The 59,708-nt window shown below is 46.2% G+C and overlaps 5 pseudogenes; 3 read left to right on the top strand and 2 right to left on the bottom strand.

The window, feature by feature from the left end:
* The first annotated feature begins 13,746 nt into the window (after window positions 1–13,746).
* Window positions 13,747–17,328, top strand: LOC147967473 (uncharacterized; annotated as a pseudogene).
* A 9,120-nt stretch (window positions 17,329–26,448) lies between these two features.
* On the top strand, window positions 26,449–30,040 carry LOC147967472 (uncharacterized; annotated as a pseudogene).
* Window positions 30,041–35,344: 5,304 nt separating this feature from the next.
* On the bottom strand, window positions 35,345–41,987 carry LOC147967471 (uncharacterized; annotated as a pseudogene).
* Window positions 41,988–49,322: 7,335 nt separating this feature from the next.
* On the bottom strand, window positions 49,323–52,054 carry LOC147967470 (uncharacterized; annotated as a pseudogene).
* A 3,000-nt stretch (window positions 52,055–55,054) lies between these two features.
* Window positions 55,055–59,331, top strand: LOC147967469 (uncharacterized; annotated as a pseudogene).
* Window positions 59,332–59,708: the final 377 nt, after the last annotated feature.

The raw sequence follows: 59,708 nt of genomic DNA, 5'->3' as shown, positions 1-59,708 counted from the left end.
TTTTCATTAAAAAACATATCATTTTCATGGTCTAGCAAATAATGTTCTAAAGGATCATTAGGAGGTACAAGCAATAGAAGCAAGACCAATAATTTCATCCTTACTAGGCAATTCTTCTTCACGATGTTGTTTACTAAATTTAGAAAAAATAAACTCATGAATCATATCATCCAGGCCAATAGTAACAACATTCTTTTCGCAGTCTATCCTAGCATTAACAGTGTTCAAGAAGGGTCTACCAAATATTATGGGACAAAAGCTATCTTGTGGGGAGCTAAGAACAAGAAAATCAGCATGATATTTAGTTTTCCCACACAAGACTTCAACATCTCTAACAATTCCCACTGGTGATATAGTGTCCCTATTGGCAAGTTTAATTGTAACATCAATACCTTCTAACTCAGCAGGTGCAATTTCATGCTTAATTTCCTCGTATAAAGTATGCGGTATAACACTAGCACTAGCACCCATATCACATAAGCCATGATAACAATGATATCCTATTTTAACAGAAATAACAGGCACACCTACCACAGGTCTATGTTTATCTTTAGCATAAGGTTTAGCAATTCTAGCAGTTTCACCGCTGAACTGAATGACATGCCCATCGATATTATCAGCCAAGAGATCTTTAACAATAGCAAAATTAGGTTCAACTTTAACTTGTTCAGGAGGTGTATAAGTTCTAATATTGCTTTTACGAACCACAGTTGAAACTTTAGCATGATCCTTTATTCTAACAGGGAAAGGTGGTTTCTCAACATAAGAAGTAGGAACAATAGGATCATTATAAGTGACAGTCTTTTCTTCAACTTTAATAGGTGCAGCTACTTTTACTTCTATGGGAGGATGATATTTAAACCACTTCTCCTTAGGGAGATCAACATAAGTAGCAAAAGATTCATAGAAAGAAGCTACTATCTCAGAGTCAAGTCCATATTTAGTGCTAAACTTACGGAAAATATCAGTATCCAAAAGATTTAACACAATCAAACTTAGGCGTCATACCTGACTCCTTACCTTCGTCGAGATCCCAATCTTCAGAGTTGTGTTTAATTCTATCCAATAAATCCCATTTAAATCCAATAGTCTTCATCATAAAAGAGCCAGCACAAGAAGTATCGAGTATGGTGCGATTGTTTTCAGAAAGCCGAGCATAAATTTTTTGAATAATTGTTTCTCTTGGAAGCTCATGATTGGGGCATGAATATAACATTGATTTAAGCCTCCCCCGAGCTTGAGCGATGCTTTCTCCTTCGCAAGGCCAAAAATTATATATATAATTGCGATCACGATGAACAAGATGCATAGGGTAATACTTTTGATGAAATTCCAGTTTCAATCTTCTATAGTTCCATGATCTCGTATCATCACATAGCCTATACCATGTCAATGCGTCTCCCTTCAAAGATAAAGGGAAGACCTTATTCTTAGCAACATCATCGGGTATACCTGCAAGCTTAAATAATCCACAAACTTCATCCACATATATTAAGTGCTCAGTGGGATGCTTTGTTCCATCTCCTGTAAAAGGATTAGCTAGCAGTTTTTCCATCATACCCGAAGGGAATTCAAAAGGAATTTCATTATCAATAGGTTTAGTAGGTTGAGGAGCAACTCTTTGCTCTACTGGTTGGGGTGAAGATACCCCGAACAAGCCCCTCAGAGGATTACTTTTCATAGTAACAAGTGACAGTAAATTTCAGCACACTATATAAATTTTTCCTTACCAAATTCTACCTACCAAAGGCGCTTCACTCCCCGGCAACGGCGCCAGAAAAGAGTCTTGATGACCCACAAGTATAGGGGATCTATCGTAGTCCTTTCGATAAGTAAGTGTGTCGAACCCAACGAGGACCAGAAGGAAATGACAAGCGGTTTTCAGCAAGGTATTCTCTGCAAGTACTGAAATAAGTGGTAACAGATAGTTTTGTGATAAGATAATTTGTAACGAGCAACAAGTAACAAAAGTAAATGAAGTGCAGAAAGGTGGCCAATCCTTTTGTAGCAAAGTACAAACCTGGACAAACTCTTATAATAGGAAAAACGCTCCTGAGGACACATGGGAATATCGTCAAGCTAGTTTTCATCACGTTCATATGATTCGCGTTCGGTACTTTAATAATTTGATATGTGGGTGGACCGGTGCTTGGTCGCTGTTCTTACTTGAACAAGCATCCCACTTATGATTAACCTCTATTGCAAGCATCCGCAACTACAACAAAAGTATTAAGGTAAACCTAACCATAGCATGAAACATGTGGATCCAAATCAGCCCCTTACGAAGCAATGTATAAACTAGGGTTTAAGCTTCTGTCACTCTAGCAACCCATCATCTACTTATTACTTCCCAATGCCCTCCTCTAGGCCCAAATAATGGTGAAGTGTTATGTAGTCGACGTTCACATAACACCACTAGAGGCTAGACAACATACATCTCATCAAAATATCGAACGAATACCAAATTCACATGACTACTATTAGCAAGACTTCTCCCTTGTCCTCAGGAACAAACGTAACTACTCACAAAGCATATTCATGTTCATAATCAGAGAGGTAATAATATGCATAAAGGATCTGAACATATGATCTTCCACCAAATAAACCAACTAGCATCAACTACAAGGAGTAATCAACACTACTAGCAACCTACTAGCATCAATCCCGGACTTAGAGACAAGAATTGGATACAAGAGATGAACTAGGGTTTTGAGATGAGATTGTGCTGGTGAAGATGTTGATGGAGATTGCCCTCTCCCGATGAGAGGAGAGTTGGTGATGATGATGGCGATGATTTCCCCCTCCCGGAGGGAAGTATCCCCGTCAAACAGCTCTGCCGGAGCTCTAGATTGGTTCTGCCAAGGTTCCGCCTTGTGGCGGCGGAGTCTCGTCCCGAAAGGTTGCTTCTTATTTTTTTCTCGATGAAAGACTTCATATAGCAGAAGATGGGTATCAGAGAGCCACCAGGGGGCCCACGAGGTAGGGGGGCACGCCCAAGGGGGGGCGCCCCCCACCCTCGTGGACAGGGTGTGGGCCCTCTGGTTTTCATCTTTGGCGAGGATTTTTTATTATTTATTGTAAGATATTCCGTGGAGTTTCAGGACTTTTGGAGTTGTGCAGAATAGGTCTCTAATATTTGCTCCTTTTCCAGCCCAGAATTCTGAAGGAAATATGCCCTAGAGGCAATAATAAAGTTATTATTTATTTCCTTATATCATGATAAATGTTTATTATTCATGCTAGAATTGTATTAACCGGAAACATAATACATGTGTGAATACATAGACAAACAATATGTCACTAGTATGCCTCTACTAGACTAGCTCGTTAATCGAAGATGGTTATGTTTCCTAACCATAGACATGAGTTGTCATTTGATTAACGGGATCACATCATTAGGAGAATGATGTGATTAACATGACCCATTCCGTTAGCTTAGCACCTGATCGTTTAGTATCACTACTAGGGAAAAGGCTAGCAGCAGCGCGGGTTTTAGGCCTATCAGCAGCGCGGGTGCCCGCACTACCAATAAGGCGCTACAGCTAACTCTTAGTAGTAGCGCTGCCTGTACCCGCGCTACCACTATTGACTATAGCAGCAGCGCTTTTCAGGAACGCGCTGCTATTATTTAGCTGTAGCGATTTCCCCGTCCAGCGCTACTGTTATATCTTTCACCATTTCCCCATTCCGGCTTCGATAAACTGCAATTTCCAGATACTAGGTACTACTAGATATCAATTTCATAAAAGCATTATAGGTACTAGGTAGTACTCCCTCGGTTCAAAATTACTCGTCGTGGTTTTAGTTACAATTTGAACTCAAACCACGACGAGTAATTTGGAACCGAGGAAGTACTAGATAACAATTTCATATATACTCAACATGCATCCTCAAGCAGTACAAGGTGACATCGACGACAATCATCATATTTAGTTCTAGATGATATCGACGACGATCATCATATGTAGTTCTACATGATATCGACGACGATCATCATATGTAGTTCTAGATGATATAGCCACACACACATTTGTAGTTCTAGATGATATCGACGATGATCATCATCCTCAAGCCTGGGCAGTGGGTGTTCCTGATAGTAATTAGGATGGCCTGTCCAGCACGAAGATTCTTGCCAACGAGGAATCTCTTCCACCCAACCGAGTTCAACTGTGTGCGACCATCTGTGCCCATGCGGTAAGTACATGTGGTGACGGAGCCCCTTGCGGTAAGGCGTAGTCCAACTGATCCTTCTTCATCAGGCTCGATACCACAACTCACAGATAGGTTCTTTGGCAATCTCTGAATAAGAAAAACATATCAATTAATAAATAGCCTCACACATACTCTTGCAAATATATTTCTATTAAGTCTAGATTTCTACACTATCAAAAGACACAGTACTACACATTTTTACTAATTAATCATGAATTCTACTAATAAGTATATATATGGATTATCTACACTATTAATAGTTCCTTGGATTCTACACTAATAAGCATGTGATCAGACTCTACACTAAAGTATATCATCGACTAGATTCCACAAAGCATATCATTGGACTCTACACTAAGCATATCATCGGATTTACTAAGCATATACGTATAACATACCATTTCATGCCGATCGACCATGGTACTTGTCAGCGGGTCACGAATGGCACCCCGACAAAGTCATCACGTGGCGGAATTATGTCCCATAGGTTGCACACCTCCTCCTCGCTCAGCCTCATTCTTTGAGCTATGATGGCTTCATGAAGTGGGTTCTCATCATCTTCATTGAGTGGGTCCTCATTATCTTCATCATCTTCGTCATCTTCATCATCTTCCACCAGGTTGATATAAATGACAACCAGCTTGGGTCTTTCTGCTCTGAAGGAGAATCTGATCAACTCACCACCAGTAAGACGCATGCGAGCGAGGAAACGGGCCCATCCATCTCCTCCAATCCGCGACATATTGCGTCCTTTCTCGACCTCCATAGTGTACGGCCCCCCAGGAGCCTCAAATGTCACAGTGTCTCCTGTCAGCTTGTTGAATTTCAACCTCACATTGCATGGGACGATCTGTGTAAGAAAAGCAAAATGACACAATGCAGTAATGCCAACACTAAAAATAAAATAGTTGTTACATTTCATCTAATTTCTTACCGCCGCATGACGAAAACTCGGATGGAAGTAGATGCCGAACAGCTTGGCAGTTGCAAGGCTGCTGGCGCACCTTGACTTGCACAGTCGACATAGTGGTGCTGGTGGTGACGCCATTTTCCTAAAGCAATATGAGCAAAGGATTAACGATTCACTTCACAGGAAACAAGTGGCAAATTTAACTACATTGGCACCTACATTTTGCCAAAAAATAACTTATTACAAAAAAACTAAATCGAGCATACTCAATCAACTAAATCAACTAGCATACTAAATCCACTAGCATACTAAATCCACTAGCATACTAAATCAACTACATCAAAATGTTCTAAATCAACTAGCCTACTAAATCAACTAAATCAACTAGCCTACTAAATAAACTAAATCAAAATGTTCTAAATCAACTAAATCAACTAGCCTACTAAATCAACTGAATCATATCAACTAAATCAAAATGTTACATATGAAAGCCTACTAAATCAAAATGTATCAGGGAGGAGGGACAAGGAGGGGCGACTCGCGAGGAGGGAGAAGATAGTAGGACGGAGGAGGAAGGCGGAGCGAGGAGGGGCCGGCCGGCGGCGAGTGGAGGGAGGACGGATCGAGGAGGAAGGCGGACCGAGGAGGGGGCAGCCAGCGGCGAGTGGAGGGAGGACGGAGGAGGAGGCCGGTACCGAGTCCAGCCAGGAGGATGAGGCGACAGCGGCGCAGATCGGGGGAGGGGCGACGGGGGAGGTCCGGCAACGCGGGGGGGTGAGGAGGAGACCGTGATCGAGTGTGTGTGAGTGTGATCTGTGGATGAGGCTAGCTAGTGGGGGGAGATGCAACGGCATAGCAGTAGCGTGCTATAGGTAAACGCGCTACTGCTAAGCAACCTATCAGTAGCGCCTTTCGCCTTGAACGCGCTACTGCGATGTGTCAGTATGTAAAAATAGACATAGACATAAAAAATACATTGATCATCAATGGTCTTTTTGTGTACAATCTGATTTGTCAATAGGAATCCTCGCCGGTTCGTTTAAGAACTGGTGAAGACTCCTATTGCGGCCACAGATCCTACACATACAGTTCAATGAAGACCAAGTGCTTGTCAAAGTTGTAGAAGAAACATACTTAAGGTGGGTAAAACTCTCTTCACGGAGCGAGGTGGGACTAAATTTTTGTAGTTAATTTAGCAGTAGCGATTATTGCCTGAATGCACTGCTGCTACGTTACGTAGCAGTAGCGCTGTTTATTTTAAAGCGCTGCTGCTATAACTGGCCTCGCGGCGGCGTCGTGGGAATTTTAGCAGTAGCGCTTCTTGGTGTGCACCGCTACTGATAAACTTGTTTCAGCAGCGAGTTTCTATGGCCCGCGCTGCTGCTAGTTAGCAGCAGCGCCTGATTTTAAAGCGCGCTGCTGGTAAGATTCTGTGTATAGGCTTTTCCCTAGTAGTGTATGTTGCTATTGCTTTCTTCATGACTTATACATGTTCCTATGACTATGAGATTATGCAACTCCCGTTTATCGGAGGAACACTTTGTGTGCTACCAAATGTCACAACGTAACTGGGTGATTAAAAAGGTGCTCTGCAGGTGTCTCCAAAGGGTGCTCTGTTGGGTTGGCGTATTTTGAGATTAGGATTTGTCACTCCGATTGTTGGAGATGTATCTCTGGGCCCTCTCGGTAATGCACATCACTTAAGCCTTGCAAGCATTGCAACTAATAAGTTAGTTGCGGGATGATGTATTACGGAACGAGTAAAGAGACTTGCCGGTAACAAGATTGAACTAGGTATTGAGATACCTGATACGTGTCCAACGTATCTATAATTTTTGATTGCTCCATGCTATATTATCTACTGTTTTGGACTATATTGGGCTTTATTATTCACTTTTATATTACTTTTGGGACTAACCTATTAACCGGAGGCCAAGCCCAGAATTGCTGTTTTTTTGCCTATTTCAGTGTTCCGAAGAAACGGAATATCAAACGGAGTCCAAACGGAATGAAACCTTCGGAAACGTGATTTTCTCACCGAACGTGATCCAGAAGACTTGGACCCTACGCCAAGGCACCGGAGAGGCGGTCACGAGGGTGGGGGGCGCCCCCCCTAGGGCGCGCCCCCCTGCCTCGTGGGCCCCTCGAAGCTCCACCGACATACCTCTTCCTCCTACATATACCTATGTACCCCCAAACTACCAGATACGGAGCCAAAAACCTAATTCCACCGTCGCAACTTTTTGTATCCACAAGATCCCATCTTGGGGCATGTTCCGGAGCTCCGCCGGAAGGAGGCCGTCATCACGGAGGGCTTCTACATCATCATAGCCTCTCCGATGAAGTGTGAGTAGTTTACCTCAGACCTTCAGGTCCATAGTTAGTAGCTAGATGGCTTTTTCTCTCTTTTTGGATCTCAATACAATGTTTTCCCCCTCTCTCGTGGAGATCTATTCGATGTAATCTTCTTTTTGCGGTGTGTTTGTTGAGACCGATTAATTGTGGGTTTATGATCAAGTCTATCTATGAATAATATTTGAATCTTCTCTGAATTCTTTTATGTATGATTGGTTATCTTTGCAAGTCTCTTCGAATTATCCGTTTTCTTTGGCCAACGAGATTGGTAGTTCTCACTGACGTTTTGATTGAGATCGGATTGAGCAGGCCCGACGGCCTCCTTGATGCGGGACCACTGCCCCTTCTCCCTCGCCTACGGCTGCTCGTCCTTCAACCGCAACTTCCATAGCAGGAACTCCCTCCGCCGCCTCCCGCCCCTGCTCTGCAGCCCGACGGAAGCATCGCCCGCCGCCTGACCACTGCCACGGCCCGCGTGACGCCGTGATGTTTAACAACGACAAGCTCGGGTTAGATATGTGTGAAACTTAGGATTGATTAGAGTGCATAGATATAGGAGAAATGGGAAAGAGAAATTTATGAAGGTTGCATGTTTGGCAACTTTGAGTTTACACACAGCCTCTACGTTTGGCGAGTTTGAGTTTGTGCACGACGTCTGCAACCTTAAATATTTTTTGGAGGGTCCCAAAAACTGTTTTGGAGGCCGTGAATACGGCTGATCTGCTAGAGTTGTTCTAAGACTTTCAACTTCACATCTGAGAACCGTGATGTTGTGTACTTGCATGTCTACTCCTACAGATGTGGGAACAAATAAACTGAACCTCCGCTGACCAAGAGAAAAATAAAGGTGATTTGTGCCCGTGATTAAATAAAGAGTGAATTCTGGTTTTTACCCCCTATTTTGACATTTTTGACACCAATTACCTCATTTAGCCGGATTTCATCCGTTTTACCCCATTTAGCAAAAGTGTTACCACAATTTACCCTAATCTAATTTTTGTGTGCGTTCTGACTGGCTGGCAGGCCACGTCAACAGTTTTTTTTCTAACTATTTTTCTTGCTACTCAGCTCGTTTCCTGTTTGAAGTATTATGATGGGACGACTATACTTGATCAGTGTGGCATATTACCATTAAATAAATTATCGAAGAATTTTTTACTGATATAATTTAAAATCATGTATGTTTTTCTTCATTTATCATATAGGGCCTTAAGTATGCATGGTTTTATGGATTAGATGTGTTGAAATATACTACTTTACTTACTCTGATACACCTAGAAATCTGAATATCTAGGTAGCAAATGTGTTAACAGGAAGAGTGTTAATACATGTATAAGTGATAGCATCTGTTGCTACTTGCTAGCTGTAAAATAATTTTGGATCTTTGTATCTTATGATGCATGCTGAAACATGTTTATTTACCTTATTAGAGTAGATTATGATTTATTATGATTGCAGCCACTAATTCATTTACATTCTTCCTGCACAAAGCGGATGGCAATCAAGATGTGGAGTGTTAGGGCATGTCCAGCCGCGCCCCCAGGAAGGCCTCCCCAGGCGTTTTTTTTTGCGCCGGCGCCGAAAAATCGGCCCAGTCGCGCCCCCAGGAGTCCGATTTTCGTTGGCTTGGGCCGAAAACAGCGCCGGCGGACGCAGGCCGAACCCGGCGCGCTGGGGGCACCCGGGGGCGCCGGGGCGAACTGTTTTGGCGCGAAGCAGCCACGGGCCCGCCGCGTCAGCGACTCTACCCTCTTCTCGGCCCTTCGTCGTCCTCATCGCCTCGTTTCCCACGCGTACTCACGGCGGCTCGCGCACGGGCGGCGCCTCGGCCTATATAAGACGCGCCCCAAAGCACTCGGCGACTCGTACTCTCTCGCCGTCGTCGTTCCTCCCTCGCCTCTCTCTCGCCGTCGTCGTTCCTCCTTCTCCTCTCCCTCGCCGTCTCCAGCACCCATGGCCAAGCGCTTCCCAGGCGACGGCGCGGCGGTGAACGGATTCGGCCGCCGCCATCTTCACAAGAGCGAGGCTCGCCTCCTTTTCGAGGCCGAGTACCCGGTCCCGCCGGACATGCGGGTACCCGGGGCGTGGAGGATCAGCGACGGCGGCGTGCCGGTGCCCCCGATACCCACCGGCGTGGCGCGGCGTGCGCAGATCGCACGCATCCGCTCGTCCCTACCGCGTGCGGCGAGGGAGGGGCCACGGTACGTCCCCGACAGCCCGCTCTGAGAGCCCTACTTCCGCCGCCGTCACGCCGAGCAGCTCGAGGCCACCAACGGCGTCGAGCCCTCCGGCAGGCTCAACACCGTCGGCCGGCGTGGGTGGTGGGGCATGCCCGGGCGCACGTTGGAGGCCGTCCTCGAGTACATCGAGGGCGGCAACACGGCGCGCCTCGAGTACCCCGCCCCCCCTTCCTTCTCACGCCGCCGGGGAAGCTCCTGGACCCCGAGGCGCATGGAGACCGGGGGGTCCTCCTCCTCGTCCGGCGGCTCGCCCTGCCTCCGCCCCGTCAAGCCCAAGCCGGAGCCCGGCCTCCCCGCGGAGTACGAGGAGATAGCCCAGCACGGCTTCTCCGACGAGGACGCCCTGCGGTGGGCGCGGGACGACTACCTCCGCGACGAGATGGTCCGGCAGCGCCGGGCCCTGGAGGAGATCGCCGCCCGCAAGCGTGGGCGCGAGGACGAGCACGGCGTCGTGGTCCTCGACAGCGACGACGACGACGACGACGCCCCCGGACCGTCCAACCCGCCGCGCCAACCAGGGGAGGGATGTAGCAGGGACGGCGGAGGCGTAGGCGGGGGCGGCGGCGACGACGACGATGACGACGACGACGACGGCGGCGGTGACTACACGCGGTTCTACAGCCTCCTCGGCATGTAGAACCGCGTGGGCGGGCAGCGAGGGAGACGGCGGGGGTAGCCCACGGTAGTTTTTTTTTCTTTTTTTGTAAAATATGTTTATGTTTGAACGAACTCGCCAATGTTTGCGTTAAATTTGAGTCGTTTTTGCGCCGTATTTGACTTTTTTGACTAATCGTGGGCGCCGCGACTGAGGGGCATCACGCCCCCAGTGCGCAGTTTAGCGCCGGTGCGCCCCCAGGGGGCGATTTTTTGCCCCTCCTGGGGGGCCAACGGCTGGAGATGCCCTTAGGCATATTTTACATGTCCGTGGATACAAGAATCCAGAGCTAGAGATGATTGAGAGGGGTTTCATTAGTTATTTAGATATAAAGGATAAGATCAAGGAATTGGGTTCCAATCCTTGGGACAACGTTTATTACCATAAGAAGGTGGCCAATGGGAACTCCATGGTTGAGTTAACAGATGATGCAGGCATGATGAACTTGCTAGAGGAATTTGATGCTTATACGAAAATCAGTTCGCATGTTTGATTGGGGCGAGCAACGCAAACGAGAAGTCACTGGAGGCGAGCGTGGCGCACGGCCGACTTGGGCGTTGTGCATTGGCCGTGATGCGAGCGACCGTCATCGGGCCGAGCCGATCGGGAGAAGCTATGTGGCCCGGTTCAAAAGTGAGAAAAATAGTCAGGAAAAATCACTAATGTGGCATCTGCCAGCTAGACCTAACAATTGTGACTGACCGGTCAGAATGCTCAAAAAAATTTAAACAGGGTAAATTGTGGCAACATTTTTGTTAAATGGGGTAAAATGAATGAAATCTCGCTAAATGGGGTAATTAGTGTCAAAAATGTCAAAATAGGGGGTAAAACCGGAATTCACTCTTTTTTCTTCAAGAGTCAATTTTCTTCATGTTTGACTAGTTTCTAGACAAAAAAATATCAGTATCTACAATACCGAGTTTTCAACTTTAGATTCATCATAAAAAAAGTATTTTCATAATTAATTTCTTTGATATTCAAGATGTTGATATTTATTTCAGAATTTTGGTCAAACATATAAATATTTGACTTCCAGAAAAATTAATGCATCTTATATTCTAGAATGAAGAGAGTATTTGTTGGTAGCGGCATCTGTATCCGAACTTTAGAATTTATCTACAATTTCCACATGTATAGCCCTTCACATCCATCAATATATATCTCGGGGGCTTGTTCATTTAAGTATTAATTTTTGCGGTCTATATTGCATGCATGATTTCAGGTTCCTTGCCCTTAAAGTGGTGGTAATATTTCTGGTGGGTGCAATGATGATCGGGCCTAACGCATCTGTTAATTTTAGTGCCGGCAATTGTATTTCACCAGGTGTCGGAATCTTCATGGGAGCCACGTGCTTATTTTTTCTAGTTCTCGGCCTTGATCTCGGCGCCTACGCTCTGATTTAGAAGTCTGGCCACCAGCAAGCAGCTATACCGACCGTGATCCTCCTTTAGTGCCAACCGCCCCGTGTAAAGTTGGTGTCCGGCCTTCTCCTTCTGCATGGGCAAATAAAGTCTGAAACACATATATTTAGATAATAATATGATAAAAGTACTCAAAATATATAATTTACTATGTTGAACAATATTTTTTAAACATAAATAGCATAATGGAATAAAAATTCTCATGGTTGTTTGCGTATTGAGGTGGGCTTCTACTATGCATGGCTGCATGTTGACGGAGGTCCTTTCCTCATATGTATGTTGCATGTTGCGATGACATGTTTGCTTGTTGAGAGAAATATGTAATTGAAGGCTAGCTATTTAGATATAGAAGATTCATAGTATGTCATCATTTCTTTTTGTCAATGAAGTCTTTTGTGGGGATTTCGTGACAATTGTCATGATGTGGGATTCATGAAGCAATACACACTTGAAGGTTCTACGTACAGGATTCAAATGAGGAATTTACCTAGGTTCGGACCCTCTGCCTAGAGGTAACACCCTACTTCTACCGAGTGTTTAATCAAGGCTCGTAGGACAAATTTTGTGGCAGTACAAGTATATGAGCGAATCTCGTTTGTCATTTCCTGCCGCGCAAGGGTGCCCTAGCCCTGCCTTATATAGGTCGAGGAGGTTGGGCCTAGTTGGTCTAATAGTACATCCGCCCTAGTTGGGCTAACAGGTGCATTCATCTAATGTGGTTACGCTCGGTTTAATGTGTTGTAGTAACGCTTGGTTTATGGTGCTAGTGTTTTGGAGAGGAGTTTTTTAATTTTTAGCTTTAGAACCAAATCCACAGACGGTATTTGGCCTTGGAAACAGAAGCCAACTTGTGCCGCAGAGGATGCCAAGTCCGTCCTTACCTTGGGTGTTACCGAGTGGTCTATATCCCGGGGGACCGTCGTGCTTTGAAGATCTCTGGAGTTGCCCAATATTGTACTGCACATGAGTTTTTTCTCCTGTGGTTTTATTATCAGGACATTCACTATTTTGCATCAGGTTTTTTTTCGGTTTTTTCTCTTTTTTGTCCTTTTACTTCTTTCTCTTTTTCGGTTTTCTTTGTTACTTTCCTCAGTGTCATCGATTTTATCTGGTTTTTCCTTTTTCTTTTTTACTTTCTATCTGGTTTTTTCCTTGCGCGACACATTTGGATAAAGAGGTTAGCTTGCAATCTTCATAAAAAGTACTTCCGTCTGTTTACAAATATAAGATTTTTTGTATATTTTAATATAAACTATATACTGACTAAAATGGATGAACTATTTTAATATAGACTACATACGAACTACTCCCTCCGTCCCATAATATAAGAACGTTTTTACACTACACTAGTGTCAAAAACGTTTTTATATTATGGGACAAAGAGAGTAGTAAACGAATTAACAAACACACTAAAATATGTCTTCTAGGAAAACACTTTCTCGCGGTTCCACTTCCAACAGAATAAAAGGAAGAAAAACAGTTCGAGTCCTCTTCTACGGAAACACTTTCTTGCCGTTACAACAGAGCAATTTACACGCGCCAGAAAAAGAATAAAAGCGCTCTCATTCCAATATTGTTCCCGCAATTATTCTATCAGTTTGTCAAATTCACATCTAGATGTTATTTAAGAATATCACATCTAAGCTCCCACAAGTATATAATGTAGCAACAAGAAACAAAAAAAAACTAGGAAAAAATAGACCACAAACAGAGTGGACATCAACTTAGATGTGACATAAGATGTATCCTAGACAGACCCTTATTCTATCTTCTTTCCATTACTTAACCTGCATGCGAGGAAGAAAAAGCAAGAGAGATATGCGGCCATGCAGGGATAAATTCCACGCAATTAGCCTTAACTGGTTTTAGTTTGGTATAACTGCCCATGAAATGATGGACACAGGCGGCCACTATCCCCGTGCGATTCCTCTTCTTCTACGTCTTGCCGTGGACATGGACGGCGACGCGAAGGAGCCGAGCATCGTCCACGAGCTGGTGCCACTTCCTCTACTCTTCTTCTATCTCTTGAAGAGGAAACCAGCGCCGGCGCCGGCGGCAGTTCTCGGTCCGCTCGGTCGGACCGAGCTAAATCCGGATCGGAACGGCAGTGTTATCGATCCCAAACGGGCCACCCTGAGCCCTATATATATCCGGCCGACCCGGCCGAATCGCCGCATCAATCGCAGTCGCATCATGCCGCCCAACAAGGTCCAGCCGCAGGGGTCTCTTCTCCTGCCTGTACAGCGGCGAGCGCGACAAACCCCATAACTTCAACTTCAAGGCCGCCCGCGGTGAGTGCGACGGCCCCCCCCTAACTTCAACTTCAAGGCCGACCTCCTCGACCTCATCCCCGACTTCTACGAGGAGGCATTCGACCGGCTGCCCGTCCAAGACATGTCGGACGCCGTCGCGGATCAACTATACGAAACCATGCGCGACGGCAGCCTGTCCCTCGGCCTCCTGGACCCCGTCTCCAACATCATCCTCGGCACCCTCGCCCTCCTCCCGCGCGACGACTTCCGGCCAAAGGAGGTGCCGCCCGCCAAGAGGATCAGGAGGTCCAAGAGGCTCGCCGGCATGGGGCAGCCCAAGGATCGCTTGTCGTCCGCAGGGTTACCTGGCGCAGAGTTGCTCAGGCGTCCCGCCAGGCTCTCGTCAGGTTGATGACGAACTACTTCGGATGCATCACCGAAGAACAGGCCACCCGCTACCTCCACTGGGCGGGCGCCGACCTCGCCCGCGCCGTCCTGCTCGTCGAGCATGATCTATACGCTGCGGAGCTCGTGCTCCCTGGCCCTGCCTCCGAGAGGACTCAGGCCGCGCTCAGGTGTGCGGCGATGCATGTGTGCCATTCCGCGCCTGACGTCCTTGTGCGGCTCCAAGTGTCACCTTTGCCACGTCAACGACTCCTCGCCGCCGCCCCCTTCCTAAAGCCGGGAGGGCCGAAGCTCACCGTTCATAATGTTAACACCAACATGGATCTGCTGCGGTACCAGGACGACGGCCCCCTCGACCTCCAGGTGAATTTGCTGCCGGGCGGGAGGGTGGGTAGTCGTCTACTACCGGAACCTCAAGCCCAGTGAAGAAACATTTGAGGTTTCCAAAAGCACGAGCTCCATGGACGGCTTCGACATGGTCACCATCAATGTCGAGCGGCATGGCGACCACTTCGTGTCCTTGCGGTCTCATGAAAACAAGAGATCCATGATATCAGCATGTCTTGCAAATGCCGTGAAAACATCTCATAGGCGTGGGTTATTGGACAACTGTGGCGGTGATGCCTGCGAGTACACCCAGTCTCTCAAGACGAGGCTCCACGCCATGATCCACACCTTCTATCTCAAAGTCGTCACCATGCTACCCTCTGCAGGGCTTAGGCTCATCCGCGACATCATGTTCGCCAGCCCACTGCTATGGCCCCATGGACCCCATCTCCATCATCATCCTCAACTCCATTTGGTACAACATAGTGTGCCTGCTCCCACATGCAGACACTGAGATCCAGGTGTACGACATCCTCGACACCCTCTCCTTGCTTCGCGTGGAGGTCCGGTCCTTGGAAGGCCTCATCGCCACCGTTCGTGCAAACCCTGAGTCTGGATCATCCATGCAGTGGGTGATAGAGCACCTCTGCTGCAAACAATGTGACTTGTCCAAGGAGACGCACACACTACAACAGTTTGTTGCCGCAGCCGCAGCGGGTTGACATCCACGGCCCGCTGCACTAGGATCATTCCTCACGTCGTCCCTGACACCCGGCGTGTTGCTTGACCTACAAAACTTGCTGACCACTGGTACCAATGATGTGATATCACGTGAATCTCTCGATCAAATAGAGCACATTCTCCGAGACATCACACCACCGTTGGCTCCCGAACCTCGCAATGAGGAGGCCGAACTTTGCACGGAGGCTAAGGTGATTCTTCTAGAAAAGAGATCATGGTATAGGAAGATGAAGTTATACATTCGCTCTGGGGTCGCACAAGCGCTGCAAAAATATGCATCGGAGCATCCTTGGGTACATCAACCTGGCTTTAATTTGTTTGTGTTCATCGTCATTTATTTGGTACATACGTAGTACATATATATTCCATACATTTCTATATCAGTTGACCTTTGTTGCTGCTTGTTTTAGGAACCAAAGTATGCAACGAGTGTTATCTGTGGCGTGGAGTCCACTTCGGAATCCTTGGGCAGGGAATGCTGCCACGTTAACTTTGTGGCTGCTCCCGAATCAGGGGCCCATAACCAGTTTTTCTTCGCCCAAGTCAATTGTTCGTTTCCTTATCAGAAGACAGAACCAAATTTCTGCTGCCCTCTACTCTTCACGCACACCACTAGGTCCCCGTTCCTTGAGCACCTATATACGCAGGTTTTTGGTTTTCGTCCGGTTTTTCATAAATTAACTGGGCAATTCTCTTCTTAATTTATCAATGAGGCAAAAGTTTTGGCTCAGTTTGAAAAAATGCAGGTTTTGAGAATTAAAGAGGAGAATCCCCCCCCCCCCCCTGCTTTGTCGAAAGGGGGCAGCTACGCGTCTGCCGGGTGATGTTTACAAAACATCCGCCGCCTTAGTAGCCGTAGGATCGTGAGCTAGCCAACCATCTGATCTTCTTACAGTGAGCGTGCATCAACCTTTGCAACAAAGCTTGTGTTGCGCTCGGCGCTTTGCAACACGATTCTTGTTGCGTCCTACCGAACCTTCTTTTTTCTAAAACAAGGCATGTGTTTCAGAAACAAGATCTCTGTTATAGAAAAAAAAACTTTGCTCTTGCCCCGTTGCAACAAACGTAGCAGTGTGCGCTCGTTCCCTTGGCAACAAGAGGCTTGTTGCCGAAATGAAAAAAAAACCCTCACACTAACGTCATCAAATGTCTGACGGGCATTTTAACCTTTTCGGCAAAGATTATGTTGTAGAATATTCTGCAACACAGAACATGTTGCAGAAACGTCTGTAGATTTTTTTGCAATAGAGTTTGTTATAGAATATTTTCTGCAACGAAGATCGTGTTGCGGAAACATCTATAGAATTTTATTTACAACAGAGTTTGTTATAGAAATATTTTCTACAACAAAGATCATAGGTGATGCTGTGGAAATATTTGCAACACGGATACTATTGTAAAAAAATTGTAATAGAAGTTGTGTTGCAGAAAACATTTGTAACATATGTCATGTTGCAGAAATATTTTTGGGCTTCGCTTTTTTGCAACATAGGTGATGCTGCGGAAAGACTTTTGTAACATAGGTAATGTCACATAATGTTTTTTTTTTTGCAGCATAAATGATGTTGCGGGAAAAAAATTGCAACACAGGTAATGTTGCAGAAATTTTTGCAATGAAGATGGTGTGCAAAAACATCCCCACATGTTACTGATTCATGTGGTAGGAACACAACTATTGTTCGTCCTCGTCGCTTGCAACTTCGGCATTGCAATTGCAATAGGGAGGCGGCCGGTGATGGTCGGGGACGACACAAAGGAGGTCAGCGGAGGCACGACTGCCCAGCAGGCGCCGATCGTCGGCGGCAGCTGACACCATAGCGGCACCCTCGCCCGAACTCATCTATGGCTGCGCTGCAGACGGCGTCCGCGGCTGACCTCGTCTACGGCTGCCCAGTAGACGTCGACTGGCCAGGGCAGTGACACCGGTGCCCGATCTCGTCTATGGCTACCTTGCGTCTGCGAATACATCAACGCCTACGCCCAGGCGCTTGTGACCATCTTATCCATTCCCTTGCATATCGGAGATGACGAGAAAAAGGAACCGCTTGCTATAGTGGTTGGTGGCCCCAATGCGAGATACGCGTCGCGTGGAAAAAGGGGCGGATAATGGGGTGGAAATTGGTCGGTTGAACCAGAGAGTTTCCCATCTTTTATTCTTACAAATATAATTCATCTTGTGTTAAAAAAAACAAATATACTTCATCTTTCCAACTCAAAAAAAGATATGTCATCTTTGATTCACAAAACCTAATCACGAATCCCATTGAACCGATTAACGAACCCTATGCCCGGTTCGTGAATCAGAGAAGTATACTTCCTATTGAATTAGATTCACTGGAAGTGGTGAATCTTGAATCAAGACCCGTATCGCGAATCGAGAGAATCACGAATATGGTAACTATCGTATTATTTGCCGTACAAGGTTCAGATAGATTTTGTCGTACGTTTAGCATCGTTCATGCTGGGTTACTTTCCTTGGCACCTTGCTCCAACTTCCACATTCGGGGTCGGTACTTCCACTGTAAACAATTTACTAAAGTACTCACCCATGCATTTAGCTTCAAATATATATCTGTACCATTCTATGGTGATTTCTACCTTCCTCTGTCGTCACTCGTCTCCAAGGAATCAATGGCCTATGATTCTGACTTAATAAGGACACGGTGTTATTAAGGGTATGTTTGGGACTGCTCCACTTAATCAAAATCAGGTACACTCGACCAAATCCACTTTAGAGCAGTTCCATCCAGGAGTTGCAGCTCCATCATAGAGCAGTTTATCATGTTTGGTTTCCAGCTAGCCCCAGCTTCAAGAATGGGTAAGATGTGTTAGGGGCTGCGTGACGTGGGAAAAAACGAATAATATCCACTTACCAATGGTAGCGGTGGGTGATTTTTCATCAACTCATGAGGGCTTTTCAACTTAGAGTGTTCTTGAAGCATGCTCTGAAGAACTTCACGAAAGCAGGAACTTATACCTCATATTCTAGTGTTTTTTTAACAGAACATCATAAAGCTACTCGTTTAGCTTGCATCTTTTTAGAGGAGCTGAATTTTCAAGAGCGGGATAGTCCAAACAGGCCCTAACTATGTGGCCGGGAACAGAGTCTACCATCTTTCCATGCGACCCGGAATAGAGTCTACCACCTCATCCGAGTAAGAGCATGGTTAATAGTACAGCCAGCTGATGGCTATATGATGTTGACATGTCATCTATAGCCAAGGTTATAGCCGGCACGTACAATAGTTAAATGTTAAGATGTCCTACTTTATTAATGTATGGCTCACATACCACTTTCACATAGTGCCTAGGAGCATGTGTTGCAGTTGGCTCTTATTCTGTAGCTAGTTCCTCTTCTCTCTTCTCCATGTTAGCAGAAATATACTCCCTCTGTTCACTTTTGTAAGTCGTTTAAGACAACTGAAATTGAACTGTTTTAGGTGTTGTCTTATAAATGTCTAAAAGGTCTTATAAAAATGGATGGAGGGAGTAGCATTTTAACTCATATAGCCCGCTTACATAAGCTTATTGTAGTTGCTCTAAATATACGGGCGACGCTATGCGTCGGCCGGCGGATAATTAGAAAAGATGCCGGCTTGCTGACCATTGGATGTAACGTTAACGGATGTCCGATCTAGGAGTACTCCGAAAGCAGCCATCTCTTTGGAGGGGCGTCGTAGAAGGCCCTCCGCAACAGCTAGCTTGTTGCAATCATCCGAGCATGTACTTCTTTATTTTTTACAATAGAGGTCTTTTTTTTGCAACAAAAGTCTTGTTGCATATTTATTTATTTTTGCAACAAGGGTCTTGTTGTAGAAATTTTTCGCAACAAAGGTCTTGTTGCATAATTTATTTATTTATTTTTTTGTAATAAAGGTCTTGTTACAGCAATTTTTCGTAACAAAGGTCTTGTTGCAGAAATTTTAGATATCGACTGCAAAAATCCTTTTGCAACAAGGGTCATGTTGCAGAATTTTTTGCAACAGAGTTCATGTTGGAGAACTTTTTTGTAAATACAGACCATGACATGAAGGAGATGGTTCTGACGGCAGGAAGAGCCACGGCCGAGCCGGGCGTTGCTGCGACAGCTTGAGGTGGTCACGGGCATGGCCGAGGCTGGCGTTGCTGCAGGAGCTTGAGATGGTGGGGCGAGCGTTGCTGAAGGAGATGATGGTGGCTGAGGCGGGTGTTTCTGCGCACGGGAAAAGGTTGAGGAAGAGATAAGATTAGGGAGAGAAACGTGGGTAGTCCAGTAGGCCACGTGTTGCGCAACCAGGACGGCGGACGCGAGCGTGATAATCCGCCGGTTGATGTTAATCATTTCCTTCGTCGAAAAGCCTTATGATTTCTTTTGCGACCTTTTCGTCTTTTGATCTTATATAAGATGCTTATTCTTGTTTTTCTGCAACCAACGATGCTTACTTGTTTCGTCCAATCATAGGAAAGGCCTTATGCTTTGTCAAAAAGCCTTATGCTTGCTGCGATCAAGTTAACTCTCTTGTTGTCCTTGAGTTAATAAAATGGCTTGTGCCCGCAGCTGAGATCATGTTAGCTGGCTTAGCTAATTCGGTTTCATATGTCTTGTGTACACCTCTGAATCTTGCTATACATCATTTAGGCCATGTTATCGATCAATATAACTTGAATATACTCCCTCCGTTCCAAAATAGATGACTCAACTTTATACTAACTTTAGTACAAAGTTGGGTCATCTATTTTGAGACGGAAGGAGTATGTAGCAATTCCGATATAAATTAAAACATTTGTGTGTTCTTGCAAAGCTGCAGATCGCGTGCAGAAAATTTCAGCATCTTAAGATGTTTTTGGGATACACTTTCTCTAGTAACCTTTATTGTGTCAAGCATGGTTGCTTAAAACTGTCACTGTTTTATGGTGTGGTCAGTGGAACCAATGCAAAATAGACATGGTTTGCCAAACATTTCACTTGGAAGAATTACTGCTGGAGCTGTTCTCTTGTGACTGATACATAATCAATTCTGGTTTTGGTGACAGGCCGTTGCTTCTATGGAAAGGGATCCGCGAGGAAGCTTGTTTTTCTGCAACCAACGATGCTTGCTTGTTTCGTCCAATCATTGGAAAGGCCTTATGCTTTGTCGAAAAGCCTTATGCTTTCTGCGATCATGTTAACTCTCTTGTTGTCCTTGAGTTAATAAAATGGCTTGTGCCTGCAGCTGAGATCACGTTATCTGGCCTAGCTAATTCGGTTACATATTCCTTGTGTGTATGCCTCTGAATCTTGCTATACACCATATAGGCTAAGCTATCGATTAATACTACTTCAATATATGTAGCAGTTTCGATATAAATTAAAACATTTGTGTGTTTTTGCAGCTTTGCTGCTGATTGCGTGTAGAAAATTTCAGCATCTTAAGATGTTTTTGGGATACACTTTCTCTAGTAACCTTTAGAGTGAATTCTGGTTTTTACCCCCTATTTTGACATTTTTGACACTAATTACCTCATTTAGCCGGATTTCATCCGTTTTACCCCATTTAGCAAAAGTGTTACCACAATTTACCCTAATCTAATTTTTGTGTGCGTTCTGACTGGCTGGCATGCCACGTCAACAGTTTTTTTCTAACTATTTTTCTTGCTACTCAGCTCGTTTCCTGTTTGAAGTATTATGATGGGACGACTATACTTGATCGGTGTGGCATATTACCATTAAATAAATTATCGAAGAATTTTTTACTGATATAATTTAAAATCATGTATGTTTTTCTTCATTTATCATATAGGGCCTTAAGTATGCATGGTTTTATGGATTAGATGTGTTGAAATATACTACTTTACTTACTCTGATACACCTACAAATCTGAATATCTAGGTAGCAAATGTGTTAACAGGAAGAGTGTTAATACATGTATAAGTGATAGCATCTGTTGCTACTTGCTAGCTGTAAAAGAATTTTGGATCTTTGTATCTTATGATGCATGCTGAAACATGTTTATTTACCTTATTAGAGTAGATTATGATTTATTATGATTGCAGCCACTAATTCATTTATATTCTTCCTGCACAAAGCAGATGGCAATCAAGATGTGGAGTGTTAGGGCATCTCCAGCCGCGCCCCCAGGAAGGCCTCCCCAGGCGTTTTTTTTTGCGCCGGCGCCGAAAAATCGGCCCAGTCGCGCCCCCAGGAGTCCGATTTTCGCCGGCTTGGGCCAAAAACAGCGCCGGCGGACGCAGGCCGAACCCGGCGCGCTGGGGGCACCCGGGGGCGCCGGGGCGAACTGTTTTGGCGTGAAACAGCCGCGGGCCCGCCGCGTCAGTGGCTCTGCCCTCTTCTCGGCCCTTCGTCGTCCTCATCGCCTCGTTTCCCGCGGCGAATCAATGCCAAAGCTGCCACGCCGGTTAGCCTGCGCCACTGATGCCTCACGGGCGGCGCAGTGAAGACCGGATGACGCGCGTCCCTCGCCCTCCCTCGCCCGCCACGCGAACTCACGGCGGCTCGCGCACGGGCGGTGCCTCGGCCTAGATAAGACGCGCCCCAAAGCACTCGGCGACTCATACTCTCTCGCCGTCGTCGTTCCTCCCTCGCCTCTCTCTCGCCGTCGTCGTTCCTCCTTCTCCTCTCCCTCGCCGTCTCCAGCACCCATGGCCGAGCGCTTCCCAGGCGACGGCGCGGCGGCGAACGGATTCGGCCGCCGCCATCTTCACGAGAGCGAGGCTCGCCTCCTTTTCGAGGCCGAGTACCCAGTCCCGCCGGACATGCGGGTACCCGGGGCGTGGAGGATCAGCGACGGCGGCGTGCCGGTGCCCCCGATACCCACTGGCGCGGCGCGGCGTGCGGAGATCGCACGCATCCGCTCGTCCCTACCGCGTGCGGCGAGGGAGGGGCCACGGTACGTCCCCGACAGCCCGCTCTGGGAGCCCTACTTCTGCCGCCGTCACGCCGAGCAGCTCGAGGCCACCAACGGCGTCGAGCCCTCCGGCAGGCTCAACGCCGTCGGCCGGCGTCGGTGGTGGGGCATGCCCGGGCGCACGTTGGAGGCCGTCCTCGAGTACATCGAGGGCGGCAACACGGCGCGCCTCGAGTACCCCGCCCCCCTTCCTTCTCACGCCGCCAGGGAAGCTCCTGGACCCCGAGGCGCATGGAGACCGGGGGGTCCTCCTCCTCGTCCGGCGGCTCGCCCTGCCTCCGCCCCGTCAAGCCCAAGCCGGAGCCCGGCCTCCCCGCGGAGTACGAGGAGATAGCCCAGCACGACTTCTCCGACGAGGACGCCCTGCGGTGGGCGCGGGACGACTACCTCCGCGATGAGATGGTCCGGCAGCGCCGGGCCCTAGAGGAGATCGCCGCCCGCAAGCGTGGGCGCGAGGACGAGCACGGCGTCGTGGTCCTCGACAGCGACGACGACGACGACGCCCCCGGACCGTCCAACCCGCCGCGCCAACCAGGGGAGGGATGCAGCAGGGACGGCGGAGGCGTAGGCGGGGGCGGCGACGACGATGACGATGACGACGACGACGACGGCGGCGGTGACTACACGCGGTTCTACAGCCTCCTCGGCATGTAGAACCGCGTGGGCGGGCAGCGAGGGAGACGGCGGGGGTAGCCCGCGGTAGTTTTTTTTCTTTTTTTGTAAAATATGTTTATGTTTGAACGAACTCGCCAATGTTTACGTTAAATTTGAGTCGTTTTTGCGCCGTATTTGACTTTTTTGACTAACCGTGGGCGCCGCGACTGGGGGGCATCACGCCCCCAGTGCGCGGTTTAGCGCCGGTGCGCCCCCAGGGGGCGATTTTTTGCCCCTCCTGGGGGGCCAACGGCTGGAGATGCCCTTAGGCATATTTTACATGTCCGTGGATATAAGAATCCAGAGCTAGAGATGATTGAGAGGGGTTTCATTAGTTATTTAGATATAAAGGATAAGATCAAGGAATTGGGTTCCAACCCTTGGGACAACGTTTATTACCATAAGAAGGTGGCCAATGGGAACTCCATGGTTGAGTTAACAGATGATGCAGGCATGATGAACATGCTAGAGGAATTTGATGCTTATACGAAAATCAGTTTGCATGTTTGATTGGGGCGAGCAACGCAAACGAGAAGTCACTGGAGGCGAGCGTGGCGCACGGCCGACTTGGGCGTTGTGCGTTGGCCGTGATGCGAGCGACCGTCATCGGGCCGAGCCGATCGGGAGAAGCTACGTGGCCCGGTTCAAAAGTGAGAAAAATAGTCAGGAAAAATCACTAATGTGGCATCTGCCAGCTAGACCTAACAATTGTGACTGACCGGTCAGAATGCTCAAAAAAATTTAAACAGGGTAAATTGTGGCAACATTTTTGTTAAATGGGGTAAAATGAATGAAATCTCGCTAAATGGGGTAATTAGTGTCAAAAATGTCAAAATAGGGGGTAAAACCGGAATTCACTCTTTTTTCTTCAAGAGTCAATTTTCTTCATGTTTGACTAGTTTCTAGACAAAAAAATATCAGTATCTACAATACCGAGTTTTCAACTTTAGATTCATCATAAAAAAGTATTTTCATAATTAATTTCTTTGATATTCAAGATGTTGATATTTATTTCAGAATTTTGGTCAAACATATAAATATTTGACTTCCAGAAAAATTAATGCATCTTATATTCTAGAATGAAGAGAGTACTTGTTGGTAGCGGCATCTGTATCCGAACTTTAGAATTTATCTACAATTTCCACATGTATAGCCCTTCACATCCATCAATATATATCTCGGGGGCTTGTTCATTTAAGTATTAATTTTTACGGTCTATATTGCATGCATGATTTCAGGTTCCTTGCCCTTAAAGTGGTGGTAATATTTCTGGTGGGTGCAATGATGATCGGGCCTAACGCATCTGTTAATTTTAGTGCCGGCAATTGTATTTCACCAGGTGTCGGAATCTTCATGGGAGCCACGTGCTTATTTTTTCTAGTTCTCGGCCTTGATCTCGGCGCCTACGCTCTGATTTAGAAGTCTGGCCGCCAGCAAGCAGCTATACCGACCGTGATCCTCCTTTAGTGCCAACCGCCCCGTGTAAAGTTGGTGTCCGGCCTTCTCCTTCTGCATGGGCAAATAAAGTCTGAAACACATATATTTAGATAATAATATGATAAAAGTACTGAAAATATATAATTTATTATGTTGAACAATATTTTTTAAACATAAATAGCATAATGGAATAAAAATTCTCATGGTTGTTTGCGTATTGAGGTGGGCTTCTACTATGCATGGCTGCATGTTGACGGAGGTCCTTTCCTCATATGTATGTTGCATGTTGCGATGACATGTTTGCTTGTTGAGAGAAATATGTAATTGAAGGCTAGCTATTTAGATATAGAAGATTCATAGTATGTCATCATTTCTTTTTGTCAATGAAGTCTTTTGTGGGGATTTCGTGACAATTGTCATGATGTGGGATTCATGAAGCAATACACACTTGAAGGTTCTACGTACAGGATTCAAATGAGGAATTTACCTAGGTTCGGACCCTCTGCCTAGAGGTAACACCCTACTTCTACCGAGTGTTTAATCAAGGCTCGTAGGACAAATTTTGTGGCAGTACAAGTATATGAGCGAATCTCGTTTGTCATTTCCTGCCGCGCAAGGGTGCCCTAGCCCCGCCTTATATAGGTCGAGGAGGTTGGGCCTAGTTGGTCTAATAGTACATCCGCCCTAGTTGGTCTAACAGGTGCATTCATCTAATGTGGTTACGCTCGGTTTAATGTGTTGTAGTAACGCTTGGTTTATGGTGCTAGTGTCTTGGAGAGGAGTTTTTTAATTTTTAGCTTTAGAACCAAATCCACAGACGGTATTTGGCCTTGGAAACAGAAGCCAACTTGTGCCGCAGAGGATGCCAAGTCCGTCCTTACCTTGGGTGTTACCGAGTGGTCTATATCCCGGGGGACCGTCGTGCTTTGAAGATCTCTGGAGTTGCCCAATATTGTACTGCACATGAGTTTTTTCTCCTGTGGTTTTATTATCGGGACATTCACTATTTTGCATCAGGTTTTTTTTCGGTTTTTTCTCTTTTTTGTCCTTTTACTTCTTTCTCTTTTTCGGTTTTCTTTGTTACTTTCCTCAGTGTCATCGATTTTATCTGGTTTTTCCTTTTTCTTTTTTACTTTCTATCTGGTTTTTTCCTTGCGCAACACATTTGGATAAAGAGGTTAGCTTGCAATCTTCATAAAAAGTACTTCCGTCCGTTTACAAATATAAGATGTTTTGTATATTTTAATATAAACTATATACTGACTAAAATGGATGAACTATTTTAATATAGACTACATACGAACTACTCCCTCCGTCCCATAATATAAGAACGTTTTTACACTACACTAGTGTCAAAAACGTTTTTATATTATGGGACAAAGGGAGTAGTAAACGAATTAACAAACACACTAAAATAAGTCTTCTAGGAAAACACTTTCTCGCGGTTCCACTTCCAACAGAATAAAAGGAAGAAAAACAGTTCGAGTCCTCTTCTAAGGAAACACTTTCTTGCCGTTACAACAGAGCAATTTACACGCGCCAGAAAAAGAATAAAAGCGCTCTCATTCCAATATTGTTCCCGCAATTATTCTATCAGTTTGTCAAATTCACATCTAGATGTTATTTAAGAATATCACATCTAAGCTCCCACAAGTATATAATGTAGCAACAAAAAACAAAAAAAAACTAAAAAAAAATAGACCACAAACAGTGTGGACATCAACTTAGATGTGACATAACTATGTCACATCTAGATGTATCCTAGACAGACCCTTATTCTATCTTCTTTCCATTACTTAACCTGCATGCGAGGAAGAAAAAGCAAGAGAGATATGCGGCCATGCAGGGATAAATTCCACGCAATTAGCCAGTTTGGTATAACTGCCCATGAAATGATGGACACAGGCGGCCACTATCCCCGTGCGATTCCTCTTCTTCTACGTCTTGCCGTGGACATGGACGGCGACGCGAAGGAGCCGAGCATCGTCCACGAGCTGGTGCCACTTCCTCTACTCTTCTTCTATCTCTTGAAGAGGAAACCAGCGCCGGCGCCGGCGGCAGTTCTCGGTCCGCTCGGTCGGACCGAGCTAAATCCGGATCGGAACGGCAGTGTTATCGATCCCAAACGGGCCACCCTGAGCCCTATATATATCCGGCCGACCCGGCCGAATCGCCGCATCAATCGCAGTCGCATCATGCCGCCCAACAAGGTCCAGCCGCAGGGGTCTCTTCTCCTGCCTGTACAGTGGCGAGCGCGACGAACCCCATAACTTCAACTTCAAGGCTGCCCGCGGTGAGTGTGACGGCCCCCCCCCTAACTTCAACTTCAAGGCCGACCTCCTCGACCTCATCCCCGACTTCTACGAGGAGGCATTCGACCGGCTGCCCGTCCAAGACATGTCGGACGCCGTCGCGGATCAACTATACGAAACCATGCGCGACGGCAGCCTGTCCCTCGGCCTCCTGGACCCCGTCTCCAACATCATCCTCGGCACCCTCGCCCTCCTCCCGCGCGACGACTTCCGGCCAAAGGAGGAGCCGCCCGCCAAGAGGATCAGGAGGTCCAAGAGGCTCGCCGGCATGGGGCAGCCCAAGGATAGCTTGTCGTCCGCAGGGTTACCTGGCGCAGAGTTGCTCAGGCATCCTGCCAGGCTCTCGTCAGGTTGATGACGAACTACTTCGGATGCATCACCGAAGAACAGGCCACCCGCTACCTCCACTGGGCGGGCGCCGACCTCGCCCGCGCCGTCCTGCTCGTCGAGCATGACCTATACGCTGCGGAGCTCGTGCTCCCTGGCCCTGCCTCCGAGAGGACTCAGGCCGCGCTCAGGTGTGCGGCGATGCATATGTGCCATTCCGCGCCTAACGTCCTTGTGCGGCTCCAAGTGTCACCTTTGCCATGTCAACGACTCCTCGCCGCCGCCCTCTTCCTAAAGCCGGGAGGGCCGAAGCTCACCGTTCATAATGTTAACACCAACATGGATCTGCTGCGGTACCAGGACGACGGCCCCCTCGACCTCCAGGTGAATTTGCTGCCGGGCGGGAGGGTGGGTAGTCGTCTACTACCGGAACCTCAAGCCCAGTGAAGAAACATTTGAGGTTTCCAAAAGCACGAGCTCCATGGACGGCTTCGACATGGTCACCATCAATGTCGAGCGGCATGGCGACCACTTCGTGTCCTTGCGGTCTCATGAAAACAAGAGATCCATGATATCAGCATGTCTGGCAAAGGCCGTGAAAACATCTCATAGGCGTGGGTTATTGGACAACTGTGGCGGTGATGCCTGCGAGTACACCCAGTCTCTCAAGATGAGGCTCCACGCCATGATCCACACCTTCTATCTCAAAGCCGTCACCATGCTACCCTCTGCAGGGCTTAGGCTCATCCGCGACATCATGTTCGCCAGCCCACTGCTATGGCCCCATGGACCCCATCTCCATCATCATCCTCAACTCCATTTGGTACAACATAGTGTGCCCGCTCCCACATGCAGACACTGAGATCCAGGTGTACGACATCCTCGACACCCTCTCCTTGCGTCGCGTGGAGGTCCGGTCCTTGGAAGGCCTCATCGCCACCGTTCGTGCAAACCCTGAGTCTGGATCATCCATGCAGTGGGTGATAGAGCACCTCTGCTGCAAACAATGTGACTTGTCCAAGGAGACGCACACACTACAACAGTTTGTTGCCGCAGCCGCAGCGGGTCGACATCCACGGCCCGCTGCACTAGGATCATTCCTCACGTCGTCCCTGACACCCGGCGTGTTGCTTGACCTACAAAACTTGCTGACCACTGGTACCAATGATGTGATATCACGTGAATCTCTCGATCAAATAGAGCACATTCTCCGAGACATCACACCACCGTTGGCTCCCTAACCTCGCAATGAGGAGGCCGAACTTTGCACGGAGGCTAAGGTGATTCTTCTAGAAAAGAGATCATGGTATAGGAAGATGAAGTTATACATTCGCTCTGGGGTCGCACAAGCGCTGCAAAAATATGCATCGGAGCATCCTTGGGTACATCAACCTGGCTTTAATTTGTTTGTGTTCATCGTCATTTATTTGGTACATACGTAGTACATATATATTCCATACATTTCTATATCAGTTGACCTTTGTTGCTGCTTGTTTTAGGAACCAAAGTATGCAACGAGTGTTATCTGTGGCGTGGAGTCCACTTCGGAATCCTTGGGCAGGGAATGCTGCCACGTTAACTTTGTGGCTGCTCCCGAATCAGGGGCCCATAACCAGTTTTTCTTCGCCCAAGTCAATTGTTCGTTTCCTTATCAGAAGACAGAACCAAATTTCTGCTGCCCTCTACTCTTCACGCACACCACTAAGTCCCCGTTCCTTGAGCACCTCTATACACAGGTTTTTGGTTTTCGTCCGGTTTTTCATAAATTAACTGGGCAATTCTCTTCTTAATTTATCAATCAGGCAAAAGTTTTGGCTCAGTTTGAAAAAATGCAGGTTTTGAGAATTAAAGAGGAGAATTCCCCCCCCCCCCCCCCCACACCCTGCTTTGTCGAAAGGGGGCAGCTACACGCCTGCCGGGTGATGTTTAGAAAACATCCGCCGCCTTAGTAGCCGTAGGATCGTGAGCTAGGCAACCATCTGATCTTCTTTCAGTGAGCGTGCATCAACCTTTGCAACAAAGCTTGTGTTGCGCTCGGCGCTGTGCAACACGAGTCTTGTTGCGTCCTACCGAACCTTCTTTTTTCTAAAACAAGGCATGTGTTTCAGAAACAAGATCTCTGTTATAGAAAAAAAACTTTGCTCTTGCCCCGTTGCAACAAACGTAGCAGTGTGCGCTCGTTCCCTTGGCAACAAGAGGCTTGTTGCCGAAATGAAAAAAAAAAACCCTCACACTAACGTCATCAAATGTCTGACGGGCATTTTAACCTTTTCGGCAAAGATTATGTTGTAGAATATTCTGCAACACAGAACATGTTGCAGAAACGTCTGTAGATTTTTTTGCAATAGAGTTTGTTATAGAATATTTTCTGCAACGAAGATCGTGTTGCGGAAACATCTATAGAATTTTATTTACAACAGAGTTTGTTATAGAAATATTTTCTACAACAAAGATCATAGGTGATGCTGTGGAAATATTTGCAACACGGATACTATTGTAAAAAAATTGTAATAGAAGTTGTGTTGCAGAAAACATTTGTAACATATGTCATGTTGCAGAAATATTTTTGGGCTTCGCTTTTTTGCAACAAAGGTGATGCTGCGGAAAGACTTTTGTAACATAGGTAATGTCACATAATGTTTTTTTTTGCAGCATAAATGATGTTGCGGGAAAAAAATTGCAACACAGGTAATGTTGCAGAAAATTTTGCAATGAAGATGGTGTGCAAAAACATCCCCACATGTTACTGATTCATGTGGTAGGAAAACAACTATTGTTCGTCCTCGTCGCTTGCAACTTTGGCATTGCAATTGCAATAGGGAGGCGGCCGGTGATGGTCGGGGACGACACAAAGGAGGTCAGCGGAGGCACGACTGCCCAGCAGGCGCCGACCGTCGGCGGCAGCTGACACCATAGCGGCACCCTCGCCCGAACACATCTATGGCTGCGCTGCAGACGGCGTCCGCGGCTGACCTCGTCTACGGCTGCCCAGTAGACGTCGACTGGCCACGGCAGTGACACCGGTGCCCGATCTCGTCTACGGCTACCTTGCGTCTGCGAATACATCAACGCCTACGCCCAGGCGCTTGTGACCATCTTATCCATTCCCTTGCATATCGGAGATGACGAGAAAAAGGAACAGCTTGCTATAGTGGTTGGTGGCCCCAATGCGAGATACGCGTCGCGTGGAACAAGGGGCGGATAATTGGGTGGAAATCGGTCGTTTGAACCAGAGAGTTTCCCATCTTTTATTCTTACAAATATAATTCATCTTGTGTTAAAAAAAACAAATATACTTCATCTTTCCAACTCAAAAAAAGATATGTCATCTTTGATTCACAAAACCTAATCACGAATCCCATTGAACCGATTAACGAACCCTATGCCCGGTTCGTGAATCAGAGAAGTATACTTCCTATTGAATTAGATTCACTGGAAGTGGTGAATCTTGAATCAAGACCCGTATCGCGAATCGAGAGAATCACGAATATGGTAACTATCGTATTATTTGCCGTACAAGGTTCAGATAGATTTTGTCGTACGTTTAGCATCGTTCATGCTGGGTTACTTTCCTTGGCACCTTGCTCCAACTTCCACATTCGGGGTCGGTACTTCCACTGTAAACAATTTACTAAAGTACTCACCCATGCATTTAGCTTCAAATATATATCTGTACCATTCTATGGTGATTTCTACCTTCCTCTGTCGTCACTCGTCTCCAAGGAATCAATGGCCTATGATTCTGACTTAATAAGGACACGGTGTTATTAAGGGTATGTTTGGGACTGCTCCACTTAATCAAAATCAGGTACACTCGACCAAATCCACTTTAGAGCAGTTCCATCCAGGAGTTGCAGCTCCATCATAGAGCAGTTTATCATGTTTGGTTTCCAGCTAGCCCCAGCTTCAAGAATGGGTAAGATGTGTTAGGGGCTGCGTGACGTGGGAAAAAACGAATAATATCCACTTACCAATGGTAGCGGTGGGTGATTTTTCATCAACTCATGAGGGCTTTTCAACTTAGAGTGTTCTTGAAGCATGCTCTGAAGAACTTCACGAAAGCAGGAACTTATACCTCATATTCTAGTGTTTTTTTAACAGAACATCATAAAGCTACTCGTTTAGCTTGCATCTTTTTAGAGGAGCTGAATTTTCAAGAGCGGGATAGTCCAAACAGGCCCTAACTATGTGGCCGGGAACAGAGTCTACCACCTTTCCATGCGACCCGGAATAGAGTCTACCACCTCATCCGAGTAAGAGCATGGTTAATAGTACAGCCAGCTGATGGCTATATGATGTTGACATGTCATCTATAGCCAAGGTTATAGCCGGCACGTACAATAGTTAGATGTTAAGATGTCCTACTTTATTAATGTATGGCTCACATACCACTTTCACATAGTGCCTAGGAGCATGTGTTGCAGTTGGCTCTTATTCTGTAGCTAGTTCCTCTTCTCTCTTCTCCATGTTAGCAGAAATATACTCCCTCTGTTCACTTTTGTAAGTCGTTTAAGACAACTGGAATTGAACTATTTTAGGTGTTGTCTTATAAACGTCTAAAAGGTCTTATAAAAATGGATGGAGGGAGTAGCATTTTAACTCATATAGCCCGCTTACATAAGCTTATTGTAGTTGCTCTAAATATATGGGCGACGCTATGCGTCAGCCGGCGGATAATTAGAAAAGATGCCGGCTTGCTGACCATTGGATGTAACGTTAACGGATGTCTGATCTAGGAGTACTCCGAAAGCAGCCATCTCTTTGGAGGGGCGTCGTAGAAGGCCCTCCGCAACAGCTAGCTTGTTGCAATCACCCGAGCATGTACTTCTTTATTTTTTACAATAGAGGTCTTTTTTTTGCAACAAAAGTCTTGTTGCATATTTATTTATTTTTGCAACAAGGGTCTTGTTGTAGAAATTTTTCGCAACAAAGGTCTTGTTGCATAATTTATTCATTTATTTTTTGTAATAAAGGTCTTGTTACAGCAATTTTTCGTAACAAAGGTCTTGTTGCAGAAATTTTAGATATCGACTGCAAAAATCCTTTTGCAACAAGGGTCATGTTGCAGAATTTTTTGCAACAGAGTTCATGTTGGAGAACTTTTTTGCAAATACAGACCATGACATGAAGGAGATGGTTCTGACGGCAAGAAGAGCCACGGCCGAGCCGGGCGTTGCTGCGACAGCTTGAGGTGGTCACGGGCATGGCCGAGGCTGGCGTTGCTGCAGGAGCTTGAGATGGTGGGGCGAGCGTTGCTGAAGGAGATGATGGTGGCTGAGGCGGGTGTTTCTGCGCACGGGAAAAGGTTGAGGAAGAGATAAGATTAGGGAGAGAAACGTGGGTAGTCCAGTAGGCCACGTGTTGCGCAACCAGGACGGCGGACGCGAGCGTGATAATCCGCCGGTTGATGTTAATCATTTCCCTTGTCGAAAAGCCTTATGATTTCTTTTGCGACCTTTTCGTCTTTTGATCTTATATAAGATGCTTATTCTTGTTTTTCTGCAACCAACGATGCTTACTTGTTTCGTCCAATCATAGGAAAGGCCTTATGCTTTGTCAAAATGGATAAGCATAAGGCCTTTCCTATGATTGGACGAAACAAGTAAGCATCGTTGGTTGCAGAAAAACAAGAATAAGCATCTTATAAGATCAAAAGACGAAAAGGTCGCAAAAGAAATCATAAGGCTTTTCGACAAGGGAAATGATTAACATCAACCGGCGGATTATCACGCTCGCGTCCGCCGTCCTGGTTGCGCAACACGTGGCCTACTGGACTACCCACGTTTCTCTCCCTAATCTTATCTCTTCCTCAACCTTTTCCCGTGCGCAGAAACACCCGCCTCAGCCACCATCATCTCCTTCAGCAACGCTCGCCCCACCATCTCAAGCTCCTGCAACAACGCCAGCCTCGGCCATGCCCGTGACCACCTCAAGCTGTCGCAGCAACGCCCGGCTCGGCCGTGGCTCTTCCTGCGGTCAGAACCATCTCCTTCATGTCATGGTCTGTATTTGCAAAAAAGTTCTCCAACATGAACTCTGTTGCAAAAAATTCTGCAACATGACCCTTGTTGCAAAAGGATTTTTGCAGTCGATATCTAAAATTTCTGCAACAAGACCTTTGTTACGAAAAATTGCTGTAACAAGACCTTTATTACAAAAAATAAATAAATAAATTATGCAACAAGACCTTTGTTGCGAAAAATTTCTACAACAAGACCCTTGTTGCAAAAATAAATAAATATGCAACAAGACTTTTGTTGCAAAAAAAAAGACCTCTATTGTAAAAAATAAAGAAGTACATGCTCGGGTGATTGCAACAAGCTAGCTGTTGCGGAGGGCCTTCTACGACGCCCCTCCAAAGAGATGGCTGCTTTCGGAGTACTCCTAGATCGGACATCCGTTAACGTTACATCCAATGGTCAGCAAGCCGGCATCTTTTCTAATTATCCGCCGGCCGACGCATAGCGTCGCCCATATATTTAGAGCAACTACAATAAGCTTATGTAAGCGGGCTATATGAGTTAAAATGCTACTCCCTCCATCCATTTTTATAAGACATTTTAGACATTTATAAGACAACACCTAAAACAGTTCAATTTCAGTTGTCTTAAACGACTTACAAAAGTGAACAGAGGGAGTATATTTCTGCTAACATGGAGAAGAGAGAAGAGGAACTAGCTACAGAATAAGAGCCAACTGCAACACATGCTCCTAGGCACTATGTGAAAGTGGTATGTGAGCCATACATTAATAAAGTAGGACATCTTAACATCTAACTATTGTACGTGCCGGCTATAACCTTGGCTATAGATGACATGTCAACATCATATAGCCATCAGCTGGCTGTACTATTAACCATGCTCTTACCCGGATGAGGTGGTAGACTCTATTCCGGGTCGCATGGAAAGGTGGTAGACTCTGTTCCCGGCCACATAGTTAGGGCCTGTTTGGACTATCCCGCTCTTGAAAATTCAGCTCCTCTAAAAAGATGCAAGCTAAACGAGTAGCTTTATGATGTTCTGTTAAAAAAACACTAGAATATGAGGTATAAGTTCCTGCTTTCGTGAAGTTCTTCAGAGCATGCTTCAAGAACACTCTAAGTTGAAAAGCCCTCATGAGTTGATGAAAAATCACCCACCGCTACCATTGGTAAGTGGATATTATTCGTTTTTTCCCACGTCACGCAGCCCCTAACACATCTTACCCATTCTTGAAGCTGGGGCTAGCTGGAAACCAAACATGATAAACTGCTCTATGATGGAGCTGCAACTCCTGGATGGAACTGCTCTAAAGTGGATTTGGTCGAGTGTACCTGATTTTGATTAAGTGGAGCAGTCCCAAACATACCCTTAATAACACCGTGTCCTTATTAAGTCAGAATCATAGGCCATTGATTCCTTGGAGACGAGTGACGACAGAGGAAGGTAGAAATCACCATAGAATGGTACAGATATATATTTGAAGCTAAATGCATGGGTGAGTACTTTAGTAAATTGTTTACAGTGGAAGTACCGACCCCGAATGTGGAAGTTGGAGCAAGGTGCCAAGGAAAGTAACCCAGCATGAACGATGCTAAACGTACGACAAAATCTATCTGAACCTTGTACGGCAAATAATACGATAGTTACCATATTCGTGATTCTCTCGATTCGCGATACGGGTCTTGATTCAAGATTCACCACTTCCAGTGAATCTAATTCAATAGGAAGTATACTTCTCTGATTCACGAACCGGGCATAGGGTTCGTTAATCGGTTCAATGGGATTCGTGATTAGGTTTTGTGAATCAAAGATGACATATCTTTTTTTGAGTTGGAAAGATGAAGTATATTTGTTTTTTTTAACACAAGATGAATTATATTTGTAAGAATAAAAGATGGGAAACTCTCTGGTTCAACCGACCGATTTCCACCCCATTTTCCGCCCCTTGTTCCACGCGACGCGTATCTCGCATTGGGGCCAGCAACCACTATAGCAAGCGGTTCCTTTTTCTCGTCATCTCCGATATGCAAGGGAATGGATAAGATGGTCACAAGCGCCTGGGCGTAGGCGTTGATGTATTCGCAGACGCAAGGTAGCCGTAGACGAGATCGGGCACCGGTGTCACTGCCGTGGCCAGTCGACGTCTACTGGGCAGCCGTAGACGAGGTCAGCCGCGGACGCCGTATGCAGCGCAGCCATAGATGAGTTCGGGCGAGGGTGCCGCTATGGTGTCAGCTGCCGCCGACGGTCGGCGCCTGCTGGGCAGTCGTGCCTCCGCTGACCTCCTTTGTGTCGTCCCCGACCATCACCGGCCGCCTCCCTATTGCAATTGCAATGCCGAAGTTGCAAGCGACGAGGACGAACAATAGTTGTGTTCCTACCACATGAATCAGTAACATGTGGGGATGTTTTTGCACACCATCTTCATTGTAAAATTTTTTGCAACATTACCTGTGTTGCAATTTTTTCCCCGCAACATCATTTATGCTGCAAAAAAAAACAACAAAAAATTATGTGACATTACCTATGTTACAAAAGTCTTTCCGCAGCATCACCTATGTTGCAAAAAAGTGAAGCCCAAAAATATTTCTGCAACATGACATATGTTACAAATGTTTTCTGCAACACAACTTCTATTACAATTTTTTTACAATAGTATCCGTGTTGCAAATATTTCCACAGCATCACCTATGATCTTTGTTGTAGAAAATATTTCTATAACAAACTCTGTTGTAAATAAAATTCTATAGATGTTTCCGCAACACGATCTTCGTTGCAGAAAATATTCTATAACAAACTCTATTGCAAAAAAATCTACAGACGTTTCTGCAACATGTTCTGTGTTGCAGAATATTGTACAACATAATCTTTGCCGAAACGGTTAAAATGCCCGTCAGACATTTGATGACGTTAGTGTGAGGGTTTTTTTTTCATTTCGGCAACAAGCCTCTTGTTGCCAAGGGAACGAGCGCACACTGCTACGTTTGTTGCAACGGGGCAAGAGCAAAGTTTTTTTTTTCTATAACAGAGATCTTGTTTCTGAAACACATGCCTTGTTTTAGAAAAAAGAAGGTTCGGTAGGACGCAACAAGAATCGTGTTGCAAAGCGCCGAGCGCAACACAAGCTTTGTTGCAAAGGTTGATGCACGCTCACTGAAAGAAGATCAGATGGTTGGCTAGCTCACGATCCTACGGCTACTAAGGCGGCGGATGTTTTGTAAACATCACCCGGCAGACGCGTAGCTGCCCCCTTTCGACAAAGCAGGGGGGGGGGGGGGGGGGATTCTCCTCTTTAATTCTCAAAACCTGCATTTTTTCAAACTGAGCCAAAACTTTTGCCTCATTGATAAATTAAGAAGAGAATTGCCCAGTTAATTTATGAAAAACCGGACGAAAACCAAAAACCTGCGTATATAGGTGCTCAAGGAACGGGGACTTAGTGGTGTGCGTGAAGAGTAGAGGGCAGCAGAAATTTGGTTCTGTCTTCTGATAAGGAAACGAACAATTGACTTGGGCGAAGAAAAACTGGTTATGGGCCCCTGATTCGGGAGCAGCCACAAAGTTAACGTGGCAGCATTCCCTGCCCAAGGATTCCGAAGTGGACTCCACGCCACAGATAACACTCGTTGCATACTTTGGTTCCTAAAACAAGCAGCAACAAAGGTCAACTGATATAGAAATGTATGGAATATATATGTACTACGTATGTACCAAATAAATGACGATGAACACAAACAAATTAAAGCCAGGTTGATGTACCCAAGGATGCTCCGATGCATATTTTTGCAGCGCTTGTGCAACCCCAGAGCGAATGTATAACTTCATCTTCCTATACCATGATCTCTTTTCTAGAAGAATCACCTTAGCCTCCGTGCAAAGTTCGGCCTCCTCATTGCGAGGTTCGGGAGCCAACGGTGGTGTGATGTCTCGGAGAATGTGCTCTATTTGATCGAGAGATTCACGTGATATCACATCATTGGTACCAGTGGTCAGCAAGTTTTGTAGGTCAAGCAACACGCCGGGTGTCAGGGACGACGTGAGGAATGATCCTAGTGCAGCGGGCCGTGGATGTCAACCCGCTGCGGCTGCGGCAACAAACTGTTGTAGTGTGTGCGTCTCCTTGGACAAGTCACATTGTTTGCAGCAGAGGTGCTCTATCACCCACTGCATGGATGATCCAGACTCAGGGTTTGCACGAACGGTGGCGATGAGGCCTTCCAAGGACCGGACCTCCACGCGAAGCAAGGAGAGGGTGTCGAGGATGTCGTACACCTGGATCTCAGTGTCTGCATGTGGGAGCAGGCACACTATGTTGTACCAAATGGAGTTGAGGATGATGATGGAGATGGGGTCCATGGGGCCATAGCAGTGGGCTGGCGAACATGATGTCGCGGATGAGCCTAAGCCCTGCAGAGGGTAGCATGGTGACGGCTTTGAGATAGAAGGTGTGGATCATGGCGTGGAGCCTCATCTTGAGAGACTGGGTGTACTCGCAGGCATCACCGCCACAGTTGTCCAATAACCCACGCCTATGAGATGTTTTCACGGCCTTTGCCAGACATGCTGATATCATGGATCTCTTGTTTTCATGAGACCGCAAGGACACGAAGTGGTCGCCATGCCGCTCGACATTGATGGTGACCATGTCGAAGCCGTCCATGGAGCTCGTGCTTTTGGAAACCTCAAATGTTTCTTCACTGGGCTTGAGGTTCCGGTAGTAGACGACTACCCACCCTCCCGCCCGGCAGCAAATTCACCTGGGGGTCGAGGGGGGCGTCGTCCTGGTACCGCAGCAGATCCATGTTGGTGTTAACATTATGAACGGTGAGCTTCGGCCCTCCCGGCTTTAGGAAGGGGGCGGCGGCGAGGAGTCGTTGACGTGGCAAAGGTGACACTTGGAGCCGCACAAGGACGTCAGGCGCGGAATGGCACACATGCATCGCCGCACACCTGAGCGCGGCCTGAGTCCTCTCGGAGGCAGGGCCAGGGAGCACGAGCTCCGCAGCGTATAGATCATGCTCGACGAGCAGGACGGCGCGGGCGAGGTCGGCGCCCGCCCAGTGGAGGTAGCGGGTGGCCTGTTCTTCGGTGATGCATCCGAAGTAGTTCGTCATCAACCTGACGAGAGCCTGGCGGGACGCCTGAGCAACTCTGCGCCAGGTAACCCTGCGGACGACAAGCGATCCTTGGGCTGCCCCATGCCGGCGAGCCTCTTGGACCTCCTGATCCTCTTGGCGGGCGGCACCTCCTTTGGCCGGAAGTCGTCGCGCGGGAGGAGGGCGAGGGTGCCGAGGATGATGTTGGAGACGGGGTCCAGGAGGCCGAGGGACAGGCTGCCGTCGCGCATGGTTTCGTATAGTTGATCCGCGACGGCGTCCGACATGTCTTGGACGGGCAGCCGGTCGAATGCCTCCTCGTAGAAGTCGGGGATGAGGTCGAGGAGGTCGGCCTTGAAGTTGAAGTTAGGGGGGGGGGGGGGGGGGGCGTCGCACTCACCGCGGGCGGCCTTGAAGTTGAAGTTATGGGGTTCGTCGCGCTCGCCGCTGTACAGGCAGGAGAAGAGACCCCTGCGGCTGGACCTTGTTGGGCGGCATGATGCGACTGCGATTGATGCGGCGATTCGGCCGGGTCGGCCGGATATATATAGGGCTCAGGGTGGCCCGTTTGGGATCGATAACACTGCCGTTCCGATCCGGATTTAGCTCGGTCCGACCGAGCGGACCGAGAACTGCCGCCGGCGCCGGCGCTGGTTTCCTCTTCAAGAGATAGAAGAAGAGTAGAGGAAGTGGCACCAGCTCGTGGACGATGCTCGGCTCCTTCGCGTCGCCGTCCATGTCCACGGCAAGACGTAGAAGAAGAGGAATCGCACGGGGATAGTGGCCGCCTGTGTCCATCATTTCATGGGCAGTTATACCAAACTAAAACCAGTTAAGGCTAATTGCGTGGAATTTATCCCTGCATGGCCGCATATCTCTCTTGCTTTTTCTTCCTCGCATGCAGGTTAAGTAATGGAAAGAAGATAGAATAAGGGTCTGTCTAGGATACATCTTATGTCACATCTAAGTTGATGTCCACTCTGTTTGTGGTCTATTTTTTCCTAGTTTTTTTTTGTTTCTTGTTGCTACATTATATACTTGTGGGAGCTTAGATGTGATATTCTTAAATAACATCTAGATGTGAATTTGACAAACTGATAGAATAATTGCGGGAACAATATTGGAATGAGAGCGCTTTTATTCTTTTTCTGGCGCGTGTAAATTGCTCTGTTGTAACGGCAAGAAAGTGTTTCCGTAGAAGAGGACTCGAACTGTTTTTCTTCCTTTTATTCTGTTGGAAGTGGAACCGCGAGAAAGTGTTTTCCTAGAAGACATATTTTAGTGTGTTTGTTAATTCGTTTACTACTCCCTTTGTCCCATAATATAAAAACGTTTTTGACACTAGTGTAGTGTAAAAACGTTCTTATATTATGGGACGGAGGGAGTAGTTCATATGTAGTCTATATTAAAATAGTTCATCCATTTTAGTCAGTATATAGTTTATATTAAAATATACAAAACATCTTATATTTGTAAACGGACGGAAGTACTTTTTATGAAGATTGCAAGCTAACCTCTTTATCCAAATGTGTTGCGCAAGGAAAAAACCAGATAGAAAGTAAAAAAGAAAAAGGAAAAACCAGATAAAATCGATGACACTGAGGAAAGTAACAAAGAAAACCGAAAAAGAGAAAGAAGTAAAAGGACAAAAAAGAGAAAAAACCGAAAAAAAACCTGATGCAAAATAGTGAATGTCCCGATAATAAAACCACAGGAGAAAAAACTCATGTGCAGTACAATATTGGGCAACTCCAGAGATCTTCAAAGCACGACGGTCCCCCGGGATATAGACCACTCGGTAACACCCAAGGTAAGGACGGACTTGGCATCCTCTGCGGCACAAGTTGGCTTCTGTTTCCAAGGCCAAATACCGTCTGTGGATTTGGTTCTAAAGCTAAAAATTAAAAAACTCCTCTCCAAGACACTAGCACCATAAACCAAGCGTTACTACAACACATTAAACCGAGCGTAACCACATTAGATGAATGCACCTGTTAGACCAACTAGGGCGGATGTACTATTAGACCAACTAGGCCCAACCTCCTCGACCTATATAAGGCGGGGCTAGGGCACCCTTGCGCGGCAGGAAATGACAAACGAGATTCGCTCATATACTTGTACTGCCACAAAATTTGTCCTACGAGCCTTGATTAAACACTCGGTAGAAGTAGGGTGTTACCTCTAGGCAGAGGGTCCGAACCTAGGTAAATTCCTCATTTGAATCCTGTACGTAGAACCTTCAAGTGTGTATTGCTTCATGAATCCCACATCATGACAATTGTCACGAAATCCCCACAAAAGACTTCATTGACAAAAAGAAATGATGACATACTATGAATCTTCTATATCTAAATAGCTAGCCTTCAATTACATATTTCTCTCAACAAGCAAACATGTCATCGCAACATGCAACATACATATGAGGAAAGGACCTCCGTCAACATGCAGCCATGCATAGTAGAAGCCCACCTCAATACGCAAACAACCATGAGAATTTTTATTCCATTATGCTATTTATGTTTAAAAAATATTGTTCAACATAATAAATTATATATTTTCAGTACTTTTATCATATTATTATCTAAATATATGTGTTTCAGACTTTATTTGCCCATGCAGAAGGAGAAGGCCGGACACCAACTTTACACGGGGCGGTTGGCACTAAAGGAGGATCACGGTCGGTATAGCTGCTTGCTGGCGGCCAGACTTCTAAATCAGAGCGTAGGCGCCGAGATCAAGGCCGAGAACTAGAAAAAATAAGCACGTGGCTCCCATGAAGATTCCGACACCTGGTGAAATACAATTGCCGGCACTAAAATTAACAGATGCGTTAGGCCCGATCATCATTGCACCCACCAGAAATATTACCACCACTTTAAGGGCAAGGAACCTGAAATCATGCATGCAATATAGACCGCAAAAATTAATACTTAAATGAACAAGCCCCCGAGATATATATTGATGGATGTGAAGGGCTATACATGTGGAAATTGTAGATAAATTCTAAAGTTCAGATACAGATGCCGCTACCAACAAGTACTCTCTTCATTCTAGAATATAAGATGCATTAATTTTTCTGGAAGTCAAATATTTATATGTTTGACCAAAATTCTGAAATAAATATCAACATCTTGAATATCAAAGAAATTAATTATGAAAATACTTTTTTATGATGAATCTAAAGTTGAAAACTCGGTATTGTAGATACTGCTATTTTTTTGTCTAGAAACTAGTCAAACATGAAGAAAATTGACTCTTGAAGAAAAAATCAATAGAACTCCAATTGTATCTCGTTCTGATCACCTACATACCATGAGAAGATGAACAAGAGGACGGCGACGACGCGTTCAACCATGCTCTTAGGAGTCGGACACGCCCCACAGCAGCAGCCGCAGCAGCCGATGGCCACGCTGGCGACTATCTGCGTCATGAACGCCAGCGCCGCCGCTAGGAGACCACAGGGCAACGCCGGCGATTGCCTGTAGGTACAGTAGGCGTCGCTGCCCTTGCCCGGACTTGGAGCCGCTGTCTGCATGAATGAATGGATGGATGGAAACACGCACAGTTAAGAACAAGCAAATTGTTCCTACTAACAAGATCAACAATGGCCGGACGTCACAAGGATCGCCGGCCGGTCGAGAAAGCCATCTAGCATACGGGCGGTGCGTACCACCCCCATGAAGATGGCGCCGACGACTCCGAACAAGACGGTCAGCCCGGCCAGCACGCCGGCCACCACCATCAGAACATTCCTGTTCTTCTTGGTCTTCGACCTCATGACTACGTACTCTGGGCTAGCTTTGCTGTTTGCTTCTCCTGTAAAGTTGTAACTAATGCTCAGCTGGGCTGGATCGATCATGATATATATATAGATACGTAGGTTATCGCAGTACGGTTAGCTTGATGACGGTCTGACGTACTCAAGCATTGAAATTGCCAATTAATGGCATTGCTGTTGCTGCATTTCGATACAAGCTGTAGAGTAACAAAATATAATTAACATAACCCTGGAAGTTGCATGGAACCTGTCGAACGATCTCAGAAGTCGTTATGTACGTACGTAGTGAAGACAAAATGACTTTGGGTTCTCAGCTCGGTGCGGTGCTGCATGCAGGTCTCGACTAGCAGCTATAGCAAAAATTAAGCAACGACGTCGACGTGTTCCAAAGCTAAGATGTCAGTCAGTACATCTCGTGTCCTATTTCCATGCCCCCTCTCTCTCCGGCAACGGAAATCCGCTATCGTCACACCGGTTAGAAGATTTCTTTGGCACCTCTAAATAAATCCTAAAGATAAATTGTGAGCTCCAATGATCGCTCCAGAGTTGTTGTGCCGATCCGCCTGTCTCCTGGTTACAAGGCTACAAGGCTTCCTGCTCCCAACCCCTTGGTCGACCACACTCCCGCACCAACCTTGACAAAAGGTGGATTTCATTGACTTCAACATAAATTATGAAATGGGCACAAATATAATACAAAACTAAAGCTATGCCTAAGCGAGGACAGAAAACCTAAAGCAATCAAAACTGCGATGGAGAAACGACGATAACAATCATATCCGCACCAATCATTTCTTAACCTCACAAGGATCTTTAACAACAACGCCTTTAAGAAGGGAACAACGCTCAAGCACCATCGTTACCGAATCCAACCACCCAAAGCCAGCTTCTATGTTTTCACACTAAAGAACAAGTCCTGCCATATTTGAGCAATGTCTTCAACAGGGTAATGGCTCAAAAACATAGCCATTGCTAGGTATAACCGACTTGGACGAGACCAAGGGTTTTCAGCCCAGAACTCAAGACCGGGTACTCAAGAAGCACCACCAAATCGGAGTCAAACATGTGTTGTCGCAACCGCTTTTCCGCAATCCCAATAGCTACATGCGTTGGGCTACAAATCCCACCGTCACTGCTGCACAACCATACCCTCTGTGACAAGCCGCCGTCGATATATTACATCTCACTGTCGAAGGCAAAATAGCCGGAATGAGATCCCCAAAACCTACAAATGAGCCTTTCAACTACATTCCGCAACCTTGCCAGAACGAGCGGCACAAAATCTAGAGAGTGAACCCTCAGGAAGACCCATCGGTGGCCACCACAATCCACAACCGGAGTGAGATAGCACCACCACACACATCAACTTTCCACCCATTCTAGGCAACCGATCTTAGGCCAGGCCACCACACTAATCTGAGGCGAAGTGTGTCCTCAACGACTCCCCGCAAGGGAACCTCAGCGGGAAAGTAGTCGTGTGCTTGTGATGGTGCAACAACGAACCATAAGTATGCACGCGGCAGCGGCAACAACATGATTGCATTTTTTTTTCTTTTGAGTTTAGATTATTTATTTCATATCTAGTCGGGCCGATTTACCATGTAGACAACGAGCAACTAGGCATGTAGCTCATTTGATTGGTCATGATTTTCCTCACATGAACTGAAAAATATTGGGAATTCAAAGAAGTATGGTATAAATAATATGATTTGTTAAACAAAAAAAGTATAGTATATACAGATGTGGGCTATTGTTTATGTACTTTTTTCATATCTAGGAGCATTTTTGAATTTTTTTTAACAAGATGCTCGGCCAGTTCTTTTCAGAATCCGGGTATGGAGAATCAGAAACAGAAAAGAACTTGATTCTTCCCTGAGAATCTTGGAAAATCATGCCAGAATAGCAATGTATCTCAAAATCGTCCAAAACCCATGAATCTAAATGTATCTCAAAATCGCCAAAATCCTACAATTCCAGCTATTCTGCTACCAATAATCCTAGACGCACGGATTATTACGGAGTTGTTACGGATCTTTCTTCTCTAACTAATCTATCTCCCCCTGATTTTCAGTCAGGGTGGGGCCCATCCTCCCCCCTTCTCCAATCCCAAGCTCCCACGTTTGCTAGTCTGTGAATCACATAAACCTTCTCTCCGTGTGTCTAGCATTACTCTTTTGCTACGTCCCTAGAAAAACGTTTTGTCCCGGGGCAATATCCTTGTTTGAGGGATTAATTACATAACAAATGCCACCGCTCCTCTCCCCCACGGCTTGATTTCCTGCTAGGCTCCAGCAGTGTCGCGCAATTGCATGTGACCTCCTCGAAGCGGCTCTTCTGTGCCTCTCCCTGGATCCATCCCACGACTCCTGCCTCTCGCCAGGGGCTAGGCCGACTCCAGCCGCTAGTGTCGTGGATCCGAGACCAGTTTACAGAGGAGGAGGGCGAGCTGGTGTGTCATGAAAAGCGTGCTTGTGGCCGTTGTTCTCGTGCATGTTGTGCCACAGGCCGCCCCTCGCCCATCGACGTCGCTCATACCATGGCGTGGCCATATCTTCCTTGTGTGTGTTCGGCAGAATGGTCCACACGAGGTGCTCAATAGAATGCACGTGAGCACATAAGTACGTCAAAACTTGTTTCGTCCTAAATTAACCTCATAATTGGGTGAATCATTTGATTAGCACTTGAACAATAAAAATTCCTGTATACGCATTCTCTGCAATGTGACACTTCGGCAAAGTCCACTAATTTCTCTTCTAAGAGCCAGTGAATAAAAAGACACGAAAAATAATCATCATTAATTCTAGAAAATCACAATAATTACAAAAGCCACCTGCACCATACTATTTTTGGTTGTAGTTTCACTAATGGATCCGCGGTTTTGCGATGATTCTTGTGATCTGCAATGACTGCATGGATAACTCAATATTCAGGGTAAAACAGTTCAAAACAACTCAATGTTACCAACTCCGCGCACAATTTCGGTCCAGGGGCATTATAAACATTTCACCACATAACTCATAAAACAATATTAGACTGCAATCTTTGAAAAGACTGGACGTCTGATTCCATTGGCAGCTGAATCTATGGGCAGTTTCCCGGAATCTGGTATGGAAAATCCGGAGTTGAAAAGAACAGTCCTTACTCCAAGACAGGTTTTAAAATTGGAAAAAGGGAATGGAATACTTCAAGGATGATTTTTTATGTTTTTAATGCATTTTTTATACTTCTGGTAGTTGAATTTTATGAATTTTGATTGAGTAGACTTGCATTTGTACCTAAATTTTTTAGAGCTTAAATATTGGTCCCGGCTAAATTTTATTCTAGGTCCGCAACTACTTATCATATTTGAACATATGCCATGTGATGGCTCATGAGTTAGCAAATCCTAATTGTGACGGATTGATGAAAAATCCTCCAAATGAAATCTTAGCATCCATGCAAATGATGTCACTTTGATAACCATGCAATTGTGTTTAGATGTCAAAAGAAAAACTAGAAGAGCAAACCAATTTATATTATTTCCTAAAAAGACTTATATTATACTCCCTCCATTCCATAATGTAATGTATATTTTTTTGAAAAGTCAAACTTTGATCATGTTTGTGGAGAAAAATATTTACATCTAAAATACCAAACTTATATTAGAATCATCAGAAGATATAGTTTTCTCTGTAAACTTGATCAAAGTTTGCGTACTTTGACTTTTCAAACAATCTATACACACTATATTATGAAACGAAGGGCGTATTATATACTCCACTCCAATCCATATTAATTGGCGACAATTAATATGGACTAAATAAGCAGCAATTAATATGAATCGGATTGAGTAATTTTTTTGTGTTGGGTAATCGGATTGAGTATTTGTTTATGCATATACTCTTTTATAACACAATGGAAGTGGCCCCTAACTAATCTTGCAAGAAAAGTGTGCGGCCAGGTTGTTCTACTCTTTAGGCAGGCGCACGTTCAACAAATTTGGTAGAAACTGTTAGAGATGAAAGGAAATAAACTGAACCTCCGTCGAACAATGAAATTTTCAGCTGATCACATAATTGCAGACAACAATGAAGGTTCGGACAAGATGGAATACAGAATACAAAAGTATTACAACAAGCTTGATCTTAATACAGTAGAGTATTTCTACACCAGGTTTAATAAGGTTAAGACCTAATACTAGTTCCTCCCGCTGTTGAAATTAATACTCGTCACCCTCCTGCGATAACTCTTTTTGACGTTCACAGTACTTCCTCATATCGTCTGCAAACTGCGCATCACTCCTAAAATCGAACATTAAATCAGCGTCCAGTATTCCGTCCGTGTGTGCCGTTCCATCGCCGGTAATATCATGATTACTGTTAATAAAGTCTGCTGAATCTGGATACACAATCTTCCTCGCGGTTGACTCTCCATAGTAGCAACGGCCTGTCACCAAAACCAAAATTGATTTATTATGATTCATTTTCATGCTTGGAAAATTCATAATGTTGACTGCAAAATAAGAAAGGACATATAACTAATTATACAAATAAACGCTGATTTCAACCTATTGCCCGGATGGCTGATTCACAAGTTTGTTGATAGTGGGTGTATGCTATAGCCGCTAAGTTGCTGTATCATCTTATATATATGGAAAATGGTTTAGCGATGAAAACGCGAGGAGCAGAATTCTGAAAAGCGGAAAAGCAGTGAATGTGCGCAAAGACGCAGTGCCCTATACAAGGTCTTCGGTATGGGAGATATAGAATATATACTTGCTAGTCTGGTGCACACAAAACATAACTAAAATTCTAGAGACTAATGCACAGTCTAGATAATGCTGTGAAGTGGAATGTGAGACCAATTTTTTTTTGTATATTTATTTTTGACCAAAAAATCTGAAAGATTTATCCTAGATTCTAGATAGAAAGCTTTGCCACGCTGCAAAGGTTTGAACTTCAAAACATGTTTTATGCGAGAGAAACAAAAAAGAGAAATGTGTTTGCACGAATCGCGAAGCGCAAAATGGATGGCTAGATAGGAAGGGCCTGGTTGCAGGTGTTCTATTATATATTTTCGATCCGAAGTATGTCACCATGAACTCGCGGAGAGCCAGGAAGGATGCCGCAGCAATTCCGCGCCAGGTATCCCTCCGGCAGGTTGGCCCAATGGTAGTGGACCAGCTATCCTTCGGCCGCGCCGCGCCGGCCATCCTCTTGGACCTCCTCCTCCTCTTAGAGTCATGCGGAGGCGATCGGGTTGCCCTAAAGTCGCGCGGGAGGAGGGTGATGGTATTGAGGATGATGTTGGAGATGGGGTCCAGGAGGCCGAGCGAAAGGCCGCCCTTGAACATGGTCCTGGCCAGTTCTTCTACGACGTCCGACGGCATGTCGCCTACGGGCAGCCGGTCGAACGCCTCCTCGTAAAAGTCGGGGATGAGCTCGATGAGATCGAGTCTGAAACAGAAGCTACGGGGTTCATCGCACTGGCCACTGTACAGGCAGGAGAAGAGCCCCCTGCAGTCGGGATCCGGCGCCTGGACCTTGTTGGGCGGCATCGCATCAGCTGCGATCGATTGATGCGGCGGTTCGGTCGGCGGCAGGGTATAGGGTTGGTGACTGGGTTTGGTGGCCGTGGGGGTCTAGTCTAGGGACGATGAAGACGACGATCGATCGGTTCCCATGAGCAGACAACGACACACGGCGCACGCCACTGATATGGGCCAAAAGTCGCTGGCCCGTTCCATCTTTCTGTCGGCCTATATCGGTGTGGCCCGTGTACTTTCTTATTTGTCTCAAAATAAATTGCCTCAAAAAAATTGACGTACAGTCCTCCTGCGCGTTCACGAAAAAAAAGACATGTCCAGCTCGACTTACGGCCAAATTAGCTGTGCATCCCTGACCCATCAAGCAAAAAAATTCTAGTTTTGTTTGGATTGCTCCATGTCCTTTATGGAGTAATTGTAACGCTATTTCCGAACGGAGGTTGTAGTTTTGTTTGGATTACTCCATGTCCTTTATGTATTAATTGTAATGCTATGGAGACACAATGCTGTTTAAGATCAACGGTTTTCTCCAGGTATTCTAGTGGATCTCTTTACTTGTCAAAGTTGCTCAATTGGGACAGCTCTTACCCATGGTTAATGGTCTGCTGCTCAGTAGAATTAGCACCCTTGCTCTCAAAGTTGTTTCCATTCATGTCATTACCTAGACTGTTCAGGTGAAACACTTTGTGACGTGTTTAGTCTTGGTGATCTTGATAATAATTATCTTTAAGGCAAAACAAAAATATGGCCTAATTATGAGGTAAATACACCAGAGGTGCCTAAACTTGTCCGGCGCGGTCACTTTAGTGCCTAAACTTGTAAAATGTCAAAAACTGGTGCCACAACTTGTCCATTTGGTGCATATACGGTGTCTTGCTCGTACGCCGCTGTATTTGCTTGTCGTGTGGCCCACGGGTCAGTGGGTGAGAGCGCAGGAAGAGATGAGTCGAACGAGCGCAGCGGTTATTTTCTAGAAACCCCCAGAGCTTTTATTAATTATCGCAAAAAAGTCCTTGATCTGTATAACCGTCCATACCCCCCCCCCCCATTCAGAGAACAGAAAACCAAATCCTTAACCCTATGTAGGCGGCGGCGGATGTAGTTGATTTGTCGCCAGCGGCGAGTTGTTGACTGAGAGTAGGTGGCGAAGCCGTCGGTGTTATTTCTCTGCTCCCCCTTGTCCTCTGCTGCTCTTGTCCTCTGCCGCTTGATGAGATGGCCGGCGCCGGTGGTCAGAACCACATCAAGGAGAAGTGGAAGCAGAGTAGCGGTCAGGTGATGACACCCATTCTTTCTGGAGGCCTCTTCTTTCTGCTCGCCATGTTCCCCCTGCTCCCCTGCTCGCCGTGTTGCAAATGAAGGCATGGACTATGGCAGAAGGTTGTTGGGTGGCTTGTATGATTTGGCTTTGAGCAAATGTAAGGTTCCTGTCTTTCGCACCGAGTACTTTTTTACATTTTCAGGATGTAAGGCTTGTGAATAGATCCAAGATGGGATGGCCGGGCAAAGACAATCATTTGTGATCTGGCTATGAAGAACATGCTATTGCAGGAAGAAGTTGAGAAGGAGGCTGAGAAGCATAGTGATAGGGAGAAGAAGGTCATTGCTAGGATTAATAAGGAGCAAATGATGCGCAGACATAGGATTTTGGTACTTGCCATTAGTATGTGTGTTGGCTTGTGTGTCATTCTGTTAGCAGTAGCAGGGAAGAATTAGAAAGAGATTGAGTAAAGAGATGAGTTTGGTAAGAGTGTGTTGGCTTGTAGAAGGCAGGAAATTACATCAATGATGCTTGGGTCATCATACTCTTCTTATGATTCCTCTGCTCCTCTTGGTTTTGGTTCATCATTTACATGGTTGTGGTGACCTTTTTTATTGTGATCAGCAGCTCCACATATAGAACAATGCATAGTGACACCATGTTTTGTTACTTTCTTCAGACCATCCTTACCCTTTTTCTCTTCTTGCTCTTTCTTCCTACTTTTCTTTGGCCTTCCCATGACTTTTGTGTAAATAGGTGGATACACATCTATGCCATCCATTTTCTCCCAATGCTTCATGTCCCTCATAGGCATAAGGTTCCAGCCATAGCAACTCTTGTAGTTCTCAACACTATAACAGTCATGCACCATGCTCTCTGGCTCAATCCTTTCATGTCTGAAACATGCAATGGCATGATGGCATGGGATGGCTGAGAGTTCCCATCTGTTGCAGTCACAACTGTTCATGTTCAAATCCACAACATATGTAGACAAAACCCGAAAAGCACCTTTCCCATACTCAGTAACCATGCAGTTCTTTGCCCATTCTATATATTTGTCTAGTTTCTTCTGAATTTTGGGGCACAGCCTGCCAGTCCACTTCTCAGATTCCCTTTGTTTGCCAACTATCCGGTTTGCTAGTTTATGGAAAATATAATCTAACATGGACTTTATTGGCAGATCTCTTCCATCCATAATATAGCTGCATAGAAAATTTAATCAATGTAAAAGGATAGGGTATAAGTGGCATGCTATTGAGAACAAAAAGAAGAAGAAATTGCAGCATACCTGTTGAACACCTCAGACATATTGTTGAGGAGGATTTCACACTTGCAGAAAGGGTTAAAGAAAGCCTTTATCCATGTTCTTGGAGACAACTTCTCAACCCACTTGTAAGCATCTAAACTGTGTTCCTTTATTTGCTCCATGTTTTTGTGGTAAGCAATTTTGTTTGTAGATCTTGCTATTGCCCATAAATCATTCTTCAACGTTTCACCCTTGTGTACTTTGTGGAAATTCTGATATATGTGCCTCACACAATGTCTGTGCTCAGAATGAGGGGACACTTTCTGCACTTCAGCAATCAATCCCTGCAAAATTCATGTCAACTTAGACCAACTTCTGCAATCACAATATCAGAACCAAATTATAGATATAACAATGCTTACCTTTTGCTTGTCACTCATTAGTGTGTAAGATGATGAGTTGGAAATGTTCAGATCATCCTTCAATGAAGCCAAGAACCACTCCCAACTACCTGTCGATTCTACTTCACAAAGACCAAATGCAATGGGAAATATGCAGTCATTGGGATCGACACCAACTGATGTAAGCAAATTTCGTTTGTACCTAGTTTTAATGTGACAACCATCAAGGAAAATTATTGGTCTACAAGCCTTAAGGAACCCTCTCTTACACGCATCATATGACCAATATAGTGTTGAAAAGTGATTTTTTTTGTCTCTTTAGTTTTATTGTCAAAAACCTTCTTTGTGCACAAGAAAAACTTGCTTCCTTGGTTAGTCCTTCTAAGCTCTTGGCCATAATCCCATAGCGTCTTGTACTGGTCATCATCCTCTCCTCTGATCGACCTAACTGCCGCTCTTCTTGCCCTTCCTAGCTTACTTCTCTTAGCAATCATGTTATATTATGTCTGCACCTTCTCCAAAAACTTCCTCAAAGGCATTTTCTCATTATCTCTGAATTCACCTCTGAATTTTGCAATCAGAAATGGGGCAGTGAGAACTTTAAGGTCCCAAGCTTTGGTGCATGTGTGATTATCAAGATATTTCTTGATCTGAATGCTACTACTCCTGTTATCTTTGCCTGCCTTCAAATACCAAGTACATCCAGGCTTGCAAATAGCTTCTAATTTAGTGGCCGTATTCCTTGTTTTCTTCACCTTCACTCTGTTTCTCACACTATAGGAAACAAGTGCAAGCCTGAGCTCTTTCATGTCACCAAAAACCATGCCAACTTTGAAAGCAGGAGCATTAAGATCAGTGCATGGATTGAATGTGCTGAACCTATACTTGTGCTTCTCTTTCTCTTCTTTTGAAAGTTCCAAGTGACTATCATCTAGGACATCATCAGGAAGTTCTCCTTCATAATCAGGCAAAATCTCCTTCTCTCTGTGATCATCAACATCTTTATCTACATTACTATCAAACAGGTCGTCATCACCATCTGCTACTTCATAATCACTCTCGTAGAAGTCCTCGTCTGTTACAATTTCTTCTGTGTTCTGATGTAAATCATCATCATGTTCAGAGCTTGTACTGTCACCATTCTCGCAGTTGTCAAATTCAGCCTCTAATTCTTCATTACCAACACGAGAACTACAGCCTTCACCAAATGGGATGAAACTCTTTGCTTTGATAATAACTAATATCTCCTGCGCTTTCTGGTATTTCAGACCAGAAAACATTTTCTTTGCCCTTTCCTGACTTAACTTGAGTTATTACTTTTGTTGGTTCATTCAGTCCATGCAGCAACACATCATCATCATTGCTTAGTAACTGCAGAGTGTCACCATGGTCTACCAGCAGGACCAAGTTCTTGTGTTCTACTGTTGCACCAATCATGAGCACTATATCTGCATCACATGACATCAGGTGTAGCCCGTCACAAAAAGATTTACCGGGTTGGCACCAATGCACATCTATCTTGGAGTTTGCTCTGTCATGGCCCTGTTGGAGAAGGAAATCATCTATCCATAAATTAGACCAAGTATCACTCTGACAGTAGTCAAACCAGTCCACTTCATGATCTATATACTTCATGTTGCTACCAGATCCACAAAAAAATCCCTTGTGATGGATTTCAACTGTGAAGAGACCATCAAATAGCCCTGCATTATTAAAATAGAACAAATATTCAGATAACTATGCTGCACATATATTCAGCACAGATTTCACTTATGTACAAAAGAATTAGTTACCTATTCAGTACACAACATCCATATATTTAGTTTACTAAACAGATAATTATTTAGTTTAATAAACACTTAATTATTCACTACTTTACATACAACTGCACACATTCAGTACATCTGTACTGCATAGCACAAACTGAGCACATATATTCAGTTTTGTGCAGTGCACACATTCAGTAGATAACCTGTCACCAAAATTCAGTTTAAGTGTACATCAGGTGTTACCAAAATTCAGTTTAAGTGTACATCAGGTGTCACCAAAATTCAGTTTACTGTATGATAACTGAAGACAAAATTCAGTTACAAATCTTATGAAAAAATTAGTTCGAACAATCTACTCCCTCCGTTTGGAATTACTTGTCGCAGAAATGGATGTATCTAGATGTATTTTAGTTCTAGATACATCCATATCCGAGACAAGTAATTCCGAACGGAGGGAGTACAAATCTGAGGCGCAATGACCAATGACCAACAAGACAAATAATCATAGATCAGAAATATTGTAGCCTAATTGTTGCGCACATAAGCATGAGCAGCTGCTGACAGGAAAGACGCCTACTTTCAAAACCCCCAAATAAACCCTAGCGAAAATCAGGATCAATGCACCCATATTTGATCCGCAACGGTCCACATACACATCAAGCATACCATGGAAGAAAGATGAAGATCAAGCATGGCAAAAGAGCCGGCAAACCCTACCCAACGCATACGCATGGATGAGGAATAGAGAATCGAGATGAAGAGAAAACAGGAAGGGTGTGACTTACCATACGTAGGAGCTGCTTCGCTTGGAAGATGACGGCGAGGGTCATCCATCGCATCCGCCGGCGATCGCCGTGCCGCACCACCTCCGCCACCTTCGAATCGGATTGATCGTGAGAAAGCAGAGACAAATATAGGCGCAAATATAACAGGCAATCAGTTCCCGCCGTTGGAGAGACTTTTTGCGATAATTAATAAAAGCTCCGGAGATTTCTGGAAAATAACCGCTGCGCTCGTTCGACTCATCTCTTCCTGCGCTCTCACCCACTGACCTGTGGGCCACACGCCAGCTGTCAGGCCACGCGACAAGCAAATACGGCGGCGTACGAGCGAGACACCGTATATGCACCAAATGGACAAGTTGTGGCACTGGTTTTTGACATTTTACAAGTTAAGCACTAAAGTGACCGCGCCGAACAAGTTTAGGCACCTCTGGTGTATTTACCTCTGTCTAAACTTCTTTTGTAATCACCGAATATAATTGCGTATTCTTTCTCATGGAAAACTAAACCAGATGCATTGGAGCAAGGAACACAATAATTGTGACGATAGGATCAGCACCTTACCTGATGAGATCCTAATCAAATTTTTTTTAAAAGGAGGATATATAACCAGTGGCTTCTGCATCAGGATGATCCATGCAGCCATATATTATTAAAAATACAAAATCCAGCAGCAGAACATCATCGATCCGGAAATAAATCAAAAAACAAACCCTGAGGCCGTATACCTCGCGACAGTACGTCCTCATAGATAGCCACTAATCCCTATGATACAAGACACAATATAAACGAAAATATACAACTCCTAGCCTATGCCTTCAAGAAGGAATCACCGCACGTGCGTCGATGATGGCGAGTCCACCATAAGGTTGAACTCCGGATTCTCATCCCGAAAGCGAAGCCTCAATCCACCACCTTCAGCAAGGACACGACACAGCGCGTGACGACATAGTTTGATCAGAGATTTTGTGTTTCCACCGGAGTGCATAAACTCATCGTTGAAGCCGTATGTACCATCCGCCCTTATCCGTCTACCGACACCTCGATAGCCGGATACCTCTGGAGGAGACAACGGAAGACAAAGACATCCCATACCGCCTGCCTCCCGCTACTGCCGCATCACCTTCGATCCGACGGCAGCAAGCTAAACATGACACCTCCGCCGGAGCCACCGTGCATCACCTGCCGCTAGCGGGCATGACTTGACGTCTCCATATAAGACGCCGTGCGTAGCATCCGCCGGTAGCACGTCCACCGATGGCTTCACCTGCCGGCGACATGCACCATCCCATAACTCCGAAAAAGACACATGTGTCACCTGTCGAGCCACCCCACAACTCCCAAAGAGACACACTTTGAAGGCTTCGGGTGTCCTCTCTATGACTTTCGGCTTTTGGATGGATTGTAGAATGTGCGGCTGAAGCGGCTTGTCCTATCACGTTGTTTTCATCATTTTGCGTTCAACTCCTCATTGTTTCACAGACTCACGGAACTCACTCTGTGCAAAATTTCGGATCTTGGAGGCGTTTGTGATGTTCTGACCAACTGTGTGCAGCTGGTGGATTTCAGGCTCAAATATTCTTGTGTCTCCTATCCTGTTTTACGAATCAATGCTCCAGCATCCAAGTTGGAGGCTGCAAGTGGACAACTGCAAAATAGGCAAAACAATTCCTGCAGTCACTGCGAATCAATCTGTTGTTGAGTTGGTTAGGTGGACAGTGGTATCCCCAACCCACCAAGGTTCAAATCCTGGTGCTCGCATTATTTCTGGATTTATTTCTGGATTTCCGGCGATACGCTTTCAGTAGGGGTAGGGTATGTGTGTGTGCGTTCATAGAAGTGAGTGTATACGCGTGTATATAAGCGCTTGTGTCTGTACTGATGCTCAAAAAAAAATTCCTGCAGTCACTGCCTTGTCTTGAAACTTTTGTTTGTGGGGGTCAGCCAACCAAACTATATTATGGTGGGGTTTTTTGATTTTTTGCCATCAATTACTTTGCATTTTGAGAATTTGCCACTTCTTACATGGTAATTGATCTGTGGCCACTCTTTACATCGGACTTTGATTTTTTGCCCTCTGTCGGATGGGCCCCACGTATAATGATCGAAACACCCATGCTCCCAGATTGACGGGAGAGGAGCTCTCGGTCGCTCGTCTCATCCCCTTCCTCTCGCGGGCAGCAACACCAGGAGACCTCGGCGGCTACTCGACGGGGAGTCGCATTTGGTGGTCCTCGACGACGGACGTCCCTGCCTCCCTGGTCGTCCGCGGCGACTACATCCCCGCGAAGTTACTCCTCTCTGTCCCGCTCCCCCTCCCACGGCAGCCGGCGGTTACATCCCGGGATGTGCTCTTTGTTGGGGAACGTAGCAGAAATTCAAAATTTTCCTACGTGTCACCAAGATCTATCTATGGAGAGACCAGCAACGAGGGGAAGGAGAGTGCATCTACATACCCTTGTAGATCGCTAAGCGGAAGCGTTCAAGTGAACGGGGTTGATGGAGTCGTACTCGTCGTGATTCAGATCACCGATGATCCTAGTGCCGAACGGACGGCACCTCCGCGTTCAACACACGTACAGCCCGGTGACGTCTCCCATGCCTTGATCCAGCAAGGAGAGAGGGAGAGGTTGATGGAGATCCAGCAGCACGACGGCGTGGTGGAAGTAGCGGGATTCCAACAGGGCTTCGCTAAGCGCTGCGGGAGGAGGTAGATGTGTCACGGGAGGGAGAGGGAGGCGCCAGGCCTTAGATTGGTTTGCTCCTCCTTTTCCCCACTATATATAGGGCCAAGGGAGAGGGGGAGGCGCAGCCCTTGCCCCTTCCTCCAAGGAAGGGTGCGGCCAAGGGTGGGGAGGAGTCCATCCTCCCCAAGGCACCTCGGAGGTGCCTTCCCCCTTTAGGACTCTCCCCTTTTTCTCTTCTCTTGGCGCATGGGCCTCTAGGGGCTGGTGCCCTTGGCCCATATAGGCCAAGGCGCACCCCCTTCAGCCCATGTGGCTCCCCGGGGCAGGTGGACCCACCCGGTGGACCCCCGGGACCCTTCCGGTGGTCGCCGCATCAATCGCAGTCGCATCATGCCGCCCAACAAGGTCCAGCCGCAGGGGTCTCTTCTCCTGCCTGTACAGCAGCGAGCGCGACGAACCCCATAACTTCAACTTCAAGGCCGCCCGCGGTGAGTGCGACGGCCCCCCCTAACTTCAACTTCAAGGCCGACCTCCTCGACCTCATCCCCGACTTCTACGAGGAGGCATTCGACCGGCTGCCCGTCCAAGACATGTCGGACGCCGTCGCGGATCAACTATACGAAACCATGCGCGACGGCAGCCTGTCCCTCGGCCTCCTGGACCCCGTCTCCAACATCATCCTCGGCACCCTCGCCCTCCTCCCGCGCGACGACTTCCGGCCAAAGGAGGTGCCGCCCGCCAAGAGGATCAGGAGGTCCAAGAGGCTCGCCGGCATGGGGCAGCCCAAGGATCGCTTGTCGTCCGCAGGGTTACCTGGCGCAGAGTTGCTCAGGCGTCCCGCCAGGCTCTCGTCAGGTTGATGACGAACTACTTCGGATGCATCACCGAAGAACAGGCCACCCGCTACCTCCACTGGGCGGGCGCCGACCTCGCCCGCGCCGTCCTGCTCGTCGAGCATGATCTATACGCTGCGGAGCTCGTGCTCCCTGGCCCTGCCTCCGAGAGGACTCAGGCCGCGCTCAGGTGTGCGGCGATGCATGTGTGCCATTCCGCGCCCGACGTCCTTGTGCGGCTCCAAGTGTCACCTTTGCCACGTCAACGACTCCTCGCCGCCGCCCCCTTCCTAAAGCCGGGAGGGCCGAAGCTCACCGTTCATAATGTTAACACCAACATGGATCTGCTGCGGTACCAGGACGACGGCCCCCTCGACCTCCAGGTGAATTTGCTGCCGGGCGGGAGGGTGGGTAGTCGTCTACTACCGGAACCTCAAGCCCAGTGAAGAAACATTTGAGGTTTCCAAAAGCACGAGCTCCATGGACGGCTTCGACATGGTCACCATCAATGTCGAGCGGCATGGCGACCACTTCGTGTCCTTGCGGTCTCATGAAAACAAGAGATCCATGATATCAGCATGTCTGGCAAATGCCGTGAAAACATCTCATAGGCGTGGGTTATTGGACAACTGTGGCGGTGATGCCTGCGAGTACACCCAGTCTCTCAAGACGAGGCTCCACGCCATGATCCACACCTTCTATCTCAAAGTCGTCACCATGCTACCCTCTGCAGGGCTTAGGCTCATCCGCGACATCATGTTCGCCAGCCCACTGCTATGGCCCCATGGACCCCATCTCCATCATCATCCTCAACTCCATTTGATACAACATAGTGTGCCTGCTCCCACATGCAGACACTGAGATCCAGGTGTACGACATCCTCGACACCCTCTCCTTGCTTCGCGTGGAGGTCCGGTCCTTGGAAGGCCTCATCGCCACCGTTCGTGCAAACCCTGAGTCTGGATCATCCATGCAGTGGGTGATAGAGCACCTCTGCTGCAAACAATGTGACTTGTCCGAGGAGACGCACACACTACAACAGTTTGTTGCCGCAGCCGCAGCGGGTTGACATCCACGGCCCGCTGCACTAGGATCATTCCTCACGTCGTCCCTGACACCCGGCGTGTTGCTTGACCTACAAAACTTGCTGACCACTGGTACCAATGATGTGATATCACGTGAATCTCTCGATCAAATAGAGCACATTCTCCGAGACATCACACCACCGTTGGCTCCCGAACCTCGCAATGAGGAGGCCGAACTTTGCACGGAGGCTAAGGTGATTCTTCTAGAAAAGAGATCATGGTATAGGAAGATGAAGTTATACATTCGCTCTGGGGTCGCACAAGCGCTGCAAAAATATGCATCGGAGCATCCTTGGGTACATCAACCTGGCTTTAATTTGTTTGTGTTCATCGTCATTTATTTGGTACATACGTAGTACATATATATTCCATACATTTCTATATCAGTTGACCTTTGTTGCTGCTTGTTTTAGGAACCAAAGTATGCAACGAGTGTTATCTGTGGCGTGGAGTCCACTTCGGAATCCTTGGGCAGGGAATGCTGCCACGTTAACTTTGTGGCTGCTCCCGAATCAGGGGCCCATAACCAGTTTTTCTTCGCCCAAGTCAATTGTTCGTTTCCTTATCAGAAGACAGAACCAAATTTCTGCTGCCCTCTACTCTTCACGCACACCACTAAGTCCCCGTTCCTTGAGCACCTATATACGCAGGTTTTTGGTTTTCGTCCGGTTTTTCATAAATTAACTTGGCAATTCTCTTCTTCATTTAGCAATGAGGCAAAAGTTTTGGCTCAGTTTGAAAAAATGCAGGTTTTGAGAATTAAAGAGGAGAATCCCCCCCCCCCTGCTTTGTCGAAAGGGGGCAGCTACGCGTCTGCCGGGTGATGTTTACAAAACATCCGCCGCCTTAGTAGCCGTAGGATCGTGAGCTAGCCAACCATCTGATCTTCTTTCAGTGAGCGTGCATCAACCTTTGCAACAAAGCTTGTGTTGCGCTCGGCGCTTTGCAACACGATTCTTGTTGCGTCCTACCGAACCTTCTTTTTTCTAAAACAAGGCATGTGTTTCAGAAACAAGATCTCTGTTATAGAAAAAAAAACTTTGCTCTTGCTTGTTGCCGAAATGAAAAAAAAACCCTCACACTAACGTCATCAAATGTCTGACGGGCATTTTAACCTTTTCGGCAAAGATTATGTTGTAGAATATTCTGCAACACAGAACATGTTGCAGAAACGTCTGTAGATTTTTTTGCAATAGAGTTTGTTATAGAATATTTTCTGCAACGAAGATCGTGTTGCGGAAACATCTATAGAATTTTATTTACAACAGAGTTTGTTATAGAAATATTTTCTACAACAAAGATCATAGGTGATGCTGTGGAAATATTTGCAACACGGATACTATTGTAAAAAAATTGTAATAGAAGTTGTGTTGCAGAAAACATTTGTAACATATGTCATGTTGCAGAAATATTTTTGGGCTTCGCTTTTTTGCAACATAGGTGATGCTGCGGAAAGACTTTTGTAACATAGGTAATGTCACATAATGTTTTTTTTTGCAGCATAAATGATGTTGCGGGAAAAAAATTGCAACACAGGTAATGTTGCAGAAATTTTTGCAATGAAGATGGTGTGCAAAAACATCCCCACATGTTACTGATTCATGTGGTAGGAACACAACTATTGTTCGTCCTCGTCGCTTGCAACTTCGGCATTGCAATTGCAATAGGGAGGCGGCCGGTGATGGTCGGGGACGACACAAAGGAGGTCAGCGGAGGCACGACTGCCCAGCAGGCGCCGATCGTCGGCGGCAGCTGACACCATAGCGGCACCCTCGCCCGAACTCATCTATGGCTGCGCTGCAGACGGCGTCCGCGGCTGACCTCGTCTACGGCTGCCCAGTAGACGTCGACTGGCCAGGGCAGTGACACCGGTGCCCGATCTCGTCTATGGCTACCTTGCGTCTGCGAATACATCAACGCCTACGCCCAGGCGCTTGTGACCATCTTATCCATTCCCTTGCATATCGGAGATGACGAGAAAAAGGAACCGCTTGCTATAGTGGTTGGTGGCCCCAATGCGAGATACGCGTCGCGTGGAACAAGGGGCGGATAATGGGGTGGAAATTGGTCGGTTGAACCAGAGAGTTTCCCATCTTTTATTCTTACAAATATAATTCATCTTGTGTTAAAAAA

The sequence above is a fragment of the Triticum urartu genome, chromosome 5A (assembly GCF_056163025.1).
Source record: "Triticum urartu cultivar PI428250 chromosome 5A, HENAU_Tu73, whole genome shotgun sequence".
In the NCBI taxonomy this organism is placed as follows: Eukaryota; Viridiplantae; Streptophyta; class Magnoliopsida; order Poales; family Poaceae; genus Triticum; species Triticum urartu.
This window is presented reverse-complemented; position numbering and strand designations above follow the sequence as displayed.